Source organism: Acanthaster planci, linkage group LG01, assembly GCF_054643075.1.
Source record: "Acanthaster planci isolate LZ-2023a linkage group LG01, COTS_SCS, whole genome shotgun sequence".
Classification (NCBI taxonomy): domain Eukaryota; kingdom Metazoa; phylum Echinodermata; class Asteroidea; order Valvatida; family Acanthasteridae; genus Acanthaster; species Acanthaster planci.
Window position 1 is genome coordinate 2,415,797 of NC_141777.1, and position 60,948 is coordinate 2,476,744.

The 60,948-nt window shown below is 42.6% G+C and overlaps 1 protein-coding gene and 1 long non-coding RNA gene across 2 annotated transcripts; one reads left to right on the forward strand and one right to left on the reverse strand.

The window, feature by feature from the left end:
• Positions 1-21,924: 21,924 nt before the first annotated feature.
• Positions 21,925-47,322, reverse strand: LOC147800260 (uncharacterized). The gene is made up of 3 exons (XR_015426330.1): positions 47,018-47,322; positions 28,297-28,433; positions 21,925-25,703 (listed from the first exon to the last, which is right to left on the reverse strand). It is a non-coding gene; the product is annotated as an uncharacterized LOC147800260 (long non-coding RNA).
• Positions 47,323-47,382: 60 nt separating this feature from the next.
• Positions 47,383-55,573, forward strand: LOC110974277 (homeobox protein SIX6-like). The gene is made up of 2 exons (XM_022225812.2): positions 47,383-48,337; positions 52,821-55,573. Exons 1-2 carry the CDS (start codon positions 47,745-47,747, stop codon positions 53,026-53,028), a joined length of 801 nt encoding a protein of 266 aa, XP_022081504.1. The 5' UTR covers positions 47,383-47,744; the 3' UTR covers positions 53,029-55,573.
• Positions 55,574-60,948: the final 5,375 nt, after the last annotated feature.

Sequence of the window (60,948 nt, forward strand, 5' to 3'; positions counted from 1 at the left end):
CAAGGCTCCCATCAAGGTAATGAGTTTGATGTATGGGGCAATGTGTGTACAGGGACCAAGATACGAACCCTAACCCCCCTTCCCTTAGACAATAAAATCAAATTCTTGTCGAGTCCGAACCACTGCTTTCGAGACATGCATTTATTCATGCAATTATTGAATGGCTTGGATGCTTGTATGGAATACTACATGTCTGCTCATTACCGAGAGAAAGGGGGAAGGAGCTATGGTCCGACGTGTCCTGATTTTGAGGTCATCATTCATCATTTTATAATCTCAGTAATATGCAGAGGCATTAATGAGGTTAATTGCTAATTGAGGATGCTTTCAAATCAGACCCTGATTAAAGGAACAGGAAACCAAATACAACGATTTCGTTAGCAGTGTTCCGTTCACGTTGTGGTCATTTGATTAGAAAAAGTGTGTAAAAATTACAGTTTGAGCGTTCGTTGTTGAAAATCTACAAGCCCCCCCCCCAATCTAAAGCAACAGACAAACAAAAGATGAAAAATGAACGCAACTATTCATCTGCGCTGACCCCGCTCAGCTTCCAGTATCCAGTTGCCTACCTGTAAGTCTTATTACAAAATTGCTCCCATGCTTAACAACAAATTAGAGATTTTTACAATAAAAACACACTAGCACATTTATAATCAGAATTTTCCTTAAAAATTACAAAGTCCTAACAAAGGTTAATTTTCATTCTTTGCAACGAAAGAAAACACCATTCCATAAGGTGACTTACGTCCAAATCCAGCAAAAGAAGGTTGTGCACAATTGACTTTCCATTTACCGTATAACGGAATGAATCAAAAATTATATTCTGACTAAACCTTCCGATGTTTTCTTCTTTGAACATCCAAGACATTGAGATTTCTTGGGGAAAAGGACCTACTTTTTTTAAGATTCATGGCAAAATATCCCGACGAGAAGTCACACAGATGCCATCGTACCTGCTCACTTTGGGAGAGTAAAAAAAAGGGCACAGGACAATACCCCCCTGTGTACAATCTCTATCAGCCCCCTTTATCAGCCCCTTGTCACACAAAGCTCCATTCCCCTGCTAACTTTGGACTACCCGGAGTGGCATGAATATTAAAACAGGTGTAAGGTGTACCTCTGTTTGTTTTGGAGCGGAAACATGTTATTTTTGTGGTGTTCTTGGCCCATTTCTGGCTTAATTGGAATAAATGCAGGAAATCACACGGCATATTGTGCGATAGTTTTTATAGAGAGAGAAAAAAAAATTAAGCCAGGTTATGACTTCGTTATCTTTTACATGCTCTAGGACAGCGCTGAGTACAGTGCTTATAGAAAACTCTCTCGTCGTCATTAAATTACAAAATATACGCTGGGAAAGGAAGATTACACTCTGTTTTCTTTGGCAAAAGAAAGAAAGGTTTTCACTCGGAAATTCAAATAGTACAATGGAAGGGGCTGAGTTTCTGCAGGTTGCCCCCGTGGTTCCTTGCCCTGTTGTCATTTTCTGTAGAGGGGCAGATGACGTCATGATTGACATATTGAAAAGGTCTCTCAAGATAACTGTGGCTGCTTTTAGTTTCTGTTTTTGCTTTCGGTTGTATGGGTGTAACTGTGTCTTCGCTTCACCTGCGAAGGAAAGAATGAGAACTTAGGATACAGAGGAGAATCAGACAACGATAAAAGGAAGAACAACAGAAGCCGTCATGTAAGATGTGTTCTTTCATCGTATGTAAATTAAACAGACTTTTTAATTTGTGATGAAAACAACTCACCTTTTGTTATTCTCAGAGGTATGATAATTCCTTTGTACTTGTCCTAACAGGTACTGCGTGGTGTGAATGATTTAAATTGCTCAAGTTGTGTGCGTTTCGTTACAGAGACATTGAAGTACACTCAGGACGTGGAGATTCCCCTGTCATTGTTTAGCGCCATACGTGAGTGATCTATGATTTGCATATTGACCAACGGAACTGTCGTCACAATCAAAAGTGTTCAATCGTGTGTTGCTTTTCACATAAATTATGCTAATTCGGCTTTGTATGGTATTCTGTGAGTTTTTGTTTGTTTATTTGTTTTGGTTTGTTTGAATTTTTCTTTTATTTAGTCGATTTGCTGTGCATGAACAAAGTGTCTTGAATCCCGAACTGTAATGAGAATATGTTCAGAAAAACGATTTCTACTCTCCAAACACCCCAAATAACCAATCTCAGGATTCTTGTGATTCACACTATTTATGGATTTACGAGATAGGATATTCTTTTTATATCCATTATATCAGAATTGTGATGTAGCTTTGGAAGAAAAAATTTAATCATTGTTGATAATTTTGATATTTGTAACAAAAAATCAGTTTATTGTCGACATAATGCATGAAGCCAAAATCCACTGTAGTCTTTTTTTAAATTAAAACTTGTAATATTAATCGTACAATTTGAGTGCCTTTTTCATGCAGAAGTATAAATGTTGATTTTGTGGTTTTCCTTTAAAACTGTAACAAAAAATATGATTTTTCCACCCAGGAAAGGAAATGTAAAAGCGAAATCTTTAACTGTCATAGCTAAAGTGTTATATGCTGTAGAAGTTACAGCTATGTAACTCGTATCTTCTGTACGACCATTCTGAAATCAGATTTGTCGACAAAAGGGATATTGTCGATAACATCACAGCTCTCAAATTTTGCTTCGAATTTGAATTTAAACAACGGTCCCGAAATGAATGTCAACACATTAGTTACATCTCGAAGGGAAATTTTGTGAAGGTGGTTGCAGTGATATCTCTGAAGAGCGTCCTTTCTTAGTCAAATTTGGTACTTTTGATGTGATATTCATGTAAAATGTCAACTATGCCTCCGTCTGCGTGGGCGCTGGTCGAGGATGACCCTAATTATCCCAGCACTGTGGGTCAGAAGCGAGCTATAAATCCGGCAGAGCAGTGGAGAGACGGAGGCTACATCCCTGGGGACATCAGCCATTATTAGAGATGAGGGGTGTTCTTGTCACTCTAGTCATTGCTTTTTTTATTTTTGCTTTTCTCTCTCTCTCTCTCTCTCTCTTTTTGTCACACGTCAGACGAATTATTACCGCAACCTTTCCCGTGTAATTCATGGTTTTTGTCCACCTGTTCAAGAGGCTCAATGTACCACGTGATTAGGGCCATATTATTGCGCTGAGGTGTGAAATGGAAGCCAAATATAAATCATGATCTTCGCGCGCAGCAAATTTAATTGAATGGGGGATAGAACTACGAGGGGACAGGGGGAGGGATTTTTCTTGTCTCGTCTCGTTTTGATAAGGCCAGCGCCCTTATGCCGGTTTTGTGCAACGAAGATGACGGAGAGATGAGCTTGGTGCGTTGAGTGAACAAGGGATCTACGATATTGAAGAAGGCACGGTCATTATGTGTTAGAGGAAGCGGGACTATTGTTACGTCGATTACTGAAAAACGAGAACTTTGACATCCTATTGTCGAATTCCACAATAGCTTAGAAGAGTTTTTCACATGGAGCGTTTTAAGGAATAGAAAGTATTTTCCTAGTCTCATACTAACGAAAAACACTGAGAGAAATGTAGTAAGAAATTACAGAAATGACATCACTGTGAAGGAAAAATATTGGAAATGATATGTATCTATTAATGATGACGTCATAGCGGGTATGTCAACAATGTATAATTGCAGTCTTTTGTTAGCAAAGGCTTTGAACTGGGGACATTGCAGCCCCACAAGTTGGGATATTAATGTGGTACGGTGATGTGTTTCGTGCACCAGCACCTTCGTAGGTAAGATTCCGTCTTTGTTGTAATCGAATCCGATTACCTTGCACTGAAAATAAACGAGGCTTTTTGAAGCCAAATTCCATGGTTGAAATTCGTCCCTAATCTGTTATCTTATGACGTGGTATGATAAGTGAGGTTCAAGTCGATAATGCGTTAAAGTTATTTTTCCTTGAATAATCCGAAATTCAAGGCGAAAAATTTGGACAGTAAATTAAACAACCTTTCAAAACTGATCTTTTCCCACAGGGAACCGACTGGAAAAAAATTTAGAAGAGGATGAGGAAAAAAAGTACAGTTTAGGATTCGGACATTCTCAACATTTATCCTTTGACTTATCCACTACACCATCCAAGCCAGCTTGACAGAGCTCTATTTTCCTTTCTTTTGTATCCACGAGCCCACAAAATATGCTGAAGCTGTTACGTAATTCACATGCCTATTATAAGGTATTACTGGAAAGCTTCGAACATGATATTTCACATGAAGCACCTCATTTATCAACAACTTTGGGTAGTCGGATCGCCTGGCACCTCTTTAAAACTCGATATTATTTCTACAACTAAAGAAAGTTAGTATTGTCAATTGATGAGGGGGTACCCTATACTAACATATCTGGGCTTAATTTGCAGGAAGTGCTTGAAAAGGGGGCTCTGATTTCTTGGGGGGTTTAAAGGGTTTCGCGATTATAATACTAAATAATTCAATTTTATTTCATCAGTCTGGGCTGGTTTATGTTTTGAAACAAGAAATAATTATTTAGACTCAGTCGAGTTAACCTACAAAATATAAATCAATTTTAAAGTAAATAATTGTCTCGCTTATCGGTCTTCTAGTTTCACCTTTGGTTGAGACATCAACGATAAATCTGTGGTGTTAGGTATCGTTCTGATCTGTAGTAAAGAAGGAATAAGTCACTGTCTGAAATATTCTTGCGGTTTGAGGAAGAATATCGAGCCCTCGTACATTATTGATAAATCAAAATGTTCGAAATGGAAGTGTTCTTCGATTGGATCGTTTTCATTCTATTTTTTGTGCCAAGGGTATCTGTGCACTCGTTTGAGTATTGTAATCGGTCTGTTCCGATGTCATGTGAAATTTTGACTCCCATGAAATTCCGTCCCCTTTCCTCACGTGGACTCTCAGTTTCACATGTCGCTTTGTAGTCAGTCTTCAGCGCACCAAGTCATGCGCAGTGTACAGTCACGTGGTCCGTTTGTAAGGGGGCCACATCTCGTACAACAACGGCTCGCATCATTGCATGGAATAGAGTCTTACTGTAGGTTTGCAAAATTGACGCTCAATAAGCCGCAAAGCCTAAAGTGATATTATTTACTTAATTTCCTTCGTGAGTTGTGTGGTTCTGAGAAGAACGGGTGTCATTGGAAACTTTGACTTATCCTCATCGTCAAAGACTCCAAGCCTCCTCTGTTTGTTTAGATTTATACACTTTAGTCATGGACAACACGGCCAGAGGCACGAATTTCATACTACATTGTTTTTTCTCAGATCCATGCAGACACAAGACACAATACGTTAATGGTGCAGTTGCAAGCTTCGCTAATTTATGGGTCAGGATTACTCGGGATAGAATCCAAACACTTTTAAATACTAACTGAAATCTACAGTGTGGCATATGCTTTCCTAGTAACGAGTACTGTGATTCGATTGAATCAAGTTAGGTCACAACCTCATCCCCTCATCAAGATTACTTGGGACAGGTTTACCTATTGAGACTCTTGAAGGAGAAACATTAAATAACACCAAGAATGTGACAACAGGGAAGATCAGTGACTGATGCATTGTCGGGAGATAAGAAGCCATATGCAGCAAGGTATGAGACGGAGAGAACCCCCCCTGCTTTGTGTTGGTCACTGTCTCGCAGGAATCTGGGGAATTCCTTTCAGACATCTTGGGGGGATGTGTTAAGTAACAATAGTCTGGAATGTGTATAGGGATTGGACATGTTGGGGGGGTACCCCTCGGTCTCATTTCTTGCTGGGTATATAAGAAGCAGTTGACCATACGCTGACAGAGGCAAAGAGTGCACGGGTTGGCGGAGTAAACGCAGGGGAGAAACTGTGCAGGTCGTAGTGGCTCAAATTCACAGATTCGTCCTAGGGTCTCTTGTTCCTACACCGAGTAGCCGGAGCTTTGCAACATGGGTACGTTTAATCTTCATGCCCCCATTTCTGACTACACATGCTGGAATGAAACGAGAAATGTCGAATAATAAGCAAAGCTGACCAGTGTTGTTAAAGGCCTCAAAGATATTTCCCACTTCACTGTTTCATAACCAGCCTGGGGAATGTTAAATATAATATGTTGAATACAATGATGATGGATCAAACTCGACCCAAACCCTATGAATTTGTCGAGTGGAACCATTAAAACGTTGTGTTTCATTGTAGACATCGTAACAGTCAAAGTAACATTCAAAGGTCCCTAAGTCTTAAAAATAAAGTCATCCAATTTCCCTCGCGAAGTTTCCTCCAGGTTTGTCCCATAAATGACAAAATTGATATAAAACAAACCTTTTTCACGCCGGCGCGCCATCTACGTCCAGCGACCAATTTTGTAATGCTTTACTGAAGAAACTTTAAAAAATTGCTTCTACAAGCCCGATTTCCAAAGAGTGAAATTACATTCATAAGACGTTTAAAATGAAAGTCATTCAATCGAATTATGGATAGAGTTTCCCCTAGCGATTTTTCTTGTCCCTTTTCTTTCTCCGTTTTCGTTTCTTTCTCTGTTTCTTTCTCCCTGTCCACTCTCACTCTGATCTGACGACGATCCCCCTCGAATAGCACAAGAGGATTTTAATGAAGCGAATGAAGCCAAGTCATCAGCGACATCGCTCCACCAGCTCCCATGCATCAGCTGAACAAATCTGCACACCTACGCGACCTGCTTACACAAGCCAGTAATAAAAACACTCCTCAGCTAACGGCGAATTCTGACAAACTGCATTCAAATATGAAAACTGTTCAAATGGGACCGCGAGGGTTTCCCATTCAGTCACCAGCCTGTGAGTGAATGCAACTGTTCAGCTAGGAATCACATCGTCCATATCCCGTTGCGCTCAAGAGCGACGGGTACGGTTTGACGGAATGAAATAAATATTACATTTACTTAATTCAAGAGGTAACGGCCTGCTCAAAGAGACCTTCCAGGTCAATGGACAGCTTGTGGTTAATTTAGACGATACAGTATTGCTTGTCACAGTAATGTTCTTTTTAAGTGCCAATGTCAAGATGTCTTGCTCGTACTGCTGAGGGTGCAGTTGACTAAATTCAAGTAGTAATTTCTGCCGAGCTCATTAGCATGAAAAATATCACCCCTACATTTTCTTTTTAACGTGGAGATTGTTTGGCCGAAAGAATGTCGGGACTGTGTAAATATGGGTCAGGATCCAGTACCTTTGGAGGAGGGGGGGTCCATTCGAGGGCAGAGTTGATAAAGTTACAGTTGAAAATGGTCTTTAGCGCCACAGAAAGTAAAATGATGCCATTCAAAAAATGGCTGCGAGTAAGCTTGGGGACTATCACCTCTCTTCTGTTTTGTTTTGTTGGTTTTGTATGAATAATTAAAAATGCAACTGGCTAGTCTACCAAAATTGAAAGGAAACGAGAAGACTAAAAAAACAGGACAATAATCTAAATTTTAAAGAAACTCCAGTAATGTCGGCTTGCATGTTATTTAGCACCAACCCTTGTAGATTTTACACTGTATTCAGTGGGCCTTGATTTAGTGCACTGCACCCTACTGAGGGTTTCAAATGTCTGTCGACAGAGGGAGCTCTATACAAGGATCTCAAGGTTGCATCCACCCATATGATTATGGTAATGATAACTTGTTATATTGGACTAAAGACTTGTACGATAACTTGAAATGTCAACGGATACCGCACAGCAACCTTCCCGACTGTCCGCAAACAAAGATGCACCCTTCCATGTTGCAGTTGCGCTGTGAAGACATAACAATGAGGGCGCTGTTGCAAGGCAGTATGTTTTTTCTGCAATGAACGTCAAGTTTGAGCGGCCTGTTCTTGACACAATTTCGTGTTCTCGCGCTCGAAAGGCGACCCAAGGACACTGTTCTCGGAACAGGATCATACACCACCTCCTGGTCAGGATTTTACACGAACGCACGGAAAAACTCGTAAGATTTGATTTCTAAGCAGCTGCAAAAAGTATCGATATGGCTCACAAAGCCGGAGTAGTTGTGCAAAATTAACATTAATAATTTTCCATGACAGAAATTAATTTTTAAAATGAAAATTAAAGAAGCTGGCCAAGTTATCCGACATTAACTCTCGAAGAATGCACAAGGTGGCTACCATGTTGCTTTCCACAAACAACCACCAGCTGTAGTAACCGGTTGTGCGTTCCCGGCGTTCGAGCGGCCGAACCACGAACAACAAATCGAGCTGTTCGTGAACAAACAAGAACAAGCCGCTCGAACTGAGCCGAAGACTCCCCGAAACGCTGACTTAATTCAGCGCTTTGTCGTTCAGACAATCCAGCTAGTTTCGCGGGAATGTCATTTCAGGTGGTAGATTCCACATTTATCTCGCAAGTTATTTGGGAGGAAATGTATCACACAATACTTTTTCCATTCAGCGAACCTCATTATATCTCGAAAACATATGAAATTCAGAAACTGTTGAACATGATTTTTGTAAGCGTAGAGAGGGCACGAGCTCCTGTGATTTTATTGAAATAGAGGGCGCCACAGCACTTTCACAGTCTATCGCCTCCACGTAAACTATACGTAAACTATAAACCTGACACAAGCTATGAGATATAATTGCTTATAATATAATATTATATTATATTAAGCAAAATGTATCAAGCAAAAGTATAAGTTTTCGCAAAATTGCAAATTTAGACGCTGAATTGCTGGCAGAAGATATTGCTAAGAGTAATCTCGGCAGTAATTTGCCAGATAATCTAAACGATCTAGTTACTCTATACAATGACACACTTCGTCTGATTTTGGACAAGCACGCACCTTTGATAAAAAACGTGTTAAATAATGTATATCTAAAAGCGCCATGGATTACTGATGAAATCAGGACAGAAAAGAGGAAGAGGAGAAAAGCAGAAAAACGGTGGGTCCAAACAAAGTGGCCTTGTGATCATGAAAGGTATAAACTGGCTCGTAACAAAACAATCTTATAGCAATGGATAATGGCAATGATCAAAAGAAATCGTTTAATGTTACAAAACAGTTGTTGAACATGTCAACACAGCATTTCGACTTGCTTTCGAACTTGGTCAAATCTAATTTTGTTGATGACCTTGGCAAGCTTTTTTCAAGACAAAATTGTCAATATTCATGCAACTATTGAATTGACTCCAATTGACAAGGACACATACACCTATATGCAGCTTACACAAGGGGGGTTTAATACTGAGAGCTTCCACCTCACAGAATTCAAACCATTGTCTGAATGTGATGTAAAAAAGCTTGAGTTAAAATCAAGCAAAAAATCATGTCTTCTCGATCCTGTTCCAACAAGGCTTGTTTTAGAGTGCATAGGGCCTAGACACCCTGTTACCTGTTCTCACAAAAATGATTAATCTGTCTCTAGATAATGGTGAGTGTTCATCCAACTGGAAAGTGGCTACAGTTCGTCCTCTGCTCAAGAAACCAGGACTTGAGCCAAACTTTGTTAATTTCAGGCCCGTCAGCAATGTGCAGTCCATTTCTAAACTTGTTGAAAGTGCTACTGCAGAACAAAGCTCTCGACGCCTTCATTCTAATCTGTTGCTACCTGCCACTCAGTCTGCATACAGACGCTTTCATAGCACGGAAACTGCACTGCTGAGAATCAAGAGTGATCTCCTCATGGCTATGGACCAGCAAAGGGTGACTTTGCTAGTCCTTTTAGATTTAAGCGTCTCTTTTGACACTCTTGCATACACTGCAAACCCACTTTGGTATTGGCGGAACTGTCCTGCACTGGATTAAGTCTTATCTTAGTGGCAGACAGCAACAGATAGTCATGGGTGATGTAATTTCCAGAAAATTTGGTATTTCATCTGGTGTCCCACAGGGTTCCTGTTTGGGTCCTCTTCTTTTTACTCTTTACTTAAGTAACCTGATACACATGATTAATAGACACTATCCTCAAGTCTTTTGTCACTGTTATGCTGATGACACACAACTTGCCATTTCCTTCAACCCAGCTATTGATCAACAGACCCTAGGTCTGTCGACACTACAACAATGTATTGTTCACATTCGCTCATGGATGCTTAGTAACGAACTGATGCTAAACGATAATAAAACATAGTTTTTGCTGGTCGGAACACCCAAGCAGCTTGCTGAGATAAACACTGACAGCATAACAGTTGGAACTGCTGAAGTTCAGCCATCCACAGCTGTGGAAAACCTGGGTGTGCAGTTTGATTCCCACCTTAATATGGATCGACACATAACTAATATCTGTAGGGGTGCATTTTACCATCTGTATAGCCTACGTCACATTCGTAAATACTTAAGCCAGACTTGTACTGAAACCTTGGTTCGAGCATTAATTATGTGTAAGGTTGACTATTGTAATGGTTTATAATATGGACTTCCCGATTCTCAGATATCAAAGCTACAAAAAGTGCAGAATGCTTGTGCCAGACTTGTGTGTAACTCTGCTGAATACTGCCACATTTCCCCTTTGTTGGTTAAATTACATTGATAATGCTTTGCATGGTTTTGCACCAGGTTATATCTCAGAATTACGAACACCTAAATCCCAGTCACATAGGTACAGTCTTCGTAGCTCACAGGACAGGTTGATCCTTAGTCATCCCTATTGTAGAACTAAGACAACTTTTGGAGACCGTGCATATATTTGTGCTGCTCCTAGGCTTTGGAACAACCTGCCCTTTCATGTAAGACATGCTAAATCTGTCGACACATTCAAGATTGTTCAATAAACTCATATCTTTCATGAAGCTTTTTCCAACACCTGATTTTCATCTCTGCTAGTGATGGGTATTGTTATGCGCAGTTGAGTATATTTTTATAGTATCTGCGCAATATAAATGCTCCTTATTATTATTATTAATTGATTCAATTACCTAATGATTAAAAATAACAATTCTAACTACCATGACATTCATCACGATAATTATTTTCTTTTCCATCGTGGATGCTCTCTCTCTTTCTCAGAAATTACTTTAAAGAGGAATTGCCAGTAGACCCGCTACACACACTTAGGCACACTGCATAATTTTGGTTTTAAGAGTGATATTGCAAATGTTCGCTCTCAACACTTCTTTTGATTCGCCAGACCCCAAAACAAGCTGCCACCTGAGGACCTTTTGTCATCCCAAGTAATTCTTTTGTCCTACGTCCTTGGTGCATACACTTATATTGTAAATTAGCCAACAAATACAATTTTGCATTCTGAACAACCCACAGCTCATTTGACACATGATATCAAATAGACCAAGAACCGAAGAAAAAAACCAAGTTTACACTGTCATTGTTCACAATGCATTCGGGGAAGATTGCCCCGCAAGGAAACCCGCGTAAACCTTAGGAGTAATCATTCCAAACGAATAAGTGGATCAAGCAGCAATCCAACGAGGATAGCCCCCACAGCTTTAAGATCAGATTGCCCGGCTACCTGATTACCGGCCAGAATTGACCAACCTCCTGAGTCCAAAGAGGTGACCAACATAAAAGACGTAGCAATAATCCAACATTGGAGAGGTCGGATATGACCGGGTGTTGAGTTTCTTGTTTATATTAGCTTTAGTGACAACTTGTTTTGATTTGAAAGGGATATGCCCAAGAGGAGAGAATATAATAGCGAGAGGTCATCAATTAGAAACGGATTTGGGCGGGTTTGTGGCCGGAACTGATACGGGACGATTGTTTGCAACACGCCGCTGGGAACGTATCTGATCAACTCCACCAAGCCGGTTCCCTGGCTTCAGACTCGAGACCTGATCCAAAAAGCAAACTTCTAATGAAAATGAATTAAAAATAGAATAGACGACAACCTGATCTCATTCTTAAAGGGCCTAAGCTTTGCTGGTGTCCTTTAAATGGTGGGAGAGAAACAAGTCTTCCAAAGCTACAGGCCATGAAATGAGTATGTCCATTGTCTTTCAATGAGGCTAAAATCATTACAATATCCAGGATTTAACCCTGTCATCTGAAAAGCTTCTGGGGCGTTAGTGCTGTGGTGCATGTACACTAACTTGGTAGGTAAAAAATTGCATAGGACAATACAAATCTAAATGCAATTCACTCAAGCAGTTTCCTGAGTACGACGTTCCATTGAACAAACACATGGAAAACAGTCAGAAGACTTGACAAGCAAACAAAAATCAATCGGAGATTCTAAGATCGTCTAATTTGCTCATTAATACAGACATTTGAGACCCGTTGACATTTTTCTACTATGCTTGTCACTTTTCCTTTTTCTTGTATAAAAATGATGTACACTTCCACTCCTTTCCCGTCTTCGTGGAGAGAAAAGGAATTATTATTTTTTTTTATTTTGGAGGATCCTCGGAACTAGTTGATACTTTTTGCATCTTGGAATTAACACTATGAATATAACAAAAGAAGCAATAACAATGGACGTTTATTGTTAGTGCACTGTGTTTCTTTTGTTAATTAAATGTTTGTAAATGGTCTCTCTGATTACTTTCCTGTGAATATTATTGATATGAATTTGTTTGCATTGCTCCTATTATTTCCCTGTCAAATATTTAGATTTATAAATATATATTATAGATTTATTATGCGTTCTTTTGATGTACTACTAGTGTGACATAGAGGTAATTATTTCTGGATCAACAAAACAGCATTAAATATTTTCGCAAGTGTAACTACGACATTTCACTCGGTGATTTGGCGTCAAACTTCATCGCGAACAAATAAGAAAACATAAAGACCCTTTTGCAACAACTATAGATGGCGCTACTCTGTAGCAGACGTCGGAGCTGTTTAAAGAGAGAGAGTTGCGACATGAGTATCTGACTTATTGGAACCAAAATGGTGGATTATGCGTCAGTGCCGGCTGATGGACAATAGCACACAAAAGCTACATGCTGTACTGCACACATAATGAACAGCCATTTAGGTTCCCAAGTCTGAAGGTGGCGCTACAGTCTCCATAAACAGCTCTCAGCAGACGTAAAGTTGCAGTCTCAGGAGTAAAATAACTTGTCTTAAGTTCATCCCTTAAAATTCCCGGCTATTAGAGGTCGGAGTTTTGTTTCCTGATCCGTAAACTCGATGATTTTTAAAAGGAGTATGTTGAATCTAAGGATTCAACTGCCGGCTTGTGTTTCGGTTAGAATTTGGAAGGACCTGGTTTTTCAAATTAGTCTTTATTGTTATTTTTTTTCAGCGATGACCTTTAAGGACAACTTGTAGGGGTTACCATCTCTGGATAAAATGTTCCTAAAATTCATTGCATTACCGAACACAAACTCAACAGAAGCTGAAAGAGACCATATCCATATACTTGTCCTGATTTTTTGATAAGGACACTTATCATTGGCAAAGAAATCAAGAAAACTTCAAGGACACTTGTCGAAAAAACGCTTATGGCAGTTTATGTCTTACTTATGTCTGCCACCCGAAGAAGTGACTACCAGAATGGCATTGCGCCCTCTATTATCTGGTAGAAAAAGTAAGAATATCCGTGCTGAACTTCGCCGTTGTTCAGTTATGTGACGTGCTTAAAAAAATAATAACAATCAAGTATACTTTGGGGCACGAACACACAAAAATTAATCGAAAAATTATAGTGATTGTTTCAGTTTAATTAACCTCAGTCAAATAACTGTGAATCTAGAAACTGGATAGTAAATCCCCACTTGGAGACATTCTATAGCTACGTGCCACAGCCAAACCTGTCATGTTATTTTCAAACTTGCACTTGTAAATGAAATAGGGTCTTCATGGTCCTTGTGGAAATCGATGTGAATAGTTGCATTTCCCCCTTTTGTTTGAAATAATGACTTTTATCTCCTCCGCAAAAGATCTTGTGGACGTCCGATTATATTGAGCTTCTTTGCTCCTTCAAACTAAAGACAAGAAATCAAAACTGTCGGTTACCCCAGCTCAGAACATTTCAGTCTATGAACCCCGAGCTGGACCAAGAGAGGATACAGTTTTCCTAGTAACGGTGGCTCTTTTGATAGGAACTGTACTTCGCTAGTTCACAAACGACTATGAAAAGCACGCGTTATGGGTGTGTCGCGACCGGCTAAAAAAAAAAGGGAAAACTCCCGACTAATATGGTTCATTTTAACCGATGAGGGGGTGCTTCTGCTCAAGGCAGTCAGCATTTCTTTTAAATCAAACAGTTATAATGAAAATGAGCTTTTTGTTTCAAATGGGTCAAGCGATCAGAGTAGAAAGTGGCAGACACACAGTTTTGAGATATACTAGGGCATATCTCTGGATCGTTTAAAGCAAACAAGGGTAAATGGAAAACATCCTCGAGCTGACAATGTCCTCTTTTAAACCGTGTAATTAATAAATACCACCACTAGACATTTATGTTTAAATTTGACAGTATTTGCACCATTTTAGGGGCACCCTGTAAATTGTTAAAACTGGGATTTTGAATTTCATTTCAATATTGTTGTATTGTTCTTTGCGGTCGGAAATAAATTTCCATAATTAGGATGATTGATCCTGACCGATTCTTCTTTTGAGCTGTCAGTTTCTGAGATTCACCTCTATTCAGCAGGAAAGCCAAAATTTTACGGCGGCCTGTTCCCCGCCCCCTTGGTAAACTCAAATGGCGCCCTCTACAAATTTGCGTCTATTTGGACACACGGGGGCTGCGCGAAAATATTAAAGAGGGCGCTACTTCAACCAACCAAAGAAGCAGATTACTGTTTATTTTGCATCTTGAAAATTTCTTCAATCAATGTTGGGTCTCTTAAAGCCACCATCGATTCATGTAGAAAAGATTGAACTTATATAGGAGGACATGACACTACGTTGGAACGTTATTCGTGGAATATGAAAAGTAATAATTTATTTTTCAAAAGGACAGGCATTACAACAAAAAGTGTCAAAACACGGTTAATTTCTGGAGCAAACTCAAAGACAACGCTAAAGGTATCTTCCATACTGTAAAACGTGTACCAAATTATAGCGCACTTTGTACAAAGCCCGCGCTTTGTTACTTATCCGGAGGCAATCTCCGATTTTATTGAAGCTTAAATTAAAGTCGACAGTCCTCGAGAGAATATAAGGAGAAAACCTTTGTGTGTAAAAGATGTCCACTTCCTCCAAAAGCAACGACCTCCCCCCCGGCCGCCGCACACAGAACTCGAATTTCATCCTTTTTTTCTGGAGTCATACGTCTTACATTGAAGTATGCAGAATCATTCTATTTTCTGCTTTTCATTCATCTTATCACCCCTTACACAGATGCATGGACACTTCTCTGTAGGCTTTTAATCTGTAATTTTAACACCCTTTACACAGATGCATGGACACTTCTCTGTAGGCTTTTAATCTGTAATTTTAACACCCTTTACACAGATGCATGGACACTTCTCTGTAGGCTTTTAATCTGTAATTTTAACACCCTTTACACAGATGCATGGACACTTCTCTGTAGGCTTTTAATCTGTAATTTCAACGCTTCGCAGTTTTTTCTTTATCACGTGGGATCCACAGTGCATAACACAAATCTCATTACTTTATCTATATTTTCCTTGCTATAGCGGTTTTGTGTTTCACCAGAGCTCCATCGGTATTTTCACAGGGTGAGCATTGCCGTAGAAAGATACAAAAACTTACACAAAACGACACATTTTCAGTACCCCCGGTATAATCTGCGGTTAATTAATGATTGTCTGTAAAATTGACTTTTCGAATACACGGCTTTATATGAGTGGAAAGAGTTATTATTATGACATTTGACAAGTTAAGTCTGCAATATGAATAAATCTTTAAATTTGAAAATCTCTATATAAACAAGGACTTTTGGTCTCACTTGGTTTAATGTTTCTCATAATAGTCTGTCAAGTTTAAACTGGAAAATGCTTTTAATAACGTCCTCCCTTTAAAGTTTCCCCTTTCCTCGCCAAAAAAACACAAATTAGAAAAAAATACCAATAAATCCACAAAGGAAACATCCATTGATTATCGTGAATTCACTTCCCGACTATACTAAATGAATGAGAACGCTTAATGGCAAAGGGTCTACCTCAAGGTTATGTACAATTAAGAGTAACTGATTGTCGTGTAATTGCATTTTAACAACAGGGTTGAATGGGATAACGCCATTACCTCAGAGGCGTCATTTTCCTTGGCAAGTCCCGTCTACGATCCATTAATCGCCCTGCGAGCGCACGGCTTGCAAGCGCCGAGCGAAGCGGCCCGAGCCCCACGGAGCAATTAGGCAAGCAAACTGTGGCAATTCTGGCAGAATTGAGGTGAGAATTACCGCCTGTGATTGTCGTCAAATTGTTGGGAAATGGGGTTGCTAAGAAAAGATGACAATGCTGACAGGAGAAGAGCTCTCCCCGAAATTATGAAAATTGAAATCATTTTGGCTTTTGAGGGCACTCCGACGTTGTCTTAATGTCCTTTGTGTACCACCTGCATCGTCATTTCCTTTTCAGAAATTGAACGCTTCAACTTTGACAGGCTTTATTTTTTTCCCCCAAGCATGCAACCTTCATAAGCAAAGTTTCTGCCATTGCCTAACGCTGATGAGAGTGGGAAAAATCATTTAGTACAATGTGTCTCAAAGAAATTGCAGGCGTGATAATTTTTCAAATCTGCCGGGAGACCCTGAAAGGTCGACGAACCTATGAGCGCACACTGATCCCGTTGCTTCAATGACTGGTTGGAATGGCACGCCTTTTTTTTTCAATGAAACCTTGGAGTTTTTGTTGATGTTTGAGAAATTCTTTGTGGACCAAAACATTTACTCTTTATTTGTCCATGTTTTGTTTCTGTTGTTTGTTCATTTGTTTTTGCTCTGGGTGTTTTGAAACCTGTTACTGAGTTGGTGAGCAAATTATAGAGTATCAGTGCAGTCCGGATGCCTTATTTTTGTTCATTCCTCTCGAGAAAATAGAGAAACATTAGACGGAAAGCACGTTTATATCGTGTTTATTTCTGTTATATTGTGATGTTAGACCTTTTTCTGATTTGGAGACCTTGCCTGGGGGCCTGACTTTCCGTACCGCAAGACATCGCCCCTTTTTTGACTGCTCGCGCTCGTTTCAAACATGCAGTACATTATACGAGGTGGAGCGCCCTCACTTGAGCAAAACAAGGAGTGGTGCGTTTCTCATTTTTTCTCCCGTCATGCTCTTGCTGATCCTCATCTAACGGTGAGCAACCAATGCTGAAGTGGAGAAAGTAGTGCTTTGAAATCAACCACCATTGTATCTACACTCTTACCCAAACTTGCACTTGGTTCAAGTCAAAACTGGAGGTTAAATTTCGGGTTCCACTTTTGGTCTACATGTCACAGGAGATTTCTCTTAATTTTTCGTGGTCCCTAACCCTCCAATCAGATTCTTCGTCCTAAATAATTGTACTTTCAATAGTGAATCATCGTGTCGAACGAGAGTAAAGAGTGGTTTGGTACTGTTTGATTTGGAGGCATCCCTGGACTCAGGTCAAACGTAGTGGCAGTACCTCTCTGCGTTAGGTCAACAAGAGCATCTGCTCCGAGCAGAACAAAAGAGGGCGTGTTTTTTTGGGTACTCACTGCATAGGCGCGCCATGAGGCGCCCGATACGCGTTTGACGCGAAGCACGCTGAGTACGCGTAACTAATTTAATTCTGGCGCGTATGGTCTTTGCATACACGCTGAACGCGTGCAAGAACCCGCTTGTAACCACCTGCCTTTCTCTCGCCGATTGGGGGTGCACTTCAGCTCGGGGGAGGGGGTGATAGCATCAGCTCGTTTGAGGTTCGATCACAGCCTACCGAATCCAGAGTTGAGCTGGCGCCAAGGGCTGCTGCTGTGGGCGAAGTTTCCCAGTGGATTTATGACCCTACCCGTCACTTGACATTTTCCACTGTGGCAATTTGTCCCTGGGTAAATAAGGGATGAATTTTAGCTGGTACCTCAGTCCTCATTACCAGCCACCTCCTTCTTTGATGTACCGGTTGGTGGCTTTGCCTGTACCTAGTACACGCCGGTTCTTACCACATTGACTGCGCCACTTATGCGCCAATTATTCCGGGAGTTTGGATCGAAATCCTTCAAGGGTCCGGCTATTTTACCGGCAAAAAAACTGAACGTAAAGGTCAAGTGCGGGAAAATGTGACCATTTCTTTCAATTATTTACATGTGCGTTGAACTTTGACCCGGATATGAGCCAAAATGATCAATGACGCTTGAACGTAACTGTATGTACAGTTACGTTCATATTAACCGCCAAGTCGACTACTCATAGAGACCCCAAAATCCTCAGTCTTTGTGTTTGTTTGAAACAACGCCCTTTTTCAACAAACGCGCTTGAGTCGTCTTATACTTTGAGTGGAGTTCAAAAGAATCGAAATTGTCCGACGGTGATAAATTCCAACAAACTGTTCATACCTGTGTTCAACACGTTTGACGGATAATACCAACTAGGCATTGCTTTTATGTGTCACATTCAGAGTAACTTGAAATGTACCAGTTTTACAACTTCTGGTTTGTTTCAAAGCATCAATAGGCTAATTTCCTGAGTTCAAATTGAAACAAGAATGAAAAAACAACCCTAATACTCTAACTGGTCGTGTGAAACTTGACCATTTCTTTTTATGCTTGAAAAATGCAGCCGTGCCATCATATACCTCCTAAGGGCTGTGAGCATATAATTTATTAACCAAACTGTGATGTTTTAAATTTTATATGCTTACAAATACATAGAACAGTTCATCTATTTCTAAGGGAGGTTTAAATTTCAGAAGAGAACAGTCGGAATACTTCACGTACGTTTCGGCCACTGATGGTGTAACACGATCAGAGTGGATCAAATTTATTTGATCATTTTTGCTGATTTTAGACGACTCCGCAGAGTATGTCTCTGAAGAGAAATCAAGAAGATCTGGTAAAACATGCTTCGTTGCTGCTTCGCATTGTCTGGTAGTTAGGATCGTTTTCAAATCGGTATATGCCCCATACATTACCTGAAAATATGCAAAACAAACTGTACCGCGAAGATCAAAGATGACGAAGACCAACATTACTGGTATTATTAAACAGAGTTTAAAAACTGAATTCGAGCTAACACAAATTGGACACGTAGAAAGTAAACCAGAACAGCAAAAACAACATCAGAAAGTTAACGACAGCAACTAAAATGTCAACAACAACGACAACAAAACAAAAACTTGACTCCCACAATGCATTAATTAATATGATGTTCACTTCTTAACTGATGTATTTAACCATGGAGGAATAAAACATGATTTATGGCAGCGGGACAGTTTATTACGCTTGCTGGGTGAAATTCACCAGTAACATTGGACGCTGATGCGGGATGTTCACTTGCTGTGTTTCGGGTTTCTAATTAGACATAAGTCCTCGCCTGATTCTACTTTTATAAAAGAAAAATGATTCCCAAAATCCTGGACCAAATGTATCACCCAAAAGCGACGAAGACAAAGCATGCCACAGCTGTAACTGGCAGTTTTGTCGTTTATTTGGCCAAACAACAACCTTAAAGGCAAAATATACTGATCGTGAGTTTTGTAAAAAGTTGAGAGACTTTAACGGCCTTTTTGCTCCACGTTTGAAATGAACATTTCACACGCATCAAAACGAGAAGACGGTCCGCGCACCGTTGAGCTCTCTTCTACTTCGAGGGTATGCGAGATGGGATAAATGCGAACTTCTCATAGCAGAAGAACACGAAGAGAAATCGTCAGGACGGAAAGATGGCGCCGACGGACGATAGTTGAAATACCACCTATGCAACTACGCAGGTATTAAAAGGATGTAACTATATCGGTAGATTCGTCATTGTGAACTCTTGGGCGAAATCTTTACCATTTTAAAGTTTTTCGAATGTGTAAAACAGTCATTCAAAAGCGATAAATCAAGGAATGCTTTAAGTTGAGATTGACAAGAATTACGTGCATGGTGGTTAGATACAAGGGACAGCAAATAAGAGGCATTCACAATGTAGGCAGGGTCCCGAGGTCTGTTTAAACTCTGGCATTATACTCAAGCGTATGACGTGCAGAGATCAAACATAAAAGGGGACCCAGACATGTGAATTTGGTTTTGAATGAAATACAAAACTGCCAGATTTAAAGCAACTGTACCACTGAGCACTACATTGATTCAATCCATTGATAGATTGCCCGTCTGTCCAGCTAGAGCCATAAATGAGGCCGGTATGTTTTCGCCACAAGTTATAGCATTGGGCTGATATATCATTACATCATTGCGTCAGGCCGGAAATGTCATGACGGAATAGTAATTAAAAGTGCTGGAGTGTTCACTTGAACCTAGGAATGGTCATGAATCAGTCGTATCAATGAACGTTTTGCACAAGTTCAACCGTCAATTCGCTAATCAATTTGCAGATTGTTTACTTGGGAACCAAATACACTCTAGGTATTATCGGGCTGTAAGGAAATGCTATTGTTACCGAAAGTATGAAAAAACAGTGCACGGTTTTTAATTGGGGCTTTGTAAACAGTCGGTCTGTGAAGAATTTCATCTGGTCTGGCGACTGACTCAAGGCCAACGGTGTCAACCTTTTTTCCACTCAATTTAAGCCTCGGGGCTACACGTCTGGCGCGTTTGTCCCATCACCGCGCCATTGTCATGGGCGGAAGCTCAGCCGAAAACGGCGCGAAGTCCCCGCAAAACCAAACAATGCCGAAACGGCAACGACCTGGCCGGCCCGAGCAGGAGCTTCGGGAGAAAAAAAATATGAAGCGCAAACCTAACAGCACACTCTCTCACGAAGAGAAAAAGGGGTGTTTGGATCGCTGGATGTGTTGTTAGGACAGAAAGAGCAAGGGAGATGGGAAAAGTGTTCGACGGGGTGAATAAAAGCTGGAGACGACAGCGTGTATAGCCTGCCCCAGGAATACCGGGCGACGAAATCCAACACCGACCGTGCGCTCTTTGAGTGGGCTCTGAACGACCGGGAATTCTGTAAAATACTTCGGGCCGTGGTTAGGCTCCTTCCGGATAAATGCGTTGTAGTGTTTCTTAGGAGGTTTTAGAAGGGAATTTACCCCCTTGTGCCCCCTGTTAATCTGCTCGGGAAAACCACTTGGGGAGGCCGAGAGTTGTTGAAGTGGTGGGCGCAAGTCTGGTAGTGCAATCCGATGAGTCTCTCTCCCTCCGTGTATTCTGCTGAGTTGGCCCACATCAACATCCCAGGGCTGTTCGTGGTCGGGTGCAGGCCGTGGACGCCGGATACCGGGCCTATACCTTCATTAGCCATTCAGTACCTCCGCCGTCGTATTTCCGACCCCGGAATCGTCCAGCGCCGCATGTGTTAGCTTGAGTGGGCCTATGTGACCCGTCAAGTGGCGTGCAGCCGCTGGAAATTCGCTCTTAAAACTCTCTCCCGGACCCCCAAAGAAACACAAGCCGGAGCGATGCCGGCTGAATTCCGGAGCGGGTTTCTTGATAGCGGCATCTCGGAACAATATAGCACTTTTGGCGCAGGATCGATGCGACGACTCGTGTCCATGAAGGCAAATGAATATTTTGACCAGATTGAAAAATCATCGCGACATGCACCTGGACATAAATAATGCTCTTGAAAAATAGTGCAGTGTGCCCCGTGGTCTGAATCAATCTGGCCGAGGAAAATTGTGCCGTATACCGCAATATTATAGTTCTTGGCGATGATGACACAGACGATCATGATAAGATCTTGTCAAACTCTGTATATCAATTATTACCGCACGAGGGGTTTGACCAATTTGAAGCATGAGCAACGAAAAGGAACATCGCTGACACGCTGATTATTGCTGCTAGGGACGTTTTTGACAGCACGAGAAAGATCCTTATACAACCGGATAAAGCGACACACACACAAAATAAATCAAATTAAATATCTTTAAAATAAATGTAAATAGATCAGCGTTAGTAATTTCGGTGTTATTTGTGTTTTAAAAACGGTATGCTTACGTTTTGTATTTTGTTGTTTCGGTTGGAATGGAAAAATACTCTTGTTTAACAGCCACAACATTTCAACATTTGCTTTCGTGAAAATTATTACAATTTTTGAATTCTCGCATGAACAAAATTATTTATGAGTAAAATGCGCATTCAGCGAGCAGATTTACTATGCGGTTCAGTAGAAAAATTAACACCAGATAGATACTTTGCAATGTGGACAAAGAGTTGATGAACTTGGCGTCCATGTTTAAAAATGTAGAAACCAATTCATTGGCGTGGGATATTTCCAAGAATTCATACATTGGTACTTCTGATGAGTTATTCGCAAAGGTGTCATTGTGGTTATCATTGTAGTGTCCCACGACAAAACTGGCTCTGCCCGGAATAAGTCAAATGACTTCAACTGGCCTCAAAAGTTAAAATGAAGTCATATCTACAAACATGCCCCCGGTGTTTCTCCTACACGTCATCTGTACACCAGTTTGTTGCTTTAAATCAAAGTAATTTCATCATCGCAATATTTACGCGTGAAGTTATAGACTGGGCTTGTTTAAGTCAGGAAGTGGCTGGTTTTCAGATGGAGTGTCTCATCTTAAATCGACAGAACATCTACAGATTCATTATTTTGCAGAACAAGAATCGCATTCTCGTTTAGACAGGGACAACAATAAATTGACACCCGAATCCAAATGCCAAAATGACTTCTAAGCTTCACAGCCATAGGTTCACACCGATTTCAGTGAGTGTTCCAGCATGCATAATGCTTTCATTACAGTCCCGTTGTCCGTTACATTATCGGAGTCATACTAAAACTATGCATAACCGTGGACCACATTTCTCGCTGTTTGCTAAGGAAGACATTACATCGCACACACAAAACAGGGATAGTTGGAACACAAGTTGGTATAAAGTGGCTGTCACTCTGGAGACGAGCAATCTTCGCGTGATTTATTCGTCATATGACGGCGTAGTCACTAATGTTTTCAACTGACCGGTCAGCGGAGTCACGTGATTCTTCAGCATTTGGCTCCGCTTTTACATTCGAGTTCTACTTCCGGCGATCCTGATAACTTGCCTCATCCAACCGCAGGAGTTGAAGACAAGTCGTTTAAAGTGAAGTCTAAATGTGGAGGGTCTGTTTGTTCCCCTTACGCTGCAATTTTCAATCATAATTCAAAGCGAACTGTTACATGACAGTTAATGCTAATGCCAATATATAATTATACGCCCTATCAGGCTTTTTCATCAATTTTGCAAGGAAATATTTTATTTAATTGTAGCCTGTTCTAATAAAACTATAAGGATAATTCACCAACGGGAACATTAATCTTTAATAATTCTGATCATTTGGAGCACAAGCATTATACCTTTAAATTGACAGCGCTGACTATTTGTAGCAAACGTAGCTTTCCTCTCGATGATTACTTCCCTCAAATGAGCGCCATCTCTTGACCACGATATATCAAAATGAGTACAGACTAAGCACACACACACACAAATAGATCCTATTCACTGAGAGGCTCGAGAACCCTTGGAGACCTCAAAGATCCACCTTGCAGGGTACATATTTTTGACTGAATGCTGTCTGCGTATGCAGCCCTCGTGTGCAAAATCCGAAGGGCTGTGTACCTTGGTATTACAGCTGCAGTCTCTAACTCTCCATTTTAATTCTGAAGTGACGGGCGTTCGATTCCGTTCATCCGAAGATTTCCAGGTCCTAGATAACTCCAAATATAGCTGTCTTTTTGCTTTCAAGGAAATATAATCAAACAACCCTCTTTTAAGGAAAATTACACCCATTTCTGGCCAAGAACTTAAACTGTATTTTACCACATCGACACATCGTTTTCGCGTCATAGTTCAATTGATCACACGTTGGGACAAACGCCGATGCTCCTCCCAACGTGAATTGTCAATGGTGTCCCAAAATGCGAAATTAACTACACTTCCTCTGGTATGATCCGTTCGCTCAACAATTTACTGCAAAATATTACAGTCAGAAATGATGATGGTTCTGTCCGCTCCGAACAGGAACAAAAGAGGGCGTGTTTTGAAATGAAATTAGCAGTCCTTTGGTACGCTTCCGCAGCAAGTTTGTGTGCCTTTGATGTGGAGCACGCTGAGTACGCGCTACGAATCTATTCGGGAATTTATGGTCTGCGCGTGCACGCCAAACGCGTCCAAGAACCCGGTTGGAAAACTTTGTACCATCTGTCTTTTTTCCGTTGGCGAAGGTGCACTTCAGCTCAGGAAGGATAACTCATTCCCAAAAGATTTCATTGCGGCTTTATTGCTGTATTATGTATTCAACCCAAAGGCCGAGTGAATGGAAAATAGTACTAGAAATCAAACATTCAAACCCTTCAGATCTTCGAAATCGATAAGGACTTAAAGCTACCATGTACATGTTCATGCATGAGCTACTACCCTCTCTCACAGTGTAAAACTAGTCCCTCCCCCATAATAGTGAAGCATATAGCAATTTTTCAGGGGAATAAAGTTAGACTGGTAATATATGAAATTAACTGGCACACTTCTCTCGCCATGGACACACAATGATCATATCAAACGTGACCGGAATCGTTGTCACTTAGTGACATTATGATTGTAAACTGTGTGCACAACTAGAACTCTGGTGGCGATACCTGGATTTGAGGTGGTAATGTGGCCAAAGCAGGGATTTTTTTCTGCCAAGACAATCCAAGTTTTTTCATAGGTGATAGAATAATCTCCAAAGGAAGGGACAAATACTCTTTCTAAAGTATAGGATGGAATCATTATTACAATTATTTCAGCACCTATATTTGCACACATTTTGGAGATTTGCTGTCTTACTTTTTCCATATGGTGATCTGTTGTTTCAGTTCTGCGTTCAATCAAAAATACTTTCAGCGAGCAAATCTTTAGGTTCACAAATTAAACAGAGAACCTCTTTTATGCATGAGTGTCTTGCTGGAATGATACCCTAACGATAAAGTCCTTAACCGCTGGGAAAAGTATAAAAGATTTGAAATATTTAAAGAAGTGCACTTTTCAATATAATTAAAGAGATGTCATATGATTTTTGTACATTTAAAAGGAGTTTGGAATTGCAATCCTTACATCTAAATATCGCCTGGTGCCTATAATTTTACTCTTCATCAGAAAAATACAAGTGGCAGAGCGCCGTTCCAATTTTAGCATCGGATGGAGTCACACTTTGGATGGTCCCAACTGCAGTTGGACGATCTCAAACTATGGCCAAGTTCGGTCAGGGACCATTTTGACAACCACTGGTCGATTTTCCCTAGTAAAATATATGCTGAGTGAGTGGCAAAATCGACCGGTGGCTGAGACAAGGTCGCTAATCGAACTTGGCCTATGACTGCAGTTGGACCAGGCATTCAGCACGGTAGACCTTTACCTTTCGTTCTCAAACACTGACCACCATCTTGGACGGATGGCCAAAGTTTGCTGCAGGGTTCACACGTTGCTGACGACAGTTTTTGCCTTAAAATTCCCCCTTTTTCTCCACCTGGTGTTTTGATTTTTTCCCAAACGGTGTGAAATATTGTTTTTAACAAAAACTGCGACTCTGAGGGTGCAAAAGACAGGTTCATGGATGTGATCGGTCCAGTCGCAGTTGGGACCAATGCCACAGTTTGGGCATAACGCCAACATTCCTAAATACGAAAGTGTGATGTTCAAAACTAGTAAAAAATGGGTCTCAGATAAGGTTTCGTTTATCTTCTGAGCATGGGAGACATTGGAAAGGTAGATGTTGAATTTTGTTGGCTTGACTGTCCATCTTGATGTTGGTTGTATGTAGCTTCTGCTAGCTTCAACCATCTTCCTTCAACCTATGACAACTTGGGAATAGGACGGAAAAGGGAAAATGTAAAAGCCCTTCTCACCCACCTACTTGGCTGTTACGTCCCCGCCCACAATTCGTTTGGCCTGTTCCCCGTCAAACGTATATGAGTATAACCCCCTCGCTTGGTCGCCGTATCCCGACGGCATTCCAAATCATCATCGGGAAATGATTTCCCCTGGATTTGTAACAATCTCGGGGATGCAGTGGCCTGTATCGTGGTCTAATCATCCAATCATGCAAAACCAACAGTCCAGCCCGCGGCTCGCCTGCGCGCCGTCCGATCGGCGACCCCGTCCCCCCCGCCAGTCCCGCACCATCGGGTAATTTCCGTTCAATTTCACCTCAACAAAACAAAGAAAGACGGTTTGAATTCCCAAGTGGCCACATTTTCCATAAACTGTCACCACAATCCCCACTTGGCCCCTCACACACACACACATCCCCACAAAATAAAAACCAAACGATACACAAAGCGCGTACCCAAGGGTGTGTGCATTAAAGATTGGGACGAATAGTAAGGTTGGACTCTCACAAATGCGAACGAGTTCCCCATAGAATTTCACTGCCCCGATCGGACAGAAACACGGGCATAATTGATTGGTCAGTCGGTTTTTACGGTGGAAGAAAAACCTCCGTCAGAAATGCAGTCAGTTAGACGGACTGCATTAAGCTCCATCTTGAATACTCGTGTTGGGATGGCCTTTTTTAGTTTTTTCTTTCCGGGACAAGGGACTAATTTGAGAGGCGGAGCCCCGCCCATACCGTACTTGAAGCCCCAAGCAGCGTATTAATATACACCTCCATCTAATTCGGGATATGTGCGCGCTCGGAAATCCCGGTATTAGAGGGTGCGTTTTGCTTCCAAACAAGCCCGTGGACGTGGCTTGTTTTGGTACCGTGCACTTTTTTCTTCTTCGTTGGAGCGTGGGTTAATTTTTTTTCTATTCTGTTTTTTGTGTGGAGGGAGTCGTTTCTGAATGGCGAGAAAGACTGAAAAGGAATCCATCTGCCACGCTCAACTGCTCATTGCTTTTCCCTGTTCCCTCGGGGGACAATGTTAACCTTATGTCAAACAAGGTTTGTTATCCATAAATCTTTGAAAACACGATGTTTCCATCAAAGACGTACGTCAATCTATGATTTTGAAAGGGCCAAGTTGAAGGCGACGCGGAGTGATGGACGGGAGAGTGAGAAAGGAGCTGGATAGAACCGGCGGTTGCACCGCCGCAGGGAGTCCGTCCCTCGCAATTATCCGGCCTAATACGTCCCCTGCCAACAAAGACACTGCTGCTCAAATATTTTTCTTAGTATTGAGCCTGAAAGGGATCTAGAAGGGGCCATTTATCCAGCGTGCCAAGCGGCTCCTGACGGGGGCGCGCCCCGCCGAACATGGGTTCTTTGCACCGACTCCATTTTGATTCAAGCCCTAGCCAGCTAAATACACAAGCACGAGGAATCGCCTGGGACCATGTATCCATGGTCTGTTACGGCTGTTTGTGCCTGCCATTGCAGCGGCCAAAGCATATCAATGGGAGAGGTTTTTGGCGGGAGAAAATCTTGCAGACCAGACCCCCTGGCTATTACACCAGTCTTGCGCTGGTGTTTGGCCGCTTAGGCGCCAAAAGTCTGAAATAACTGAATCACCCCCCCACTTCAAAAAAAAAGAAGCCATGCACACAAAGATAATGTCAGAAATAAAACTTTCCCGGCTGCATCACATTTGGTAAAAATATTCAGCCCACTGTCCAATCAACGCGAGGATTGTCGTGGTCGACTGTGCCGGATATTAACTTTCAGCCACTGTGCTTTAGCCGCTGCGCGTACCGGCGATAGTTTACAAAAGACAGGGTTCTCTCTACTCCAATGAACGCTATGGATTCATGAGTATCCATGCCCAGACACTAAGCTTGATATACAGGGAAAGTAAGAACGGGTGACCAGACAAAAAGAAAGGGGAAAAAATGTAATGTAATAACTGAGATAAGTAGGGACGTGCTGGTAGGTGAATTGTGGTGTTTACCCAAGGAATCTGAGCATAATACTCTCCCCTCCAACACCATTCAGTCTCAATCTGGCGCACTTTTGGCTCTCCAATGGGCCTGCCAACTATAAGACTGGAATGGACTTGATACTGGAATGAGGCGCAGACCAATCCGCCGGGCGCATGGACAAGGCAGATTAAACCATGAGTACCCAGGCCGGCCGGCCGCTCGGCAGACAGAAAACACCACCCACGCGATCGCTCGCCACAAGCCTTGTTCCAACAAGCACACACGCGCGGCCACCAGTCTGGCGACCCCCCCCCACTCCTTCTCCCCCCCCCACAACACCAACCAAGAACAATATTCATTAAATCGAATGATCGGCAAAAGTGGTTCCAAAATAAATGAATGCTGGGCGGCCGGGCTCACGTTCTAATAACCATCGACTTTTTGTGAAGCGCTGGGCAAATCCCTCTTGCCGTATGTACACAACCGATTGGATTAGAGCGAGAAAAGGGACAAACGAGACAGAGAGAGAGAGAGAGGTAGAGAGAGAGGGCCGACGGAAGATGTATCATTTGGAAAGAGCAGAATGTACCCACTTACATCTTCGCTGAATGGTATAAACCCGCTGTGTAGGCATTCATCACGAAGCGTAATTCCCTCGCCACCAGTCAGGGGACCTGTCTTGGCAAACCCAACCAGGAAGCGGATTGAGGGGGAAAACTGTTAATGTGGGGAACCTGCAAGATAAAAACGTAGGAGTGAGAGACCGGCTGAGGAAAAAAATGACTGTGATTATCTTGATCGGTCTGAAATTGGTTGCTGAAGTGCCAGCGCACAATTCCAATCAGTGAATTAATATCTACAGAGGTGACAGAAGCGCACGTATGATGTCTATAAATCAGCCATGTCCATGCACACAAGGACCTGGTTCTCTCCCATTACTTCACACACACACACCCACCCACACTACTCCTGAATTCTCGCCAGCTCCGGGCGATCTGCTCCTGGGCTCTAACAGTCGGGGGGGGGCACTGAAGACTTTGCCCACACCGCTCATCCTGCATCCTACATCCGCATCAGATTTGCTTTTTAATGCACCGTTCTTCCCCCATTTGAATAATTGAGGTCCCTCTTTTACCAAGACTGATTTGAAAATATAATTAATGCAATCCTCAGAAATGAATGCATGGACCTGTCCCCCACAGGTATATTGACTTCGGGCTAAGTTTAAAGTTGGTGCGTTTTCAGTATAACTTCAAAGGTTTTAACATTATTTTTACTTTCCTCGGACGCGACAAAACGCAACAAAAACTTATAATAATTAGAAATGCTTAATCATACAAAATGGCTGCTATTTTGAATATTTAAAAATCCTAAATCATGCTAAAAGTCTGCTATTTTGAATACAAAATCCTGTATCCTTACAAAGGTAGCCTCTTTCTAAAAGATTGAAAAAAACTATCAAGTTCATAAGTTTGGTATAAAACGTTTCACCTGAACAGTCACGTTTCAGATGCATTCCAAAAAAATAAATCCTTGATTTTTAGCTGCAATTAATTAATTAATCTGTACCAAACACAGCCGAAATAAAATCAAGCAAAATGATGGCGAGATTTCTTTTTCATCTCTAAGTAGAATGAATGGAACTATTTTCAAATAGATTACTGCGTGCACTAACTATTATAACAACGTCTCCCAGGGGGCCTGTTTTCCATTATTGCTTCATGTCAACCACAGCACCAAACTTGATGAAAAAATGTTGGTGTGATAGCAGAATCTGGACAGTTTAAATTAACATTACGCTATGTCGATTCATGGCGCTAAATAAATTTTGCAATGTGAACCCCCCGTTTTCAATCAACAGATTAGGTTTGAAAAGTCACTTTATGTTTTTGTTGTGTATATATATTACTTGTTAAAACATCAGTTGAATAAATACAAGCAAATGTTGCATGAGTCTCCAATACAGTATTGTAAAAAATATGCTTACTCGCTACATGCATAGAGAGACCCTAAATTAAACAGAAAGAAACTCGAAAGTCATTAGGGGTGATATTTTACGTTTACTTCTTCAAACGCCCATGGTAGGTTTAAAAATTAAAGTCTAAGTTCAGGGTGCACACAGCTCGGGAAAAATTGTTTTCCTTTCCGAAACTGATACAAGTCGGCAAGTGGGCCACATTCAAGCGTTTTACCAGATGTTTGGGAGTTCTACCTTTAGCAATTACCGAGCCTTTACATCTCCTCGGCTTTTTCCCCCCGGTGAATAAACGGGCACGCAACATGAAACATTTTCATCATAAAGATCCTGTTACAAGATGTATCCCCACTGAAAATAAACCCGAAGATGAATCGCTTCAACTGGGATTTTTCCCTTTAAAGGTCGGCCCCATTAACTGTAATAGGTAGGCACGCTTGTGTCAATGCACTATATCGGAGTGATCTTCCCCCTGTATGTCAGATTTTCTGAATAATAGATGTGTTTTCTTAATAGAGCGAGCGAAGACGGGTTCAATGGCGATTCCAATCGCTGTAATTAAACAGTTACTGGCAAGCAGGAATTATCTTGGGTTCTGATCATCTCTATCTCTCTCGTCCCCCTCCCCTCAGCTTGACGTACTTGTTGGCTTCGTGTCAGGTCCCGGGCAGTGACACACTGCTCCCGCTGTGTGCATTCGCTCTTCATCCAACCCCCTTAGCTTTTATTACTCCGGTAAACGTAGACACGGAGAACGGAAGGAAACAAGTGTCGTCCCCCCGTCTTTTATGAGTTCCAACACGCCATTTTCATTTTGAGGGTGGGGAGGAAGATCGGGACAGAGAGACAGAATGAGGGGAAAAAATCTGTATTATTGCAGCCCAAAATAATTAGGCCACGCAAGCGAGTCGTTGAGCTGGGCACGGGGCGCAGTACGGGCAAATATTATTTCGTGCTATTTGCCGGGCGTCTAAGGTTTCAATCGTTATTGCTGTGGCTTTGCCGGCTACGAAGTCGTTCTAATCTGGATGGATCCCGGTACCCGCCCAGGGAATAGTGTCCGGGCCGGCTGGCACTCGGGTACGGCCAAAACCCCCCAGAATGGAACGGTAATCGACGGATTTACTTCCTGTATGTTGTAGGCCTGATTGACAAGCGTTAAACGCCAGCTACCGGCCAATCTATATCTCTCGACTATACTGGGTCCCGTGTATGCATTTCCTATCCATGGCAAACCCGGGCGCGCGCAGAGCAAGCGCTTTACCGAAGCAGCCACGGCCAGCAGGCTGGGTTGAATTCGCCTCCTGTGGGACACTCGGTCATATCGCTTGTGCGCGTTGGGGCGCAGTGCGAATGACAAGATCATGAGCTTCCCTTTGCGAGACACGAATACACGTGAGTGGATCAGCGAGCGATGATGAGCAGAACACGCCCACGATAATCGAAGTGGCGCAGCCTCGCAATTATGCACCGAGAGAGCCCATTAGCCTAGATATGATTTTTAGAACAGTAACTTGAAGGTTTTTGAAAACGTGGGTTGCGGTGCTCGATGAATAATGTTCAAACGTGGTTTTGACGAAATGATGAAATCGTCTTACTGCGTAGCATCACATATCTTATTCAAGCAATGCACATTATCATTAATGTTTTGAGGTCAAAGCGAAACCGTTGTGTTCTTGTTGTTGGAAAAAAATATACGGTACCTCTCCCAAATCAAACCGTCTAACTAAAACCTGATAATTTTTAATGTAAATTCTTTGTCATTTTGACTGTCATATATATAATCAGGAGTAAAACTATGGCATAGTATGATTGGGGTCCTATCTACAAATGATCAAAGCATATATTTGCAGGCGAGCAGTTCCAGCAATGCCAACGCCCTGCCGTTCCTACCTCACGATCAATACTGAACTATTTCACCATCTCCCAAAAGTGCTCACTGGAATGGTATTTTCTTGTGAAGTATCCAAGCCAAGATTATCCTCCAAAGCAGATGTTTCTCTACATGGTTTTGGCATGTGGTCTAGTCGTGGCACGCTGCCGTCGCTGGATCACTTTAGGGGCGTGTATTCGCACAGCGACAGAGAAGCCTCAGAAATCTGGACACAACATGGAGGCCATGCTTTGCGCTACAAGCAGCGTCTGTGAGCGTTTGTTCATTTGATACCTGACGTGGTGCATTATGTGGCGTGAAGTGAGTCATTTAGAGGAGTCCAGTTGTCGCAAGTGGTTTCGGACACCGTACCACGCACAAGCGCCACCAACGTTTGCATCTCTTCAGATGTCTTCTTAAACCGAGCGTTTCTTGAGGAACAAAGCTTACAAACCGAACCGCTGAACCAAAGTGGCAAATCTAGCAGTGCTTTTAAGAATCCACCTCCCGAAAAATACTCACTGGTTAAAGGTATGTTATGAAAATCTACTTGTTTTGGCGGAAAATATTAGGCATAGGCCTACATGCGTTTGTATATTGATGTTGACAAATTCTTACAGGAGACACATATTTTACTGACTCGAAACTAGCATTCAGATGGAAAGGCAACTTTCTCCACGCAATATTCCGCCAAAATTTGTCGCCCTCCCTTTTGAAGGAACATGTTTAAAACTGATACTAATCCCCCCCCCGCCACACAAACACACCGCTTTTAAAAACACTTCTAGGACAAAATGGCTTACCTATGCCGGAAAAAAATTCCTGTCCACCCGCAGTCTACACATGGATTAGCAAGCGCCACTTCTCAAAACTCATTGTTTACAATTTACTCCATATTACACACAGCGTGTATTTCAAATGCTGCTGTTAAATCAAACGCCAAGTTTATTGTTTGAAACAGTTTGCAATAACATCTTAATAAAAAAAGGAAAATTCAGACAATGTTCACAGAATAGTGTGCTAATGGGCAGACTCACATGTAATAGTTACTGGATATAGGATATTCTTTCCTTCAAGTGTAGGTCAACATTTTGTTATGCCATTTCGATTCACACCGGCTACGTGCGTCAGTTCTCGTCTGTCTGTTCATTTCCTGAAGCTAATTCCGGGGGATAAGTCATGTTCTCATATTCAAAATTCTACATCCTCGGCTAGCGGCTTATGCAAATCGTGGGCATTTCCGTTGGGAAGGTGTGATCCTGTGGTAAACAGCTTGTTGTTTAAAAACCGAGTCACACCACCGGACTCAGCACTATTGGACACATTAAGTAAACCGATTCCTTGCACATGAAGACCACCAAGGCCAACCCCAGAAGGGAAGTAAAATTGAAAACAGGAAAATATACCTTGCCAAACGTATAAACCAAGATTCAAAATGAGCTCACGGTGGCATTGGAAACTACATAGGGTTTTATATAGAAATAATAACACGTAAGGTTTTTCAAAAAGGGATAAGAAAAAATCGAAGCTTTTCACAAAGACATCATTGGGGGGGGTCTACATAAACAAGAGTTGTTACTTCTGCCTTTCACATCTTGAGAAATAAATCAAAATAAACTAAGGAAAGATTTATGGCAGAGTGGCAGTGCTAAGGTGCAAGGAGGTGTGTTGATAATGTCTATTTCTTCCACGACCACTCTAAGACGTCAGAAAACTGTTTTTTTTAACATAATCACCTACAATATTCTCCAGTTATTGTATACCGCGTTTCACAAGACTTGCCATCCTGAAAACCCTGTCTCCACTTAGGGGCCATAAAGCCAGTAAGTGGAGTTTCACTCGCACAAATGCAACTTCTTGACGACTGAGCATAGTTCGATTGCATGGGAGCATTTACAGGCTGAAGACCAGCCAATGATCAGTTGGCGTTTAAAGCAAAACGCTTTGTATTTTTGTGACCGCGCACGACGCAAGATCGCTCCTATCGATGCATGTCATCGTACATCATCCCATCTGCTAACTGCAACCCCCCCCCAAAAAAAATGAATCAGATCTTAACCATCAGATAATATGTTCGAAAAACGAGACCAAGGAAGGAGATGACATTTTCCCCCTTCTCTGTCACATCTCCGGCGAAGCAATCCCAATATTCCGCGGGCCAGTTAGCGTGTAAAGCCCTGCTGCACTGCCGTTGCCAGGCGCCGATCGAGGCCCGGACTTACCGGACAGAATGAACATGCAGAGTGTTTGGAGAGCAGGGCCCTGCCAGCCGACTGTTGACTTTGTTGTAATGCAATTTTTATGAGTGGCTCCGTGGTCATTTTCTTGTCAACATTATTTAAACTAAGCGTCGGGAGCTGGCTGACGCCGATGCTCTTTTCCCTTCCACTGCCTCTCCCCGTTTTCTTCTTGCGATATCTCTTCTCTCCGTGGAACGAATGCCTCATCTCGCTTTCTTCATTCTATCAATATGTCTGCTACACCGTCACCCGGGTCGAGTTTTAAGTCAAAACAGTGTGATATTTTTGTTAGGTCGGCACACTGATGCTTGCCAACTCGACGATTGTTTGCCCGCGGTTTTATTTCGGTAATTGCTGTACGAAGTTGACACGTGATCGAGACAATTTCCGATGGGGGGGGAGGCAACGCTGGTGAGGTAACAAGAGGCCCGAACCCTCAACCAAGACTTCTGTGGATTCAACTGCTGTCACTGTGATTAGGGGGAAGCCGGAATCTGCTGAATTTAGTTTATCATCTTCACAAATATTTCATCGAGGAACAAGGATGGGCTGTATCTCCAAAACCCCATCCCTCACGCCTACATACAAACACACGCAAATCAACTCTTGCTCAAGTTCTTGTCTAGTGTCAATTAATTTTGTCAAACGATACCAAAACTGTGGGTCCATTATGCGACCACTGGACAATTTCATATGAACCATTTGGTTAATAATTTCGTTCCCACTCTCTTTCACCAACCGCTTTAGGACATCATTATTAGCATTCTTAGCATGTGCTCGTTTATTCGTGGAAATTCTGAAAATTCGATTGTTTTTTATTCTTCGATCTCGAGTCAGTGCACGACACAAGACATTAGCATTATCGTGCAATCTAAACAGGGTTTCAGCCATGGTAATTGAAATGAATGTGTAAAAGATCATTTTCCATGTGCCTTCAACCCCCCCCCAAGAAAAGGCTCAATTCAGGGAGTCGACTCAATTCAGTGTCTAGTTTGCCAGAGCGCCGCACACAAATCAGCATCTCGCGGGAAAACAAACCGAAGGCTGATGGCGGACGATGTGATTTGAAATGAAAACAACCCAGAAAACCAGGCTGGACGCGGCGAGATACGCCGAAAATTGAATCGGGCAAATTGGTTGCATGAATAGTGGGGCTTATGGAATCGTCCGCGCCCCTTTGCACACACAAAAAAGAGAGAAAAGAGAAAAGTGCAGGGGTACAGTTCACGTGAAATCCATCGACTCTCCAGTGACATTTCCAAAGAGACTGCGACGTGTTTGACTTGTGATTATGCGGGCTCAATTTTAATTGGCAATAATGCTATAAAAACAAGGCTTTCTGTCTACTGATTGCCTGATCTCACGTGTACTGTAGCTGTAGCAGACCTTATCTCAGCGCAGTCACAACTTTAAAAAAAAAAGACAGAAATGGTTTGCAATTAATGACAGAACACAGCAGCTTGTGCAAAATGCAACCACAACAAATACTTGATCGGTGGCTATAGATCGAAACCATCTGCAAAAAAAAAAAAATAATGAAGAAAGCATCAGCCATCAGAGAACAACACAGAAAGGACAACATTGGATAGACTCTGTTATGCTGGGCAGCTTGGACAAATGGCGCCAAACCATTCACTGTAAGAGGAGAGACAATCGTGAGGACTTCCGAGGCTGTTCAGTCATTGAGTGGGCAACAAAATGGCGTCCTCAACAAGGAAAGTTTAATGCGCTTTGTGGTTACCAGGTTTATATCAGTAAGTCTTGTAAAAATGACCATACATGTTAGATTCGAAAGTACCTTTGACTATCCTAGTTTTAGTAGTCGTTTTTTAGTCTTTTGGGAAAATTGGGGACCAAATCGCGAATTCTCTGTTTCTGATTTTATTTGTAGAGAGAAAATGGAAGCCAGAACTACAAGCTTATATTTCTGTACAATTTGGACAAGACAAGACCCTTTAAGTGGCTTTATTTTGTAATGGAGTACATGATTTTTCCCCAAAAATTGTGATCGGCTTCGCTACATAAGGGTGAACATCTCCAGGTAAAAATTCGCCGAAAACTAAAACTCACCTTCCGTTTCGAAGTAAATTTGCAGTAGGTGGGTTACATCACAAATTTACTTCGAAACAGAAGGTGAGTTTTATCCTTAGTAGTGAGTTTTTACGCTCTCAGGTACCTAAAATTGCCGGAAAATATGTCCTGAATTTTTGAAGTGGGGGTATTTGTGAAGTCTGTATGGCAGTAGTGAGCTATAGGTGAGATCCTACTGCATTCATCACAGGTCAGCTCGCTCCAACCATTTCATAGGACTTGACGCAGAGGATATGGCAAAAACTAAAATTAATCGTCCTTTTTTGCTTTTTTTTCTGTGAGAAAAGGGCCTTTTTAATTTTTTGTTCACGAAGGAAGTCTGATACTCTTTTACTAAAGGCCACAATGTATTTTACAAATTTGAAAGGTGAATTTATGGTAGGAACGTATTCGGTTAGATATATATAAACGGAAAAATAAACTAAAAGAGGGAAAACGGAGTTGTCGAGGAAAAGAAACTTTGTTTTTTTCGCTCAGCTGAAACGTAAGCGTGCACGTGTAAAACTATTAAAGTTTTTGTTAGTCCTGATGACGGAAGTGCCATCAAGACGTATAAGAATTCCACAAGTCGGCACAACCTCCATCTTGTCTGCAGCGGTAGAATCATCGTCAGCGACAGTACTGAAATCTACTGGACCTCAACCTCAGGATAATGTAGTACCAGTGTTGCTGCCTAAAATACTATCAATGCAACGAGATTACACAACACCGAGGAATGGAAAAGCAACCTTTAATTTAAACAGGAATTTGGTCGACCGGTGAAGGAAATGACAAGACTGGGACCGTCGTCACTGGCACAGCTGAGCTCGGAGCCCAATCTGCTCCTTCCAAAGATTTCGCAGTAGTTTCCAACAGAACATTGAGAATGTAACTGAATTTGATTCAAAGATTTGTGCTTCTCACCAAAACCACAGAATGTTTTTCTCTAAAATAGATTTAATTTTATGTTGCTATACCAAAACCATATGCCTTTATTTCAACTCGCCAAACTCTCAAATGTGTTTCCTGCCGAGCCTGTTTAATCTTTTATTCAAATCCTATTCTCGAGATTTTCCCATTTAACTGGGATGGTTGGAGATTTTTCTTTGGCAAGTAAAGTGTCATGGTCTTAATTTAAAGAAAACTGTCTGCTTTTCAAGCCATGCGTTACTTTCATGTGCATGACTGACAAATCAAAGGCGACAGTACATCAATCACCTCTGGCATTCTCGGGAGAGGTGTGGGACGGTTTGCTTTTGAAGTTAAGTAGAAGTCACCATGTCACCACGAACTTGAAGACCCCAAAACGTATGAACTACTATATATGTTGATGAATAGGGCGCCGCACAACACGGCATACCGCGACATTACTCACTCTCAACGGCAATGCGTGTGTAACTCCCCACTCTGACTTAACACACTTGGCCACAATGCTGCCAATCGATAGACGCTAACGGCACGGACTCGCCACAAACATGTCGAATTGGCTAAACCTAATGATTTTGGCTGCTTATTTGCTCGGTTTGTCACACACTGATTGACTGACTGTCACAGCTTCGCCCCCGGTTCTTCGTTTTTTTTCCCCAGTCAGTACTGGTGGTGTGTTTTCTCCTCGGAATGCAGTGTATCTCCTTCCGTAAGATGCAGCCCAGACACTTTTGATGTATACGGTCTTTCCCCGTCCATCCCGAAGAAAGAAAAGCTGCTGGCTTGAAAGTAATCTCTCCTGAATAGGAATGTTATCGTGTCAAAACCCGGATAATATCCGCATCATTCTTATTATTCAACAAAGGTCGTTTACCTATCTGATGGTTCTGGGCGTCGCGCGCGATTTCGGCGACAATACCTTGACGGGATTCTGACACCCCTCTTCCCAAGGCCCAACCCAGGCAGGGGGTCTACTAACAAGCTGCCAAACTTTCCCCCACCACTTGGCTCCGTCCCTTGACCAGTCTAGACCGCCGACGTCCCTTCTCTCCTGGTCTGAGACCAGCTCTGCGGGAGATGCTCGCATCAATTGCGGTGTCTTGTCTTGTCTATTCAGGAGCGGCCGTCAGCTGTCGGCCGGGTAATTTACGGGGGTCGCTAACGAGAAGTTTGACCGTGTAAAATGACCCGAATCGAAGACGACTACGGGTTGTTTTTGCATCTCGAGTAAATCCGGTCTCCGAAAATACAATGTACGCATGTCGCCTTCAAAAGAAAGTGACTGAACAAAACCAAACGAGAACAAATCCACAGCGCTTTACTTCCATCCGTTCGACTTTGGGCAGCCATTCACCCATTTTACGTATTACTCAGCATGCTAACTTGAATATAAATAATTCACGCACTAAATGTCGCAAAAAGCGATGCGTACACAGTGCACGAAAGCTAAAATATACAAAGATATTCTACCATGGACTAATCAACTCCGATGCTACAGATTTGCTGTAAATGAAACAAGAATGAAATGGCACCACACCTTTTTTTCAGGAACGGACCCTGAATTTTTTGCACAGGAATTAAGATAGGATTTGTATCCCCTTGCAGCCACTCATGACCCTCATTCTCTTCGAGTCTGTTTGATTGCTGAAGATGTTTCGGAGAATTCTTCGTTTCCTTCTACTTACTTTATGTATCAAGTGTGTCTATGAAATGTTTTTATGAAAAAAGAATTCAATAAAGTATGCTAGTGTCTAAGATCTATCTTGTTAACAGATGGTTTTCAGGTAATTACAGCTGTTTCAACAAAGACAAATTCTAAGTTGCATATTTCAGAAGGTTAGTGTTTCATTAAACACTGTAAAACTGCTCATTAGAACGTTGGTCAAAACAACTTTCACCAGCAAGTGAAATCTTTGTAATGTTGCATTTTTGGGGACAAATTCTACCAACGCAAGAAACACGGAATATGGGCACTTCTTCCCAGAATCATACCCAATTTGAATAGCATTAGTTATGAGAGTTACAAATTTGAAGATGAATGTGGTACAAAATTTTTAAAAGTTATCATTACAATTAAGTAAAAGGTGTTATAATATTTTAATCAATAGTCCTAACAATAATTAACTACAAATGGCGACAACGACGTCCGATGAACTATGCAACATGTTAAACCTGCATTCTCCAATTAATGGGGAATCTTACTCCTAAAAAAGTCAGGCTTGCTATTACGATCGACCGGGATTAATATTATTGAATTTTGGATGTTTGGTACACCTTTGGTCAGAAATTATCCTTTTATTGGTCCAAACTTAGCCTTTTGGCAGATAAGACATTATGTAATAGCTATCATATCTGAAAACGAAAAACTGCTTGAAAATGGTTCATTGGGTCTATACAGGCTTCTTAAGAACCACGTAATTTGGCGAGACTGAGGTCTAGAAATTACTTAATTAACTAACGAAGATTACGAAAAAAACAAAAACAAGTTTCAAATGAGGTAACTATTCTCTGTCTTGGTTTCTAAAGCACGATTACAATGTGACAATTTATTTTCCACGAAGAAATTTAACAACTGATCGGCATTAATTTTAAACGAGCAGTTGCCCTCACTGAATGTCAACAAACAGAAAACTAGACCCAACTGCATTTTTGCTGTGTTTCTGCTATTTTTATGAAGGAAATGGAAATTACCTTTCCCTTGAGTTTAGAGTTTGTGTATTTACCGGCTGTTGCTTGAATAAAAATGCGCGGTAAATATGCATCCCGCCTGGAAAGTGCTGTCTACCGTTGCGAAACGTAGGGTCAAAGATCTTACCAAGTATTTTTGAAGCAGATTTTGAACTGCTCACATGTTTTTAAGGTTAATCACCTTTTAGATTGTCGCGAGTCGGGGGGAATGCCTTATGGTAAAATTGACGTTTTTATCTCCACCGTTTTCAAACACGAGCCTGTCTTTTCAATGGAGAGTTAATAGTTTTAATCAATTTACAGCTTTTCTGTTCTTTGTTTTTAGCATAATACTGTCGTCCACGCAAACACTGGATGATGTACACAGACCGAGCGCCTAACGGTTCGACGGGATTGACAGTAAGGTCTTCACTCGGCTTCGATCTGCTCCAGCATATGGACACAGACAGAAGCCACAGCCGACCTGTGGCTGAAGTCCCAACGCAAATATGCGTACCACAGGGGCGCTAGCCAGTCACTTAGCGCGTCACAATTCGAAAAGCTTGAGGTCCTCCAGAAATATTGAACTGTAATGTAAGTTTGGCCTCCGTAAATTATACCAAACTCTCCCTCCAAGAAACTGGAAGGGAAAATGGGGCCCCTGTTTGTGAGGCAAGGCAAGGGAGCCCTCAGAACCCCGAGGGTGACTGGCATTCTGATGTTGATCGCCTATTGGATTTCCACGCCTTGGCTCGGAAAATCTGTAACACTTATTGTTTTACTTCTGTTGTCGATATCGATGCGTGTATGTTGATCAAGTGTAGATAGGTGCGTGGTAGCCGGTAGCTATGGACGGCAGAACGAAATGGGGCTCAGGGGGGCCTAGGGGCCTGCTCTCTCATTCAATACTTTGGCCCTCTCCTGGCAAATTCACCCTTGAGTTTGATCTCGTCAACTCGCTGACAACCCCCCCTCCCTTCCACCCCCCCCCCATCCGCCTCTCGATGGCATCTCGTCCGGCTTGGCATGCCCAGGTCCAGTCGCCGAGGCCCGCAGTTGTCTCTCTAGCTCTGCACGGGTGCGCGCTGGATCGCTTTGATTGAATTTCCCATTTTCTCAGTGCGATTATCGATCCGGCTTCACTGTAGTTGAAATTCGATGTTGGATCAGTTCATTAGCACCTAGAAATTGTTTGCTCAGAGCACAGCCAAAGTACAGGTGAAAATGTGACGGGTCAGGAGGAGGCGATAGGAAGGGCGAGGTGGCTGGCCCGTCTCGCTGCCGTTGTTTATGTTCGGTCGGGTTTCCGGTTTAGGAAACAACCGCTCAACTATTGTTCTGAACAAAATGCCCGGAATCGAGTGAACAAACAACTAAGCAAACACAGCAATGAGCTTACGGAGCCAATTATTTAATCTGGCTAATGAAACAACTCAGACAGGACAGGACTCAAGACAGGACGCAATCTTGATCATGCAGTCCATGTGCAGTTCGTTACAATCACAAAGAAATCGTCCAGTGTGATTAGCTGTCTGTGAGTTACCATTGCAATGTCTGCTGTGGTTATCTACCTGATATGTTGTAAAGTTTGAAATGACTCGCCATAATTTGCATAATTTTGCTGTGACACCTTGACGGTAGTGCCAGAAAATCTTGCAACATGCTCGAATAATTGAATTAACTAACAGTAAATGTACAAGAAGCTCTTACTTCAAACGACAGATATTGTCTTCTTTCGATTTTTACCAGATTGATATCTTCAGTGAAGTCTGGGTATATGACTTCCCCAAGGTTCATTGTACCATCTCTGGCGTTAAAATAAGTTAAGAATCTCGCCGCACAGGGAAAGCGTACCTGATCGATTTTTGAGTGGAGTGCGTGCACCCTCTCGTGACTCGCACTGTCTGGCTGACTGTACTGTTTGTCTTCTTGTGGGGTGAAGACCTAAAATAGATGTACTGATGCTTAATGCTGTTCTTTCTTATCTTAATTTTGCGATTCTACGAAATTCAATTTTCTGTTGCCAAACCGCGAATGATCACTTTGCTCTCTCCGTCTACGTTTTTGTTCCAAGACCAAAGCTTTTTATCATAGAGTCGAAACCCGACGTCAACCGATGAAATTTATCACAATAGCGTGACAAATTTCTTGAAATCTGTGGGTGTTCATCTGCGCGGGTATCATTGTGGGGGAAATTTCCATTTTGTAAAGGCTTATGCAAGCGGCCACGGGCGTCATTCAACAGTCCTTTGTGAAAATGAAATTATACCTGTTAAGTAGACAGTTGCCTGTAACCGGCTATTCTCCTTTTTCCGTATGGCGCGAAACGAGCTGATTTCATCACATTGTGCTGAAAGCCATAGTGTTTTGCGGTGGGGTTAGGTTTACACTCAATCCACACTGACACCGCTCGATATTCATTAAACCAGCGACTTTAGCGGAGTGTCCATGCTTTAAACTGCTGGCATTGTTTTCAGCGGGGAAGAGCGTTGGGTTCTGTTAGGAGAGAAAAGGGTGGATGGTATCGGATGTGAGGTAATTTAGTTAGGGGGAGGTTGGCCTCGGGCAGGCTGGCGCTGGCTGTCCCGCTAACAGAAACCTCTGGCCCGGGTGGGAAAAGTTTATCGATTGGATCATAAATGCAGCGCGGAAATCGTTTTCCATACATCATATCAACAAAGACCTCCCATCTCGTGTCACCGTCACCACAGTTGGGCCGGCTACTGCGCGAGCTGGCAGAGCCTGCAAAATCTTCGGCACTGAGGGGGGGGGAGGAAAAAGTCCGGAAGAAAGAAAAAAGGGGGGAAAGAACGTGAGCTTGGCAGGGTTTGGGGCACACGTCCAAGGTGGAGCGGCGAGAGGAGCCAGGCATCGGGGGAGCTAAGCGCGGGCCCCGAGAGAACCACGACTTCGATTATCGTGCCTCGTCGCTAGACAAGACTTCCGCCGTGCTGCACCCATCAAACGCCCGGTAGCTTAGGATCATTTCGGAGGGAGGGTAAATGCTGGTCATTATCACTCAACTCCGGGGATTCCAAGTTACAGAGAATGAGTATTGATGCCCCATTAAAGATCTGGTTGCAACGGTTGTCAATCATGCTACTCAATCTTCCCTTTTCTGCAGTTCAGCATCCACTATTCAGCAAGACTTAATGGCCACCACTGACCTGCCAGAAAATGGTTTTCAACTCTTTGAATTTCATTTTCTAAAAAAAAAACCCAAGAAAAACAAACCCAGTCATCATTATCCTTTCAAATTTTGTTAGTTGTTTCGAATTGTACTGGTTAAAATACTTTACTGCATAATTTAAACAAAATCGACTTAAGCAACATGAGTAATGCTCACAGTAAATTTGAGACAGATAACGTGCACAATGACGGTTGCGCGGGAACTCAATGGTGTGACGCATATTTGGGTTTTAGGTCATGTGACTCATCAAACTGTGCAGACTACTTTTTCACTGACAAATATTCCAAAACCAACAGAAGACCTGGAAGTTGCAAAGTGTATGTCGGCGCTTTCTGCAGCCTACAACCAGAGCTTTTTATGGAGAGAGTTGCGACATGAGCGTTTCAATTGTTGGAACCAAAATGGTGGATTAGGCATCAGTGTGCGAGGGCTATACCGGCACACAATAGCTGCATACAGTATTGTACACATAATGAACAGCCATTTTTGTTGTAAACTTTGAAGTTGGCGCCATTTGTTTTAGAAATAACTCCGAAGACAACTCAAAGCAGATTAAGGGGCTCTCAATGACTTCAATAATCAGATGAATTTTGAAATAGTGGATCTTGTGTGACTTGGCAGTTATCAGACGGCTTTACTGATATATCAAGCGTTGATAGTGAAATCAAGTCGTGGTGGCGAAATGGTTATTGTCGTTCTTCCCCGATGCAATTATTCTAAACATTAACAATATCGAATTCATACAGTCTACCCAGGGGTTTAATATCTATAAATTTCCATACAGCCTGGTATCGTCGGGGCATTTTCTGCGAGAGTTTTAATGAAGGGTAGGTCCGGGTTCGAAACAATTTTCATAACTTTGCTGGTACCAGTAGTGGCATTAAAAAAAGCGTGTGTGGCATTGCAGTATCGCATACTATGAATATCTTATTCATCGGGTTATTTTCGTCATTTATGGAATTGGTTGAGCGAGTTAAAAAAGCAATTATACCGCCTAGATTATTGGGGGTGGATGAGTGACTGGACCTAATTATTTCTGTATGAGACACTGTCTGATGAGACTTTTAAATGATATCGTTTTCCCCTAATATAAACTTAAGTGTCAAGAACTGAAATTAGTTTGACCCTTGAAAAGTCGAAAGTAATGACATTGTTTTGAATGCAAAGACTGATTCCACAAAAACACTTTGTTTTGTTCTTGTTCAAAATCCTTTTGTGTACATGTACCTTGTGTCCGAGAAGCTGTGTTCATTCTGAAGTCTTTTTTTCACTTGATTCTAAAATTGTTTAATACTCTTGCTTGTTTACGTCATGAAATAATTCCGCAATTTTCCGGTGTGCGCCCTAAAGGTTGGTTGAAATCTTTCAAATAAACAGCGGCGTGACATTTCATGCTATGTGCCGTGTTTGCTTTGTCGCTTGCAGGTGCAGATGAAATGAGTTTCCAATCTATACTGCTATTTCAGTCGATAGTTGCAAAGTTAGGCAAACTGAGTATAATTATAGAGGCTTTGCAAGATAGCCATGTTGATGAATTTGGTTTTTTTTCCCTGCCCGACGTGTACACATGAAGCAAGATATGAGACGGAGAGGACCCCCCCCTGCTTTGTGTTGGTCATTGTTTCACTGGAATCTGAGGAATGTGTTAGGTAGCAATAAGTCCAGAGTGTGTATAGCGATTGGACATAGGGGGTACCCCTCGGTTTCATTTCTTGCTGGTTATAGACATGTATTACATTTACAACACTGTATACTCAGGCTTGTGAAAAAACCACTAGCGTACTCGGGTGGGACTCGAACACACGACCTCCTGCTTACTATGTGGACAGCTCAACCACTCGACCACCGAGCTTGTCAGTGTCGGCTGGCTGGTCAGATGTAGCAGCGGGTACCGCGAATAACTATTTCTAAGGATGGATTTACGCCGGGGAGATGTTAATTAATTTTGGATTTTTTGCTCCGCCCGACGTGCAGCCGTGTTGCAGGGTAGTTCTCTTTGTTCCACAAGGAAACCTTCTATGTGCACACTCTGTGGAAGAAAAGCATTGCCCTCCACAATGGCAGCCATGCAAACCCCCGACAGGGTTTTACTAATTTATGTTATAGGATTGTGGGAGCATCCCCAATCCGAGCAAATCAACAGGGTGCACGCGTGATGGAGCAAAATGACATTGAAATTATGCAAACACCGAATTCTGCGCCTTCTAATGGCTTGTCGAAACACCCAAACTGTGACGTTTGACAATGATTCCTTTTGTTATTTAGCGCAAAGCGTCACGCGAATGCACGTGAGGATAGAAGGGAAAAATTCTGGCAGGGCAATTCAATTACAAAAGCCCAATCAAAAAAAAACTTGGGCGTGTGATGCATAATTTATTCAAATCAGGAGCTTCAAGATGTAGGAGGCGTTTCGATGCAAACGTTGTCTCGATTGCACCCGATTAGTAAAACAGAAAGCATTTTTTTCCTTCCACAACTTAGAAAAAAGGATGGTCATTTTGCTGATACGGCAAAAGCAATAATTTTTCGCCAATTTAGCTCCAGAAAGGCTCTGAACTGTGTACTCACTGCTATAAAATAACGGAAGAGATTTCTCTTCTTTCGACTCGGCGCTACAATTTAATCAACTTACTCTGTCTGTATATGCTAAAAGTATAGCAAGAAAAGGACAATCAACCGTAAGGGCCATTTTTCATGTGGATATCGATACTGTGTGAATGGCCGTCGGTAAATTTGGATGGAAAAAAGGAGCGCGCGCCACGAGAATTCTTGCATGGGTGTTGCACCGAGTTGACACAGGCGTCGGGAAAGTCTTACTCGCCGCGAAAACGATCCGGAGTGTTGGTGGCAGGTATGTGTACCGAGCACCTATCCGTTGGCCTCCGATAGTGCACATTTTCATCTCCCCTGAGTCCAACCAAGTTTTCCAAAGACTACCCTTTTTTCTTTGGTTTTGGGCCCTGCCCTCTGTGATATCTGAATATAATGCTAAACCTGCTCTTTATTTCTGTCTTTTCTTTCCTTTTTTTCTCGGCGCTTGCCTGGAAACTTGATCTACACTTTACCGGTCTTGCCAAACAGCACGTCAACAATTGCATTCTCGAAGATTACGATTTAGAGCGAGGCAGGGCTAGGCTTGAGAGGGGGGGATGAGAAATGGGTTTTAGACGGAAAGGCGGGAAAAACCGGTGTTTATTCTTGCTGGTTGCTGGACAGGTGATAACCGGAAGAGGCCGACAAAAGAGGTAACATGACGGCGCGGGCTAGCAGGAGGAAATTGCAGTAATTATAGTGTTGGCTGGCAGGCTTACAGGTCTGAGCTCTGGGCGGGAAAAGGGGTGTTTATTGGTATCAACTTCGAGAATTCGAAATCGTAGCTGCGTGAGCAACATGTTGTTTATTGTCACTTCCGTCAGCTGGGATAAAGGAAAAGCTATGGGGTACGAACTCCAATTACACGTTTAAAGAAAGGAAACCATGGAATTCGCCACCGGCGTGACTGGTGGAAATTGCAGTTCATGCAACACGTCACATTCACATCCATTCCTTTCCACTCCTGCATTCCTCTAACAAACCCCCCATTGGAAAAAAAAAATCAATGACAATGAATCACTTTCTGGTGTGCCGATGTTATAGCATCAATAATGAAAAAGTGCAGACGGAAATGTGCTACACTGTAATAATGCGACTGCCTTTGTCCTGCATATTGTGCACGCACGTGTGCGGACTGACCGAGTCAGCTTGATTTGCTTACGCCCAAATGAGCATGGGAAGATGGCCGACCTATTATGTCAAATACGATCGCTCACCATCGCTTAAAAAATATAGCAGCCCACCCCGGATAGGTCGAGACAATATACAGTATTTCAGCTTTCCCGTCTGCGTTTCATTTTGCTAGACCGAGCGACGCGCGGTGCCGTGCACATAGCCCGCCGGCCATGCTTGTGTATATCGTGGGCTCTGCCTATGATTACACGCTGATTATACCATGGTTAGTAGCCATGCCATCGTCTCCAATCTATCGCATCCTGCCAGCAAAACTCCTAACTTCGTCCCGTTGCTCGAAGCCATATTCGAGGTGTACGGGTGTAGAAATATGAATTAAAAAAATCCCAAGCCCGTGTTATATTCCTGATGCCGGAAGCGAGCGCTGCGCATTGACCCCTGCTCATTGAATAGTCGGCTCTTGCCCGGCGAAACGGTTAGAATAACAAAGAGGATAATTAGTGGCAATTAACATGCGTATTGGGCGCCATGCACCTCGGCTACAACCAGCCGGCCAGACCACAACGATTTTTTTCTCTTTTTTTGTTATTCTAAGAATTACCTGAAGTGCCTTGCAAGCAAAAAGCTTAGGTAGAAAATGATCAACTCACGGGTTGTCTGTGAGTGCTTGCCCCGTCGAGACAACTCCAGTCCGCGTTGGGGGGACATTTCAGGGCCTCGGTGCTCTGAATGATAATGCTCGAGTATCGGTGTGCATGCCGAGAATTGGGCAATAACAAACGCCGACCTGATCGGGTTGTTATGAGAACTGGGGGCTTTATTGTGCGCAGTCTTTACGGTGGAGCTGATTCGGGCCCGCTCCCTTGAACTACAGTGATTTCAACCGTGTGCGAGCAGAATTGACTCAGTTGAGCGTAAAGATATTTCATCTATTCTTCTCCGCATCGGGTTGATTCTCGCCGCACGAATCTTTCCCCTTTCGTGTGTAATTGGACCTGCTATTCAACCAGCCCATGTGGTCAACCCTTTGTTTCTTTAATAACATGACTGACAGCTCTGACATTGATTGACACTGTCGCCTTGGCGACCGGCCAACAAATTGCCTCTAAGCCAATCGAAAACCATTTATCCAACAAATGCTGCCCATGATAGTGGCGATAATATGGGCCGTGTCACTAGCCGGGCTGATAAAAACTGACACATATCGCCGCTCTCAGCCCCACCCCTGTGGTTAGCGCTAATGGTGTTGCTGGGTGGTGTGTGTGTACATGTATGTGTGTGTATGCATTATCGTGGACGGGCTACGCGTAAGTAGTACTGGAGGCGCTAAACGTTGAGTGTCACTGTGTCTCCCGACAGCGCCAGAGACGGGTCCAGATGCTCGGCTCAATGTTTCCGCTACCGACCCTACCGACGCTGAGCTTCACCCCGGCTCAGATCGCCAGCGTCTGCGAGACGTTGGAGGAAAGCGGGGATGTGGACCGGCTGGCTCGGTTCCTGTGGTCCCTTCCCGTGGCACCGGGGACGTGCGAGGCCCTGAACAAGAATGAGAGCGTGCTCCGCGCCAGGTCAGTGGTGTCCTTTCACCAAGGGAACTTCCGAGAACTCTACCACATCCTGGAGAACCACCGATTCACCAAGGAGTCGCATGCCAAGCTGCAGGCAATGTGGCTGGAGGCGCACTACCAGGAAGCTGAGAAACTCCGGGGGAGACCGCTGGGGCCGGTGGACAAGTACCGGGTGCGCAAGAAGTTTCCCCTGCCCAGAACGATATGGGACGGTGAGCAAAAAACCCACTGCTTCAAGGAGCGGACGAGGAGTCTGCTACGTGAGTGGTACCTGCAGGACCCCTACCCAAACCCGACCAAGAAAAGAGAACTAGCACATGCCACTGGACTCACCCCAACGCAGGTTGGAAATTGGTTCAAGAACCGACGGCAGAGGGACCGAGCCGCGGCGGCCAAGAACAGGCAAGTATACTGTTGTATTCCCCTGGCTTTCCCGCTCATACCCTCACTACCGGCAGAATACCAGTAACAGCCGGTATTTGACTCTTATTGTCTAGTTTCTAAACGGAAAACAAAGTGTTATAAATGAGTGATTATCAATATCATGTGGTCGATTGATCGTGAGGTCCACCACCAGGATTTCTGGTTAAAACGATCGTCCCTCGAGGGTTATTTCTAAAGGTGGTGCTTAACATAATGAGGCGACTCTGTCCTTCCTTTAGCTTAGAAAACAAGTGGATAGTTAGCGCTTTTGAAACGGCTTCCTGGATGTGCGTGTGTGTTTATACGTTGTCTTTGCGCAGGTGATGAAATAGACTGCGGTGTTAAGTGCACTATTCTCAACAAAAACCCCTACACCCACTTGGTCAATGCAAGAACCTGAGACGCTAGAGCAGAGACACGGAAGATGCATTGAACTTTGAACAAAGGCGCTCCTGTGAGAAGATTTCGTTGGAAGTCGCTATTGTCCTTGTTTTCTCCAATTCAACCGCACGTTAGCAATTCTGAGCTCATGACAGTCGGAATTGTCTACCCCTTCTTGTTTCAGCTCGACAAGTGGTTAGATGCGGGTGCCTAGATCCTCGTCATTTTTTATTCAATTTGATGCTTAACAGATGATGGGTATTTTAACGTGGTTCAGAGCCAAAAGAATTCAGAAATTATAAAAATTGTTCTTATTAATCACGTGTCCTTAGTTGGGTGTTTTATGTGAAACGAAACGGCTGATTACACGATTGTTACGTCAAACTGATACAAGAATCCGTACCAGCACCAGGCTATTTAAAATTCGAAACAAGCGTGATGTTTCTTCTCATCACGGCAATGCCCCGTCTTGTTGATTCCGCCATGCATGTGGAGCCAAGTTTACGTGGTTAGTTACACATTCTACTCCGTGAATCACTCTGGAGTGTGCTTCAGTCTGCCGGGCCAAGCGGCGAATTGCCCGCGGGCGTAACACGCCGCCTACACGGTCTCGCATCTCATGCTTGTAAAAAAAATGGCCGATGACCGCATCGGCGAAATCTCTCTCGGCCAGCGTTTCACCCGAGAGTTCTTTCTTGCGAACACGCGCAAACGTGCCGTGATATCGTTGCGGTCGGTTGAATTTTGGGGCCGTTAATGAAACGATTGAAGGGGGCTCTTCTTTCTGTGCAAATATTAACCTTTTAGTGTCACAGAGGCATTCCGATTGTGAAAAAAAATATCGCAGCCTTGCTACGTCATATTATTTTATTAGAATAATCGCTTTAAAAGGACTGGTGAAACCATGGTGAAAGTAAGTCATGTTATGAAATGCACCACTTTTTCATGGTTTGCTTAAACATAAACATTGTGAGAAATGGAATGTTTGGCCTTGTGAATTGATAATAAAGATAAACAAAATATAACTTGTCCAAAAAACTGTTGTATAAAGATCTCAGTGTAGACGTTTACTGTTTAAAACTAAAAAAGACGACCTAATATAAACACATTTATAACACATCTGAAAGTTGAAGAAAAAATGCAAGGAAACTGCGCACATATCATGAGTATATTTCCAGGGTTACAAACATTCAAAGCAACAGTATTTTGTCAATAGACTGGTTAATTTTTTTCCAGTTTTGGACTTTTAAATACGCGGCCATTTTGTTTTAGCGAGTATTAACTTACAACTCCCTCAAAGGGGGTTTCCTGTCATTCACGTCATCTCTTTCTTGAGTCAGTGCCCCGAGACGTCATGATTCCATTGCCAAGGAGGATGGCTGTTTGCTAGTTGGTAAAAAGTAGTTAATCAGCGAATCCGAGGCTTAATTAGTCAATATCATACCAATGTAGAAACCTTAGTAATACTATCAACGACTGTTACTATTAACTGTCGAAAGAATTCAATGTTGTGATCTCAGATCTTGATATAAAAGTGTTGGATATTATCGGTTTACATGCAGAAATGGCTTGATTTTTGACAAACCACCACGTTGGCCTAAACCATCTGTTGGTAGGGGAACAGGCAACTGTATTTGCTCTATGTAGGTTTGTATGTTCACCATTGAAATATGACAGAAAGGGCCACGTGTGCTCTTGGCACGAGATTGGCTTTCTGCCATGTCACCGTCAACGAATTCATCAGCCCAGACAATATTCGACACCTCGGAATAAAGAATGGAAGTCGCCACACGACAGCCCACAGTCTGCGGCTCGATTTACCCCCTCACAGTCAAGTTCACGCTTGGTAGGGCCCCCTCCGATTTTAAGGGAAGCGATTGTCTTGGAGCGGATAGACTCCGCAGCTGCACGAGCCATGATACCCGTTGTCCCTCTTGTCTGGCGGTGTTAAACGCCAAACGCACGGCGTGGCGCAGCGGCGCTCCCCCGCTGAATGAAGTGCAGCGCCCGCCTTGTCAATCTTTACACCTTCCAGTGTATGCGGCCGACGTTGCACGCCAAATTAGACATAGTGCACTGACTGTATATCATCTTACCACACGGGAATATTTACATAGTTCTTGCCCTCGAAACTGGCCAAAGTTAACCCTTACACCGGCACCAAAAATAAAACAATAATTGCTATTGCGGGAGTTAGAGTGCACATTAGTTCATAGCTGTAATGTGAAAGTGCCACCATTGCTCTATTGTAAAATTTGCACCGGCAGCTACGAAGGTCGAACGTCACTTTTTTTCCTAAAAAGAGGGTCACTGTGTTGCGTTTCAAACCTTGGTTCAACTTAATGGATGGGTGTAAATCAGATGACTGCCTGAAACTTTAGTCTCGTGCCAGGAACAAAATGTATTTGATGGTGGTTTGATGTAAGAAAAATCTAGTGCTTTGTCAGGAAACTTTCTGGTTACAATCGCTTTGGACTCGCATTGTTGTTGCTGCTTTCTGTGCAGAAAAAGTGCAGCCATATCCTGTTTTCATTTCCCATCCAAAAAAAAAGAACTCATTTCTGGCCAGCAGATTAATTCTCGGCGTTTGTTTATTCAGTAAATAAGTAGCGCTGGATTTCGAGACCCGGTGAGTACTAATGAACACCGCTGAAGTGTGTAACGCTATTGTGGGCCAATGTCCGGTGTGCGTGTTCGTACAAGAGCGCTCTGTATTGCTTCAAACTGTACACAAGTCCCCGAAAGGTATGCGCGTCTCACGGCCGATTTTCGGATCTGTTCTTTCGTATTTTTCGATCTTCTCGGAAGTTTTGTTCAATCTGGTCGTGCGTGGTACATTAATGATTGAGCTTGACTCTTTCCAAAACAATTTTGATTACTGAGGGAGCTCGGTACAAGGGTTTCTTTTTTACACCCTGTGCGGAGAGGGAAAAGGATTCGATTATGCAGTTTCAGCAGCCTTTGTTATGACATGTATTTTTTACTTTACATAAGTCACACTGGTTGTTGGTTATTCAGCGTGATTTATGATTCTCAGCTCTCTGTGTCCTGTTCGAACAAAGAATTTCAACTCGTCGATAATTTTTCTGGTACATGTATAGTTTTTACGTCAGGAGTTCTGAGGATCGAAGTACTGTCTTAGTTTTTTAAATAAAGGATAATGTTTGTAATCTTCTGGCAATCTTCAGCGATTCAATATACTTGCTTAATGCAGGGTAGTGTAGTTTGTTTCTACAAATTCACTTCAAGGAAGGATTTCCATTGTTTGTGTAGAACTCGCGAAGTCATTCGAGACAACAACATATGCTCCCCATACTAAAAAAAAAAAACAGTGCTCGAGGTCTTGTTCCCATCTCCTGAGAATTGGAGTTGCCATCTAAAAACAGTCTCATTTCCCCAGTGCTGATCAAATACCCGGCGTTGCTTTGCGCATAAGTTAACTTTTATTAAATTTTGATATTCAACTCAACCCAGTTTTTCTGTATTCTCGGATGGAGTCGACGGCAGCGCATGTGTCTTTTTGATCGCCGTGAGTGGCCAGGGCGGATGAGTCAAGCGATTAAGAAATAGTTTTCAAGGTCCCCTTGTTTACGGGATCCAGCTGAAATTACTTCCAGACAATTAATCCATATCTGTCATTTAGATGTTGAACTCCGGGACGGCTTTTCCTTTCAGGGTGTGGAAAACTTTACATGAGATCTGGAAGTAAGCCGATTCCTGTAATGAGGTCAATACCAGTATATTCAAGATTTTTCTCGAAATGATTTGAGATATCTCTCATTTCGAAGCGCGCACATCCCACAGGGGGGTTCAGATCTCGATGTTTCACCTTTTTCGTGAAATGCATGTTAAAAAGTAGTCGTTAATTTTCATTCACCTTCACTTACCCAGGATTGCCATTACGAAACATTGTTTCAAAGGTGAAACTATAGGATAAAAGTGAGCAAATCATTTCAGAATTCTTTTTCAGAATGTTTTTTGGTAACTCTTTCATCAACGGGGTCTGTGTTGTAAGTAAACAAATTAAGACATAGGTTTGGTGTGGGAAAAGGCTTATTTTTGATTTCCTGGTTGTGTACAGATTGCAACAGCAGCAACAGCAGCAACAACAAGCTCTACAGAACTCCAGCGCCAATGCCAACAGTGGGCCACCGATCCACCGGCTGTCTATGACGGAGGGAACCACCACGCTACCCGGGGAGGAATCGCCCGACAGCGGGTCACCCAATGTCAGCCCTATTGGCTCCCCCTTGCTACCGCGGAGTGTCAGCCCGCGGCCGCCGCACTGACGACCTGCTCGCCGGACGTTGGCCGCTCTACACTACCCGACCGTCCCGTCACGCGAGCACCTAGCCCGCGACTGGACTTAAAACGGAGACAGTGGCGGGTGAACTCGAGGCGTGCCAGTTGGTGCAAAACTCCGTGTAACAACCATGCACGAACGATCGATCGATGAGCGGATTTAGCGTCAAGAGGTCCCGTGTCTTCTACATGTGCATGGAAGAAGAGGGTGCAGAAAACTCAAACGACCGGGAGATCGCTAACATTGTAAGAGTTAACGCCATTGGTTATGTCAGACATAATCCGAGAAATTATGGCCGTGCTAGTCGGACGGTGAAACCCCTAACAACTCTGCTTACGTCACTGAGCCGTCAACGCGGACCTTTTTGCCGTTGATATTTAATATCAGTCGCATATTTGTGAATAGGAATTTATCAGAAGTAATTATTCTTTTTTTTTGTTCTTGTCTAATGCAGCATTAAAATGTATAAATAATATACGTGTATTAGATGAACAAGTTACTGCCAGTCAGATATTTTTTCCTCGAGTCGTGCAAGGGAGCTTCACATCAAACCATCATTCAAGTGTCTACTGATTTTTTTTTTAGAAAAAGATATGTTCTTCATTTCATCCAAACAATTGTAGTAAATTCAGCAAAAGAACATCTGTTGCCCATTTTTTTGTGGCGTAAATAATTTTCCCAATATCCAGTCAGTATTCATTCGCCCACAACCATTCTTCTTGAAAACTACCTATTCTAACATTTGGTGGTATAAGAATTTTTCATTCTGATATTGATATTTCTCCCCACAACAAAATTGTCTTCACTCGCAGAGGTGAATGTTGTGCAGAATTGGCGAAGGACACATAATTCCTTTTCAACAAAAGTTTTTAAAAAGTCTTTCTGATAGAAAACGGAATAGTTCAAAATTCTTATCATTCTCTTGTTTTTTTCCCTCAATCTCATAAAAAAACCTCTATCGGTGTTTCCTATCCGAACAATTCACTAGTTTCACCAATTTTACCTTCGTTTTCTTAAGGTTTCGTCTGACTAGAAAATATAAAAGTGAAAGCTGTGAGTTTGTGGTTTGTAGAGAACGACAACAGTCAAACTGTATCTTTATCTTTGTTTACTGGACCTGTGGTTCCAACCCTTTTGTACCTTTTGCCTTTCATTTTGTAAGAGTTATTGCTGTTCGGTTTCGGTGCTCTCTGCAAATGTGCATGTGTAAAGAGAGAAGAGTTTTGCTTGGAGGTTCGTGGTGATATTCAAACAGAAGGGTTTATATGTATTCATTTTCACGATTTCAAATTTCATGATTTCAATCATGAAATATTTGTTCCATACTTATGTTAATTATTCGGTTTCAAGATATTACAACAAAGACAATGTTTCCCGCTGTTGACGCTCGGTGAAGTTGGCGGTTTCATCCACTACCGTTTCGCGCCAACTGGAAGCAAAAAAATGCCTATTTTTGCATCAATGCAGATATCAATTGGAATTCATTTTCTCGCCTTCAAAGCCAAGGATTATCCCAAAGTTTGGTCAACCTGTACCATCGTGGAGGATTTTATTGGCAAAGGCTCTTGGGAGCCACTGTCCAATTTGATCAGGGAAAAAACGAATTAAATAATCTTGAAAAGTATTCAAGCATTCTTTGCTGAGAGCGCAAAAGATTTTTACAAGCTAATGCATCAACTTGGGATATGTAATGGGTTCAAGTGGCTAATGCCATTGAAGCTTTTCAGAAGTCATTTTACGTGACTTGGTGGTAGTATCAAAACAATACAATGAATGCCCATTAACATTTTTATAAGAGAGTCCCTTATAATTTTACTGTAAATCAATCCTATCTTGCAAAACATCCCTGTGCTACGAGTTGTCCTATAATTAGTAACAGAAATTAAAATCTAAGTTCTGTAGAGGTCTTTTTTAAATGTTAGCCTCCAAACATCATCTCTTTTTCAGCAATATTTCACAAAGTTTTAAACTCCTGATATCTTTCCAAACTCGCATAGCAGCATGGATGGACGTTATGCAAACTACATAATAGAAAACTCTATTAAAGGTACTCCTTTTCTTGCATCCTTGTGCGGCATTCACACTGATCCATGTAGATTCATGACAGCCTGGAGCATAATTCAATTGAAAAAAGCAGATTTTGTCAGTGTTCTACGAGTGTATGGGGGAATGAATTTTGGTTTTTTCTCTTCTCACAATAGGCGCATTTTCAAAAGTTCGTCTGGGGCAGAATACCACTCTTGGTTGTTGTGTAGGTTTCGATCGATCCTAACGTCTCCCTGCATTCTCTTTCTCCCTGTACTGTGTCGCTTTGCTGAAGGTTTTGTGTCATCACGTGTACATACAGAATTTTGTTCGACTATTCCTAGACAGACTCTGTGGAAAGGAACTCAGTATCGTGGACTGATAATTATTCCAATTTTCATGTGTAACCAAACTTTGCGTTTCTCTATAGTGTCGTTAATGACTGGTATCTATGGCTGGGTACCACGGAAAACAAGTTTCATAATAAATCACAATTTGGAAGAGTATATGAAAGTTTGAGTATTTCATACTTCTATTGTATAAGTGTGTGTGTGTGAGGGAGATATCTTATAAATCCCTGGGATTATGTCTGTTCAAGGAACATACTTCAACTATAGATCCACACATTGGGAATAAAGGGAAGTAAAGGTGATTAAACTCGTGTGGTTGGACGGTAAGACAGTAACAAGAAATCAACTTTTGTGAATTACTTAAAAAGCGATACTGCCCCTTTCACAACTAGTCACTTTCATAATAGGTCCATAACCGTCTTGAGGAAAACTTGAAGATTCCACTTCACTCTCGAACAATAGCAACAAATGACACGAGTGGCAATGGTTTCAGACACGAAGTCTCCTACACGACACCAATTTTTGTCTCTAAACTGGAGCTGAGGTTGTCTCTCCTAGTAGACCTACGGGTAAACTGCTTAAGGTAGTCCAGGATTTGGAGTGTACAAATGGAGTGTTTGGTACGCATGCGAGAATTGATCATAGTTGATTCTTTAAAACCGAGGTAAAACAACAAAACCGTTTTCCTTGTTACTTTTACTTGGGGTTCATACTTGAAAATTTATGGACTGTAGCCAAATAAGAATTTCAAATAATGACAGTAAAGTTAGTTTGACATTGGACATTGGACATTCCCATAAGTTTGTACAACGAATGTTTGATTTTTCTGGACCCAGTGGACATTCCCATAGGATTGTACGGCGAATGTCGAGAGAAGTCAGACATTCCTTGTACAAAAACATGGGAAAGTCCAATATCACAATAACTTTACTGTCATTTTCAAATAGCCTCTGAACAGTACCGTCGACCATTCATTCCAGAGCATGTGGATAAACAGAACACTGAAAATTATAACGCAGAGAGGGTAGATCTTTTTACCTAGTGTAAAATGATATCAGCATCGGCACCTTGATAAATCTACAAGCCTTGATAAGGCATCAGTTTTGAGTACAAGAATTTGAACATGTTATCGATGTTAACAACACAAGAACAGAAGGATAATGTAACAATCTATATAACGTGGAAAAAGAAAGTGTCAACATAATTTCCGTTGACTCGGTTTTTGTGTTGTCAGAATTACTAAAATGATTGCAGAACTCACGCGGATTTACACTTTTAGTGTACTGCATGAGGACAAAATGGGACAAAAGTTAAACCAGAGGGAAGCCTGATCTATCATTTATTTTATTCGCCCCTTTCACATACAGCCAGACGCCTTGGGGAAATATAGCTGTAGCTGTGGGTTGTAGGGAGTGTTCGCTAGATCGCTGGGGGTGACTGACCGCCCATTGCTCATCTCCATCACAGCAGGTAGTCGGAAGCCATGAGGTATCAACCCCAATCAGCCCTTTTAGATGGGCAGGACTGCGTCCAGCAACCCGCTGGGAAGACTTCTTCTTCTTCTTCTTTCTAACAACCCCCAGACTTTCCTTGTCAGGGAGAAGACACCGAGTTAGATTGTCTTCAATTTGTCTTCCCCAACCCCCCCCCCATCTTGCACACTAGGATTCCTATCGTCCATTTACAGCGAGTTTTGGTACCCCGGCCCCTGGTTGGCTACCTCTCCCATTCACGCCCCACAAAGAGTGGCAGAAGGGAAAAAGAATGAGAGATTGGCTTGCGGTATAACGATGCTGCCCAATTAGCCAAGAGTTCCAATCCTCTTCCGGATAAAAAAAGCCAGCCTAGGCCACAACAAAGGTGTGGAGATGACATTCTAGTATTCTCATTACTGTCGTCACGTCCCCCTCCCATTCAGCGCCTTGTGCACACAACAAGGACCGCTTCTCTCCTCGTTACAAACAACGGCTCCAGCCCTTTGCAGGGCTACTTCTCCTAATTATCTTTATCCTCTTCCCTTCTTGTTGAAGTCATCCCCACGAAGACTGGTCTCCCTTGTTGATAAACCAACAAACTCCTGGGTGGCGAAGGAGGGCAACCTAATGAAACAAAGACAGGTGACATGACACCGGTAGATGACGGGAATGCTCTCGGCTGGCATGGAGGGACGTTTTATTTAACTCGGAGGGGGTGCTCATTTGTGAGTTGTTCAGTATCATACGGTCCCAAACTCCTGACACAATGATATGATTGTTAAAAAAAAACCCTCGTCCTTGCGTCAATTATATACATATCAATGTGTGGATAATTTGGCTTGTAGAGCAGAGATGGAGGATTGTTTCTTTGTGTCGTCTGGTCGATGCAGGGCGAGGCCAGGCCAATTATTGCTAGCGGTCCGGCTCCCGATCCAAGTGTCACTTTCATTTTTGCTTAGTGTCATTTCGGAGCCGGATCGAGTCGTCACTCTGAAGATTCGTCAAGGGATATCCATCGAAGTTCGCCTGGCGGTTAGACAATGGCCAATTATCCTCGGTGCTTCCCTTGTTATTGTGCAGGCTGTCAATCAGCCCCAGGGGCATTGTAAGGCCTCTTCTTTAAGATCTGAAAATTTCCTGACCGGTTGACAAAAGACACGAGGTACCCCTGGCACCGGACAGAGACAGTCAGGATCCCCTACTTGACTAATTTGGCACGCTCGGTACAACCCCCTCCGTCCCTCTCCGTCAGCCCATAAAAGGAGAATTTTAATTTGTCTGCTCCGCGAGCATAGATGGATTCAAATCTCTCTTAGACATGGCTAAGTTTGAGTAATCACAATGCATCGGAACAACACGAATCTCTTTGATATCATTTGAAAGTCGATACAGGAACAGGCGTATACCGGTAATTCAGGGAACAGGCTTACAGATATCAACTAACTAGGTGTCTGTGATGAAATAGCGGTAGAGCCTACTCGGAGAAAACAGTAGGCCTATCGAAAGAATGTGAAAAAGTAAACTTGAGTAAAATTACTCACTTTTTATAGTCAATAGGCTGATATTTTGGAATATTATCGGACGAAATATTACTTGAAATGATATAAGCGAGTTCCTTTTTGCATGCACATCCGGAGTTCTTGCAGGTTGTATAAAAATGTTCGTAATGTATGCCATGCTCTTTCGAAATCCTATTGTTTATATGCATTCATTTTAATATTTAAAAGCCGCAATTCAGATTTCTTCAGTGAGCATGGGGTCCGTGTCATGATGTGCACTGCGCCTGGCGACGGTATGTTTATGTATAAATGAAGCCGGTGTGCACCGTAAACTCCGCCCCACCGATTACGACCACCGGGGCTAGCCGCGACGCACACAGGACTGTAGCAGGCAGGCTGATGAATAGGGCGAGAACCGGGGTTGACAGGCTCGAATCAGGCCAAAATCTGACGGCTGACGTGATGGGAGTGCGAAACTGGTATTTCCTCCAGGGTTCTCCAAACAACCTGGCGGTGCTACTACGCTGCACCGACGCGATGAAACAGTCTTCCTTATTGATACTTGCGGCGGGAATTTAATATAAAAAGCCCTTTCCTCCCCACTCTTTCGCCCTGTCCGAGACCGATCCCAGCTTCCCCACGCCGGTGTCTCCCCTGACAGGATTGCTGTCTTTTGTCAGCCTCTGCTCTGTTGAGATTAGACATATTTTCCCAGCAAATCAGTGGGATTATGGGAGCGAATCAATCACACGGACGAATTCCCGGGATGTATGCAGAACCCAAGGATTCTTGAGGCAATTTCCATCAATTATCATCTTGAACCGCAGCCGAAACTTGGTAATGCGCCGTTCCTCTCCTGGAAATTTCAGCATCTATACTTTTCCAAAGAACTACACATTTTAAATCTTTAAATTAGCAGTAAGTGGCCTCTTTTCAAGGAGCAACTACATGTATACAAATTGAGTCTGAGTCATAACAAAGCGTGCTTCCTATTCATGTTTGTTTGCAAATCGAGGTCTGTTTTGTGTATTAAGACTCAAAAAATAAAAACCCGAGCCTTGAAAATGAGCTGTGAGGTGTGACACAATTTCATGCATCGCTTGTACAAAACGGAAGGTGCTCTGCCGTTGTATTTTTAAATCCAACATAGCTATTGTTTATTGACAGCGACACGTGACATTCTTAATCGGCAATAATACTTCCTGCTAGTTTCAAGATTAAGATAAAGAAACAAAGGACAACTCTTAATTAAACGAACCCCATAATGGTCGATACTGTCTCGCATCTACGCGCATGATCATTGACTTCTGGAGGCAATCTTCAACACGACCCGTGTAGTCCATTGATTCCCATCTCAAACCGTGTGAATCATTACAAGAGAACAAATACTAAGGGTCGGGACCAGCTCCCCCCGACCGACCGACCCCCCCCCGACGTCGCAATGCAGCGACTCATACAGCTAAGCTCTTCCCGCGTACTTGAGCCGTGTTTGTTATGGTGATTATGTGTTTTGTCCTCCCTTAATCGCCATCTTCTTTACCAGGTCCCCAAACATTGACTCCCAGTATTATGGCGCTCAGACCCGGACGCCGATGCTGTGGCTGCCTGCACGCGGTTGACCATGGGTTTTGCGATAACTGTTTCGGACTGCGCACTTGCGAAGTTATCGAACCGGTTTGAGTGACACTGTTGACCGAGCGCTTTTGCCGAGGCCGGTCGCGTGGAGTCGAACACTGGTGTCATTAAACTTCTTGTGTTACGTCATTAGTTTACAAGTTTTAATCAGGCTATAGCTGTCAAGATATCCATCATGCGAACTAAGCTTGATGAAGCTGTTATCGCAGTAATAGTCTCCTCCACGGGTCTTCAACACGACCTCAGCAAATATATGGCCGCAGATAAATATACATGTACACTGTTACAATGCTATACATGTACATGTACTTGTAGGCTACTCACTACGTACATGACTTATGTGACAATGACCAGAAGAATCACAACGCCGCATATATGGCGTGGTATCGGTTTCATTAATTCTCCGTCACTCTTGCTCACAAACAGTGAGGCGAGAATGACAATAATCATTTTTTCTGTTTTGTTCAAAGTTTTGCGTGGTACCTCGTGAGGATTAACTGAAGACATCGAACGTAAATGTCGGCATTTCGCCGTTGTCAAGGGGGTGATCACACGCTTCTTCTTTGCGTAAACGACATTCAGAATTTTTTTCGTAACCTACAAGCTCTTCTCGACAACCGGGAACCTGTTGTGACCCCCTGATAATATGATCCATTTGACGTGATATTTGTACTGATAAAGCCCCCTGCCCATCTGTAACTCTGGCAGTTAATTAATGCATGTCAAGTTGAGGGACTGAAATGCCAAGAGCACAAGTGCAGTCCTTGGTAGTCATTTTGTGTTGTAAAGAGATGGAAGATGGATCTCAAACAGCTCTTTTTTTTTATAAGCTCACGAGTCTACCGATAAAACGAAGAGTTACCGGCCATTGCCACGTATATTCTGCTGCTTCTCATTGGTTCCCCTGAGTACTTTGCTTTCT

Coding starts and splice junctions, on each gene's coding strand:
- LOC110974277 (XM_022225812.2), top strand. CDS start 47,745: ATGCTCGGCTCAATGTTTCCGCTACCGACCCTACCGACGCTGAGCTTC. Junction 48,338..52,820: donor GCCGCGGCGGCCAAGAACAG/GCAAGTATACTG, acceptor GGTTGTGTACAG/ATTGCAACAGCAGCAACAGC.